Genomic DNA, 60,948 nt, shown 5'->3' with positions numbered 1-60,948 from the left:
CTTTCTGACAACAACTCAGCTTTCAAAACAACCATTGAGGAGCACCTCTCCAAGCATCAAGAAGACTTAGCTGCTGAGAACTCCCTCATGGATGCTCTTTCAAGGAAGACTACCGCTCTGAAGGTCAAGAGTCTTCAACTCTCCAACTCACAAAAGGAGATTGAGTCTCTTCGATCTGAAAGAGAGATAATTTCTTCGTGTGTTTCGGATGTCCACTCAGCTATCTCCAACATCCTAGAAGCACATGACCCGATAATCAACTATTCTATCAGGCGAACTCTTGCAGAAAAACTTGCTCCTGCCCTCTCTCTACTGAGCAAGATTGAAGGGCTCCTTGATTTCGTTTCCATTCCGAAACAAGGGGGAGAAAAAGAGAATGTGTATCAACCGCCTCCTACTTAAACAACAACTCACACAACCGAACCTCCTCCAGTAGGCCAAGCCTCAGGTTCCGGTGTGAAAGACAAGGGCAAGAAAATTGCTGAGGAGAGCGATGATGATGATAAGGAGATAATTGCCGACCTTTTAAAGAGACAAGGTCGAGATAAAGATGCATACATCAGTGCTCGTGTAGCTAGAGAGGCTGAAGAAGCCGAAAGAAGACAAAAAGAAGCTCACGCCCTTCTCGAGAGCAGGAAAAATCTTTTTCCTCCTTGGACTCTTGAGAAGCTACTGAAAGAAGCCATCAAAACACCCAACATCTTGTGGCTAGAACCGGTCATCTCTCTTGATCGTGATAATACTGTCGATTCTCAGTTCGACATGCCACTAACCCGAAAGGCGTTTGTATTCCATGCCTTTGACAACGTTGCTGAGTTCCCTCATCCTCATCCAAAGGTTGATCGGGACTTAGTCGAATTCTATCTGAGGGCCGCTCAACCACAGTACCAAACATGGAGCGCTCAGAAGATTATCAATGTTCGGGTTCTAAAGCCGTACAAGGAAGGAAACTTCACTAACGTTCGGTTTAAGGTGCTAAGGGGATCTGCTAAGACCGAACATCCCATCTCGCTTGCTGATCTTCCCAACTTGAATCCACACGACTGGATCATCTTGCACAACATCCTTCTTACTAATGAAGCAGAATATGGTCTGATCATCGACCACATCAAGAGGATGCTTGTTTGTTACATTATGGAAGTCGCCAAGATGGATCAGGAGATTGCGACTGTATTCAAGAAAAAGCCTACCATCTCTCCTGTTGGCTCAGCAAGTGACCTAAACATGATGCAGATGGGAAAGATAGACCCGAAGAGAAACTCTGTTATGTTTACCAGAAATGAAGGCCAAAAATGTCTTTTCGCTTTGGCAGACAAACATCTCTATACCACTGCATGTTTGGAGCATGTCTTAGGAATTATCCATCGGTGCAAGCAGAACACAGCGGATGATAAAAAGTACTTTGACGACATGATTGAATGGTACATTCGCTTCAGACAGACTATCCTTGCGCTCATCTCGCGTCTGTTTGATACAACCAAGAAAGTTCCTGCTGCTGGTCCAAGCAAGAAGAAATGATAGTCTCGCTCCAAATTGACGCAAAGGGGGAGATTGTTAGGTCCAGTATTGTGTTGCGTCTATTGGGCTCGTTAGACAGTCCATGTTTTGTCTCCGGTATGGGCCTGTCCATCCGTGAGTTTAGTAGGGTTTATTATAAATAGATGCTTGCATGCATCCTAGAACGTAATGATTAGAAACGATTAGATAAGTATTTTCAAGCATATTCATCGTTCTTGTTTTGTAACCCTAGAATCCTCTACAGTGGAAGTTCTTAGTCGAGCTCTGCTGAGGATTGAGTAATCGAATCATTCGACTCATTGAGATCCATACTTGTGTTTTGTTTCACTGTTTTTACGTTCTTTATTTACCTGTTACAAAGATCTAATCGATCAAAGAGTTTTTATAACTCATCAACTACTTACGTCCAAAAGTATGACCGACTGTGGAATTTGAATAATCATATCATTCGGGAAGTAAAACATGCAAAATGAAACACAATAATAAACACTTGACAAATGGTAGTAAATAAACCCATAAATAATTCTCTATTATTTAATCACGAAAAGTCAATTATGTTTTGTTACAAGTTTCAAACTAACTACCTAACTACTAAAACTACTATCATCTCTCAGACCAATGCTCCTAGCATGTTGACTGTGCTTGACCCTACTTAGAGCCTTCTCCAAAGGATCTATAGGATTCTCTTCTGATGATACCCTCTTTACGATGAGATGATACCCTACGTATAATGTAATGGTACTTTCTCTCAATATGTATAGACTTTCCATGATCTCTTGGTTCCTTAGTCAAGGCAAACACTTCTTTATTATCGCAAAAAAGTTCCTCATCCAAGCTACCTCCTTTGATGCATCACTTGCAACTATGTACTCTCATTCATTGGTTGAATTAACTAGGGTGTCCTACTCAGAACTCTCCCAAGTTACCGCTGCACTGTTCAGAGTGAACACCAAGCCTGACTGAGAACGGAAGTTGTCTATATATTTCTGAAAGCTGGCATCAATATATCCACTTACTCTCAATGTATCACTGCCACCAAGGACTAGAAGCATGTCCTTCGTCCTCCGAAGATACTTGAGAATGTTTATAACCACTGTCGAATGAGCTTTACCTAGATTTCCCAGAAAACGACTATCCATGATTAAGTCAAAAGACACATCAGGGCGAGTACATGTCATAGCATACATGATCGACCCTACAACCGAAGTGTAAGGTACCCAACTCATATAAGCTATCTTTTCATCTGTACTAGGGATTTGAGTCTTACTCAATTTGGTATTGCTCTGGATAGGTAGCTCTCCTTTCTTGGAATTTTCCGTAGTAAACCTCTTTAGTACTTTATCCAAGTATGTACTTTGACTAAGTCCAATGAGTCTCTTCTTTCTATCTCTCAAGATTATTATCTCGAGAATTTATGCAGCTTCTCCAAGGTCTTTCATGGCAAAACACTTTCTAAGACAAGCCTTAACTTCTTGCAAAGTTGGAATGTCATTTCCCACGAGTAGTATGTTTTCGACATACAAAACCAGAAAAGTCACTATACCCCCACTATCCTTGATATACTCACATGACTCATCTTCACTCCTAGCGTAACAAAACTCTTTGAATTCCTCATGGAAGCAAAGATTCCAGCTACAAGATGCTTGTTTCAATCCATAGATGGATTTTTCAAGCTTGCACACTCTATTTGGATACTTTGCATCTAGAAAACTCTCTGGATGACTCATCTAAACATCTTCAGTTAGCTTTCTTTTAAGGAAAACAATTTTGAAATCCATCTTCCAAATTTCATAGTCATAAAACGTAGCTATGGCGAGCATTATCCGAATAAATTTGAAGGTTTCATCACAGTCAACCCCTGGGGTTTGAGTAAAACCTTTCGCAATCAGTTGTTCCTTGAAAGTGTGTACCTTCCCATACAAGTCGGTCTTCTTCTTGAAGATCCATGTTGAGAAAAAAACTTGAACAAACGTTAGTAATGAGATAATTAATTGCGGAATAAAAGTTAATCTCAATGGATCTTATTATCTCAAAAATAATAATAGTTAGATTGCGGAAATATAAGGAAAATAAATAGCAACAAGTTTATATCAACAATAAGTAAACAAGTGGACACAAGGTTGAATCGTAACAAGGTCTGCATGTAAACACGAGTTAGTATAAGATGAGCAACACAAATGAAGAGGGACTCGGTTAAGTATCAGTTAAGATAACTTAAGATATAGAGATGAAAAATATAATATTAAAGATCGATTAATTATGGATAATTGGTAAATTGGTAAGGATTACATGAAGTGGGAAGCTCTCTTTATAGATTCCCAAAAGTTACATCAAAAAGTAAAATAATAGAAAAGTGACTGACTACGGTGACCATGAATAGTTCACCAGATATTACATGGAATACAAGTAATGTTAGTAAAGTAACTTAAACTATCTTCATACATAAGTCCACTCTTTGGTACATCTACAATTCTGCGGGTAACAAAGGACAAAAATAGTCTCTGGTAGTATCTTCTTTATGGTATCATCAATGAAAAAGTATGCGGTTCCTTTTAGCTGAAAAGTGTCACTTTTCAACAATTTCCCCCAAAGTGACCTCTCAACTATTTTCTTCACTTTTTCATTTTAAGGAATTTGATGATGATCCACAAAAATTTTCTGACTTCGAAAAGCCACTGAATCCTTCTTTTCATCTCAAACTTGACTTCATCAATTGTGTGCTTTGATCTATGCACTGAAGCCAGAGTGACATCCAGTTGCTTCTTTGTACGATGATGGATCGCAGTTACCAGAATGAAGTAATTGGGACCATCTTGATTCTTTTTGTACACAATCCCTACCTCAGGGTAGCTTGTAGCACCAAGGGTCATTTCTTGAAAACCTTTAGTGATGGATGGAACATACTCGAAAAGAGGAAAATCGGATTTGTTGGTAAGGTCAGGATGTATTTCATCATCGCTTTTTCCAAAGTCACATACCAAGGCCTTCAAGAATTCACAGGCCCTTTTGAAGGCAACTTTCATCTTCATGTACTTTTTTGCCTTCAGCTGAAACACTCAAGCTATCAAGAAGATTTCTTCGGGATTCATGCACACAAAGTCAGATTGACTTCTGATCTAATAACTTCTTCTTATGGCCAGGGTGTATTGGAAAAATTCACATTTCATGAATTTTCTAACTTTGTAGTTCTTCACCCCGTCTGGTCTATCGTTGGACCAGATGTTCTCAAACTCTCCACCGTTTTTTGCATGGAAGAGGTTCAAGCGTTCAAATTCCATGGGGAGTGATGTGTCATCTGGAATGCTAAGATCAAGAGGCTGAAAGACAAGGAAGTACTTGGAATTTGGAGAAACTGGAATATCCAAATAGCCATCTAATGGTGGTTCTGCTTATGTGAGATGAGGAATGTAATCAGCATCTAGAAGTATACATGTTGGGTTTACCCATGAGTTGATTAGGGATTCGTTAAACATAGTGTCAAACCCTTGTTCCTTCCAGATTTCATCTGCAAACTTAGTAGCTCTCGAGTCAAGTTGTGGAACGGGAGTCATCAGTCTGATCTGAAAACATTTCATCTTCCAAGTGAGGAGAAGATGATTGTTCAGGTGAGCCTCGAGGAGTTGGATTTCTTTGCTGACTTCTGCGGTTGGAGGTTGCACCTGAGGAGGAGTTGGCTCTCTACGGTGCACTGGAGAAGGTGGATCATGAGGAGGAATGATAGAGTGGTTATCTGATTGAGTTTTTGACTTAGAGTGTAACAATCATAAATACAATCCCAAAAATTTCATTTTTAAATCATAAATAAACCATAGTTATTAAAATCATCTCATCAAAGCATAAGTCATAGTATCTCAAAACATCATAAACGGGTATATCCATATCAAAAAAAATGTCAAATATATCAGAGTAAACATCCCTGGCTAAACATCATGGTGTGTGCAATGCAGTCATCCCGAGCTCTTCCCTTTTCTACTAGAAGTACCTGAAACCGGAACTGAAAACAGTAAGCACGAAGCTTAGTGAATTTCCACCAAACTACCACATACTATACACATAGCATGCAACTAGGAGATATGCGCCCCACCCACACTCAAGGAGATACAAGCCCCACCCACACTTACTGAGATATGGGCCCCGCCCACACTCAGCTAACTAGGAGATACGGGCCCCTTTCACACTCGGCTAACTACGTGATACGGGCCCTGCCCACACTTGGCTAAATAGGAGATATGGGTCCCGCTCACACTCGGCTAACTAGTAGATACGGGCCCCTGTCCACACTCAGACAACTAAGAGACACATACAAGTATCACACAAACAACAAGTATAACCAAAACATACCAATCCATTCCATATTCATACTTAAGTAATGCTAAGATACGAGCCCTACCCACACTTAGCTACTAAACTTCACACATAATATGCATGTAAAGTCCTAGCTTTCTCTATATGCATGGCCATTAAAAGCTCCAAAAGACCAAGATGATGGTCTATAGGTTACATGGGACTTCCATGCCCATAAAGTTGGCAACTTTATGCCATGAAAACCCCTCGAGACCTTAGATTTGAAGTGTAAACCCATTTGGGACGTCCAACTCCCATGGACCATGATATTTGGACTAAAACTAATAAAATAATCCTAAAAGAAGATCTAAACAACTACAAAGAAAGTTTCAAGATTTATACAAACTCGTCGTGTAGGTTACTTAAAATACGCAACCCTTATGATCTCTACTCGACGAGTTTGGGGCTCCTCACTCGTCGAGATTCTCTATAAACTGGAATAAATTATTAGTTAAATACATACCAGGAACCAGGCGTTACAATTCTCCCCAACTTGTCTCAAAGATCATCCTCGAAGTCTGCTGTCTCAAATAATTTTGGATAATGCTCTCTCATCTCCTCCTCTGGCTCCCAAGTCCACTCTGACCCCTTGTAGTGCATCCACTGCACGTTGATCATTTGTATAACTTTGTTCCTCAATTTTTTTGTCTTCCGATCCAGAATCCTCATTGGCCTCTTAACATAGTTCAGGCGGTCATCCACCTGAATATCCTCTAAAGGCACAACTGTGGAATCATCCACTAAGCACTTATGCAGCTGGGAGATATTAAAGGTACTGTGAATGTGAATAAGCTTGGCTGGCAGATCTAGTCGATATGCAACCCATCCCACCCGAGCGAAAACCCTGAACGAACCGATGTACCTGGGACCCAGCTCATCCCGCTTCCTAAATCCGATCATACCCTTCCAAGGTGACACCTTAAGGAGAACCATATCTCCTACCTAAAACTCTAATTCCGATCGGCACCTGTCAGCATAGCTCTTCTTCCGACTTTGAGCTGTCTAAAGTGTGCTCTGGACCTGCTGGATCTTCTCAGTAGTCTTGATCCCACTTCGGTACTCCCCATAACACACTGACCGACCTCCCCCCAACAGATTGGGGTCCTACATTTCTTCCCGTAGAGCATCTCGATTCGAGGTCGGTCTATGCTAGTGTGATAACTGTTGTTATACAAAAATTCCGCTAACACAAGATACGTATCCCAAATCCCACCAAAAACAAATACACATGCGCGTAGCATATCCTCCAGAGTCTTAATCGTCCTCTCACTCTGACCATCCATATGAGGGTGAAAAGTTGTATAGAAGTGAAGCCGAGTACGCATCTCGTCGTGAAACTGCGTCCAGAATATGGAAGTAAAGCGAACATCTCGGTCTGACACCACCAACACCCACACTCCTTGACGTGCCACCACCTCGCCTATGTAGATCTCGGCTAGCTTCTCATCCGATATACTCTCCTAGATCGGGATGAAATGTGCACTCTTGGTCAACCGATCCACGATGACCCAAATCGAATCTACTCCACATGCAATCCTGAGATGCTTTTTGATGAAATCCATGGTGATGTCTTCCCATTTCAACACGGGAACCTCCAATGGTTGTATCTTGCCGTGAGGTCGTTGGTTCTCAATCTTAACTTTCCTGCAAGTCAAGCACCTCTCCAGATAGCATGCTATGCCCTGCTTCATGAAGGGCCACCAATAATCAGGGCAAAGATCCTGATATATCTTTGTCACCCGGGGATGAATGGAGAATCTCGACTTGTGAGCCTCCTCCATCAGAACCTGGCATACACCGCCCTAGTAAGGAACCCAGACCCTCCGATGCAGGGTCGACAATCCACGATTATCATAATCAAATGAAGTCAACTGACCTATGATCTACTCACAATTCCGGTGCTCGTCCTTCAGACCCTCGACCAGAGCCTCCCGAATTTGTTCCGACAACAGAGAAATCACTATCATCTTAAGGGATATATCCTAAATTAGAGTTTCGTCCGCCTTACAAATAAGGGCATCGGCCATCATATTGTCCTTCCCCGGGTGATAAAGGATCTCATAGTCATAATCCGTCACCATGTCCAACCAACGACACTGTCTCATGTTCACATTCAGATGGTCCATCAGATGCCTCAGACTCTTGTGGTCCGTGTAAATGGTACAAAGAACCCCATAGAGGTAGTTTCGCTGAATCTTGAGGGCAAAAATCACAGGCCCCAACTCCAAATCGTGCATCGGGTAATTCGCCTCATGAGGCTTCAACTGCCTCGAAGCATACGCTATCATACGACCTCGCTACATCAGGATTACACCCATACCCGTGATCGAAGCGTCGTAGTAAATCATGAAATCATCGACACCCTCCGGCAAAATCAGAATCGATTCCTCACACAACTACTATCTGAGAGTCTTGAAAGTTGTCTGTTGACCAGGCCCCCAACTGAATGTCACTGAATTATTGGTCAATCGGGTCAATGGAACAACAATCTTGGAGAAATCCTGGATGAATCTTTGATAATAACCGCCAGACTAGGAAAACAACAAATCTCAGATGGAGACTTCAGAGCCTCCCACTGCATCACAACCCCTACTATGGCCGGATCGACCAGAATACCCTTCTGGTTGACAAGGTTCCCCAGAAACTGCACCTCACGGAACCAAAACTTGCACTTGGAGAACTTTGAGAAAAGTCTCTCCCTCTTCAGTGTCTCTAGCACCTCCCTCAAGTGCTCCTCTTGCTGCTTATGAGTCTTGGAATACACCAAGATGCCATCGATAAAAACTATCACAGACCGATCCAACATCGGTCTGCACATGCAGTTCATAAGATCCATGAACGTGGAAAGAGCATTGGTGAGCCCAAAGGGCTTCACCACAAACTCATAGTGACCATAGTGAGTCCGAAAGGTTGTCTTCTGCATGTCGTCGTCCCTGACTCACATCTGGTGATAACCTAATCTTAGATCAATCTTGGAAAACCGAGATGCACCCTGAAGCTGGTCAAATAAGTCATCAATCATTGCGAGGGGATAACAGTTCCTCACCGTTACCTTATTAAACTTCCGGTGATCTATACACATCCGATGTGACCTGTCCATCTTGTTTACAAACAGGATCGGGGCTCCCCATGGTGCTTCACACAACTCCTACATCTCGGGAGGAGCCAACCGATATGGTGCCTTTTCTATCGGTGTCGCACCAGGAACTAGGTCAATCCTGAACTCTACCTGCCTCTCCGGAATCACCCTAGGAAAATCCTCTGGGAACACGTCGGGTACTCCCGTATGGTCGCTACATCATCCACGGTTTCCTTACCCTTATCTCGGGTATCCAGGACATATGCGACATAACCTGCACAACCGTGTTGTATGTAGCATCTTGGCCTTGCTGCTGAGTACAAAGTCGGTCCACACTGCGGCCTCTCGCCCTGAATCACCAAACATCCACCACATGGGGTCCGAGCTCACACTAGCTGCTACTCACAGTCGATCACTACCCCATTGGGCTCAACAAGTCTATAACCACGATAACCTTATTCCCTCACAGGGGAATAGGGACTAAATGCACATAATACTGCTCATTGAACAACTTTAGTGTACATCCCCGGTCAACCCTCGCGACCCGAACGGTCCTATCATCTACAATCTCTACATCAAGGGGACAGTCCAACTCCCCTGGAGCTCCAACAAATCACTTGCTAAGCGCGAGTGATACAAAATATCGGGTAGCCCCCGAGTCAAATAATACCAGAGCAGATATGTCGTTCACTAAGAATGATCCTATAACCAAACAGATAAACATAAGCAACAAATCAATATAAATAAAGAGATAAGGAAAAGATACATACCTGTCACAACATCGGGAGCTGCACGTGCCTCCTCTAAAACCTTGACGTAAAACGACTATCACGCTCTGATACAATCGTTAACGGTACACTGCAAAGTCTTACTACTTCCTTAACGTAAGCATTTGCAAGCTTAGCTATAGACCGTCTCTCATTGGCTGCTATGAAGTGTGCACTCTTAGTGAACCAATCCACGACCACCCAAATCATGCCGGGACTATTCTTCGTCCTGGGCAGTTTAGTCATGAAATCCATGATGATTTCTTCCCATTCACCCATGGGTACAGGTAAAGGTTCTAAACTTCTATATGGTTTCTAATGTTGTGCCTTAACTCTCTCACAGGTTACACACTCGGCCACATACTTTGCAATATCGAGGTTAATCTTCAGCCACCAGTAATAGGTTTTAGTTCCTTATAAATCTTAGTACTGCCGGGATGAATCGAAGATGGTCTTCTGAGCTTCTTCCATCAGAAGATCTCTTACTCCTCCTATCTTAGGCACCCAAATCCTATCTTGGAATACCTTCAATCCTTGATTATTCATGCCAAATACAATCGTTTTACTTAAACGTTCTTCTTTTCAATCATTTTTATTTAAAGCTTATTCCTGAGCTTTCTTGATGCTTTCCACAATCATTGAGACACCTTTAATTCTTAATGCTCTTGGCCTTTTTCTTTCCAAGTTTACTTTTCGACTTAGAGCATCAGCTATGGCATTTGCTTTACCAGGGTGGTAAAGTATCTCACCAGTCATAATCCTTGAGCAACTCTAGCCAGCGTCATGACCTCATATTCAATTCTTTTTTATCAAAGAGATACTACAGACTTTTATGATCAGTGAAGAATTTGCACTTCGTGCTGTAAATATAATGCCTTCATAACTTTAATGCAAATACTACCGCTGCCAACTCCAGATCATGAGCGGGGTAGTTCTTTTCGTGCTATTTTGGTTGTCGAGATGCATATGCTATCACCTTATCTCTTTGGGTCTGAACACAACCCAACCTAACTCAAGATGCATCGCTATATACTACGAAGTCTTCAAATCCGTCAGGTAAAGAAAGAATTGGTGCTTCACACAACTTCTTCTTTATTTTCTGAAATGATTCTTCACGCTTCTCACTCCATGTATATGTAGCTCCTTTAAGGGTCAAAGCTGTTAATGGAGCAGCTATCGAAGAAAAGCCTTGGATAAACCTTTAGTAATATCCAACTAATCCTAAAAAGCTTCGAATCTCTATGGGACTTTTTCTTCATTCCCACTTCATCACAACTTCAATCTGAGCTGGATCAACCATTATTCATTCTAGGTTAACCACATGACCCAAGAATTGGACTTCACTAATCCAAAATTCACATTTGGAGAACTTTGCATACAACTTCTCCTTTTTTAGAACTTCTAACACTTCTCGTAGATGCTTTTCTTGCTCCTGCTTGCTCTTTGAGTAAATCAGAATGTTATTTATGAACACTATCAAAGATTTATCGCCGAAAGGTTTACAAATTCTGTTCATCAAATCCATAAATGCTGTTGGAGAATTGGTTAGTCCAAACAACATAACCAAGAGCATAGAACGTCTATATATCTCGTTCTGAATGCGGATTTCTCAATATATTGCTCTCTCACCTTCAGCTGATGATATCTTGACCTGAAATCGATCTTTTAGACATAGCTCGAACCTTGTAGCTAATTCAACATGTCATCAATCCTTGGTAATGGATACTTGTTCTTTACCGTTTCCTTGTTCAGCTCTCTATAGTTTATGTGCTTTCTCATGGTTCCATCTATCTTCTTCACGAATAACATCGGAGCTCCCCAAGGTGATGAACTAGGTCTAATGAAATTGTTGTCCAACAACTCCTGAAGTTGCTTCATAAGCTCCTTCATCTTTGTCGGTGCTATTCGATATGGTGCGTTCGCCATTGGTGTTCATCCTGGCAACAAGCCTATTCGAAACTCCACTTATCTATCGGGGGGCAATCCAGGAAGATCTTTGGGAAAGACTTCTGGATAGCCACACTCCATTGGTATTGTTTGTATCTCCTTCTTCTCCTTCTTAGAATCTATCACAAATTCCAAGTATGATGTGCATCCTTTAAACAAACATTTTATGGCTTTCATCAGGGAAATGATTCCAGAGTTTACTTTACGTTTGTCGGCATAACCATTTGTCATTGGGACCAGAAAAACCCTTTCGGATAAAGATACAAAGTCAGAATTTTCAGTTTACTCATGTACTACTTCGATATACATAGATATGAAGGAAAATTAATGTTGTATTAGACAAAGTGAAACATGGATAACTTTGTAGATAAAATTCTAAACATGTCAAATGTTTAGCAATATAAACTTCATGGTTGACAACAATTGACATGAACATTTATTTTGAACTAAGGAATTTTAGCTAGAGATGTAATCATACAGGATTTCTAGAAACCTTAAGTAATAAGATGAACTATTCGTAAAGCACGTAATTGATCAGTAATGTTTGCTTCATGACAATGTTAGAGAGGTTCTTTTATACAATTATGCCACAGAAGGTGGTCTTCAGATAAAAGGTGGCTATTACAGTTATTCAAGTTAAAAAAGTCCCGTTTAATGTGATGATTTTTTGATGAATTTCCATGACGATCAGAGTGCTAAATTTTGGTTCAAGTGCATACTACTTTTAGATAGATAGAAGTTTGGTATAATGTTTCAGATGACATGTTGTGATCATGTGTCTTCAACTATGATGTAGTTGGTTCAATTAAATTTCTAAGTAGACGTTACATCCCTAAATTTACGACCTTTTTAAAAAAATTCTTTATGCTTATTTTAATATAGATTAATCGTTTTAAAAGTGGAAATTATCTCATAAAAAGTATTTCCAAAGAAAATGTAATCACTGATTTATCACAAACTTGGGATGTCATAGTTGATACAAAACATAAGCATAAGCATGTCTTACATCAATATTTTAGCAACTACCGAACTCCTTTAATCTGTCAGCAGATAATTAAATTATCTATTAGTACCTTTGTATTGGTACTTATGATACAAAGAGACTGAGTGGGTCAAGTTAGGAAACTTAGTGAGTGCATAGGGATTTCAACCCACAATACTATATATATATATATATATATATATATATATATATATATATATATATATGTCTTAATACTGAAAAATCAACCATTATCAAACAATATATAAACGTGTCTCTGCCTTGGATATCTATAAACCCTCGTACCTAAACATACCCACCCGAGGCCGATCCTCACAGATCCTAGTCTACGATTATTAGGAAGGATCATCCCGCATGAAATCATTTAGAATAATCAATTATTTGTCATCGACAAGATGACTGTAGATTCCTTTATAGTTACCTGAACTGGACCCACCATTTCTGGTCGTCCAAAAGATTATGCAGACATACCATTACGTTTTCCTGATCAGGGCCCACCATTTCTGGACATCCAAAAAGGAATACAATTTGTACTCCGGTACGTACATCATATCATCAACACCTAAGAGTGTTAGCAAACATAACTCTACTCTCCGTTCCTAGCCTACACACGCATATCCCGAATGAGTACACCTGATATCAAACTTAATTGAAGTAGGTATATATAATAAGTAGTATCTTTATCTATAATACCAACTCTGTCTAGACAACACTATCCTATCTTGGTGTATATATTTAACACAAAGTATATAAGGATTAATATATATTTATTCTTATCTCTAATAATATTTCTATTATTGTTATCACATGATAATAGATGTACATCTTTAAACATATATAGAACTATATTTGGTTCACATATAGTGTATCCTCAAATATATTTCTAATACATAAACCATACAATGATCATATAGCTCACATAATAAAATTTCTAATAGATAGTTAATAATTTGGTTAATACTTGTATTAAAATACGTTCATGAAAGGGACTATGCACCGCATGATAAAAGTGGATGCGTCAGAATTTAGGCAGAAGTTCGCCTTGGCACTTTATTTTTTCCTCTGCCGTAGCATATGTTCACATTACAAACTCTTTGTCTTATATTCTTGGAGACTAACAATAGTCTAGATTACTAACTAATCCCAATGTCTACATCAAGTTCTATCAAGTAAAGAACAACTAGGTAGGATCATATCGGAGGTAGGATCTGTTTGGTATATAGAGTGTACTATTTGGAAGTCGCGCTTTAAATACCTCACTTAATCCGACCTAGATATCATCCCCGTAAGTAGATCAATCATTAGAATAACTTGGAATTATATATAGAACTTATTTATAGGTTTATAATAACGACTGGTGACTATAAATATAACTTATACTGAAAGCAAAAGAGTGTAGCTTAACTTACAAAGGTTTTAGTTAAAACCAAGAAAAATACACAGACATCATTCCGACCAGAAAACTCTATTTTACCTGGCCATTTGACACTTGAGAGTTACACTACTATTTTCTAAGAACTCCTAAACTGAGCCAAGAAGAATGGTGGAAATTTTGAGAGAAAGAGCAAGATGTATAAGGAAGTTGTGGGAAATGAGTACAAAAACACGGTTATATATAGAAAAAAGGGTGCATATCGCGCACAAAAAGGAGGCATGCCACGCCCAAGCGCCTTGCTGGCTTTTCCCTCCCTGCCACATGTTGACTCCTGGTTCAGCCACCACATCCTTTTTTAGAAGGTGCCACGTGTCACCATATCATGGTGATACGTGTCGCATTTACCATGGGCCATGTTGCCTTGTTGTCGATGGAGTGTCGACGCCTCTTCTGCCACATGGTGTACTCTAGTACCGCCACATCGCCACATAAATATTTTCCAAAAATCTTCGGATGGCCATAACTTTCACATCTGAGCTCCATTTTCGACATTCTTTATATCCCTGCAAACCTTGTTTAGATTGTTTTGGCTAACAATCAACTTATTAAAATTTCAATTTATGTGCCCCATTGTTGTGCTGAAACTTCAAAAACTCATAACTTCCTATTACGAAGTCAGATTTGGACGTTATCTATATGCACACTCTCGGTTTAATGATTATTACGACTTTCGTTTAGATTGCTTAGGCTAAATAGAGATTTATTGAAAATTCAATTTTTACAATACGTAGAGTTGTGCTGATTTAATCGCTAAACTTCGAAGAATCATAACTTCTACATACAAAGTCGAATTTCAGCGTTCTTTATGTGTACGAAATCCTTGTCGTATATACGTTAACTTTTGTTAAGATTATTTATCCTAAAAAACCTTCTATCAAAAATTCATTTGTAACACTTAATGAATTTTAATTGACTAGCCTGAATCTATTGGTGCTATAATTATCTCCCTCTTAGGATGATTAAGTTCGATAATCATCAACAAAATGGGGCTTGTATAACGACTCCACACGTTACCTTTCCATCCTAGGTAATAACCGTAACTCTTATGTCTTTTCTATTGAGTTTCTAACTCTTAGACTTCTTGATTGTTGACAGTGCTCAATCCTGCTCCTGCTCTTCTTTCTAAATTTGATCTTCATTGGAGGCTCTTGCTCCTTCTAGAATTGACTTAACCTATGATAAGGTCTTTACTTTGACTATCACAACATACGGACGAGTCATGTTCTATTGATCTTTCATCATATGATGCAACAGATACACTCAGGTCTTTGTGAGTAAAACATTAACACAAAAGATACCTTCCTTCATGTTGTAATGTGATATAATCACGTTCTATCATGTAGCACTTTTAGCTACATGCTGCTTAATCCTAACGGCGGCTGTGAAACTTCTATCGATTGCTTCGATTAACTTTTCCTTTAATATAAATTAATACAATATGGAGAACTTACTACATAGATTTTATTTTTATTGAACTCGATTTGCTATGATGACTAGGGTTGGAATAACATTCATCTTCTTAGACATTACCGAAATGATGGTAACGATGAACATGAACTAAACAATTTTAGTGCCTTAGTAACCTTGTGACTCATCCTAATTCAAGTATGCATCATGTGTTTCTGGTAGTACATGCCAACACTTCCTTTCACACTTATTCATACTCATCCAAATAATTGTCTCACATTTCCCAAGTTAGTACACCTAAAAATAAAAAAAGCAACTAATGATAAATAGATGTGCCAAGTAATCATATATAACAAATTTGCTAGAATCCACTAGGATTTGTTCCATGCATATCTTCAACCACAATTCCATTTCCGAATCCTTGGTATAAATTATTTCTCATGTAGTGTCTTGTCTAAAAGGCATACTATAATATAATTTATTCTTAACCAACCCAATATGTTGAAATCATAATTTTTAACTGTTAGGTACTAAACAATGTAACATAATTGGATATTTTATAACTTTTGAAATGATTACAACTTTTATTCATTCTTCATGCTTTATATATTAGGCTACACATCCTATTATTATTTATATAGGATGTTCACTTTGAGTCTTGAACCTTAGTGAAGTGGCTTCCTTCTCTTGTCTTTGTTAAGCATCATAACCTTTTGCATCGAAGATCATCTGGAATGCCCTTGCCTTTGGTGCATTTGATTTGGAAACTCCTTTCTATTTTTGGTAAGTCATCCTTAAAATGCACAAATTCTCCACATTTGAGGCAAAACTTGTGGTTGGCTGTATATTTTCTAGCATAATGACCAATCGTGCCACATTGGTAGCAGGTGACTATTTTTAGGCATTGTCCAACATGCTTCACTTTGCATTGGTCGCACCATTTCCCTTCTTGGTTATTTTGAGATTTTTTGTTGTTTGACTTCGAGAACTTCTTATTCTTCTTCTTCTTCTTCTTTTTTTGAAAAACCTTCAATTTTTCTCTTTTTAAAGACCTAAACCTTGTCGACAGCTCTCCCTTTAATCATGTACTCCACAGACTTTGCAACTAAGATGGGAGCTTCAAAAATGGGTTCCTGATGTATTGGCACCGAATATTCCCATGGCGGTCCCTTGGCATACCTGTCGATCTTTGACAATTCTTCATGAATAATCTGCAGGGTGAATTTTTTTTGTTAGTAAAGGAATTGGTGTATTAATCGAAAGTCGTTCTGTCCTTTTTAGTCTCAGAAACTTATTTTCTAGTTCCAGAATGTTTTGATATGAACAATACTTTCATTTGAAATGCACAAGAAACTCTACCCATGTGAGTTGCAATGCTTCATTAGGGTTTATCAATTTACTCAACGTGTTCCACCAACGAACAGCTAAGGGCATTCCCCTTTTCATTGGCCGATAGAGCAAAAGATTGGTTATTCTATCTTCCACCGGGGTCGATCAACTCATGGACCGACATGGCAAGAGCTTTCCTTGATAAGTTCTATCCCGCTTCAAGAGTCTCAAGTCTTAGAAATGAGATTTGTGGAATCCGCCAAGGTCAAAATGAGACTTTCCATGATTATTGGGAGAGGTTCAACAACTTGTGCTATAGCTGCCCACAACACCAAATTCCAGAACAACTCCTCATTCAACACTTCTATGAGGGATTGTTGCCAATGGAGAGAAGTCTAGTTGATGCCTCAAGTGGTGGAGATGTCTTTAGTAAAACCCCACAACAAACAAGACAACTTTTCAACACCATAGCCGCAAATTGTCAACATTTTGGCCCGCGCCAAGACATGAAGAGAGACACACAACACAAAGTCAATGAAGTGGGAACATCAAATATTGAGTCTCAAATAAAAGATCTAACCTCCTTTTTCCAAAAGCTAGCCATGGGATAAACTCCACAAGTGATGGTTTGTGGAATATGTGCAACAATGGGACATACTACGGATATGTGTCCCATACACCCCCAAACCGGAACGACGGAAACGTTCGGGGGCAGATGACTTCATGTGGTAACGTAACAAATGAATACATAGTGAAGAAAGAAATGCAACCATCATATATATAATTGAAAGTTTACATTGTTAAAAGGTACATGTTCAAAACCAATTACAATATGATGCCAAAATATGAATTTAAACGGGCGCCGCAGCGTTCCTTCTTCAAAAGCTGTTTGTTACCTGTAATTACTGAATCCCTGGGACATACAAGTAGTTTTGAAAGAGTAGATCATAATTTAAGCCGGTGAGTGTCATAAGTATTAAATGACAACGGTTGTATGAAATGAAATGTTTCGTTTTTGTTTGTTTGTTCCTAGAAAATCCCATATTTTCTACTAGCATAAATGTATCCTTCTATCAAGACCATTGTTTGTTTCTAGAAAATGTATGTACGTATAACATTTCCAATACGTTTGAAAAACCCCATAAATCAATGTGTTTTTAATACTCCATGTGAATTTTATAACCATGCTATTGACTAGAAATGCCTATACACAACGTCCTTCAGGCGTTGGTATGTTCTGACGTTTGTCACCCCAAATGGTGTACTGTCACTAACAGTCAGGGCACGGGGTTGTGAAGCCCGTATAGATCTATACACAAACACCATGCTCCCCCTCCAAGGGATTCTGGTATATAATACAAGACTTGAAATGTGTACTCGAACGTACGTGAAGTTAATGTCTCACAAAACATAGTATAAAAACAGATTTACGTGTAAAAATGTTCGTTTGTTCTTGTATGTGAAAGTGATTTCTTGAAAATAGTGTTTCTAGTATTTAAAAGTTCGTAATGTTCTCGTAAAACTATACCTATTATAGTTTTCTATAAGTGTGTCTCGTTTGTATAGTAATCCCTAGTAAAATGCTCACTTGTTATGAAAAGTATAATTTTATAGTGTCTAAGATGGACACATATACATACAATATAAGCAGAGTGTTTGATTTATACATATATAACAACATTTTTCATTTTAAAAGATATGATATTATCGTGATATATTTTGCATACGAATGTTTCCCTATAATAGTTATAAACCACATATGATTTCGTTGATAAAAAGGTGTATAATGAAACTTTATATAACACACGATAATAATCATGTGTTTTACTTGTATTTCCCCCCTTAAAAGCATATAAAAGCATTTATAAAACATTTAAAAGTGTGGATTATAAGGGTATGAACTCACTTGAAAGATCGGAAAAGGCGAGATGAAAACCGAGCAGAATTTCGACTCGAGAAAGCATATTTTCTCGGGATTCTCGGGAATCTCAGGAGCAGAAACGACCTTCGGGACTTGAGCAAGGAAATTGGGGCTTCGGGATAGTACGTGCACGGAAAACGAGGCAAAAATTCAAGAAAGATGAGAGGAATTGGCCCTTTTCTTCGGAACCCTCGCATCCCTTTTGTAGGGGGTGGGAACCACCTCGGTATGCTAGGCGTACGCGTGCGTCATGCGTGACGGCATCCTCGACTGCTTCGGAACTTCGGATGGGACGGGGCATAGCCTCGCATAGGGGCGACATGGACGATCCAAGGTCTAGGCCTCGAGTACGCTGGGCGTAACTCGCATCGACCTGGTGACTCCTCCTTCGGATAATACTAAGATTAAATAATAAAATTTATATTTTAATTATTTAATAAACTTCAAAACTTCATATCTTCTTCATACAAACTCCGTTTTCGACGTTCTTTATATCCACGCGTAGGTGAGACTATGCTCTACAACTTTCGTTTAGATCCCGTAGGCAAATTTTGAAATTATTTTTATTATTTATTTTTAAAAGGTCGCGGTAGGAAAATTTCGTTAGAAATTCATAACTTCATTATCTGACGTCTGTTTTTGCCAGACTTTTTACCGTTGTAATACCATTGTCGAGACCTTCGATTCTCATTTAGGTCATTCCGGCCAAAAGTCGCTCGATCTCCGTTTCGAGTTTTTAGCTGTCTGTCGCTAAGCCGAACTTGGAAAAATCATAACTTCTTTATACGAAGTCAGATTTGGGCGTTCTTTTTACGTACGATCACGGTTTAATATCATCTAACATAGTAGGTAATTAATTTGGGATTTTTGTACATTTTATTTTCGAAGTTAATTTCATTATATCAAAAGTGGTTACAATACTTGACTTTTTAGGTCATTACATAGAGTTGAAATATCGGGTTGTCACAGTCCCATCCTTCAAGAAGATGCGGAGCATGTGAATGCCACGGGAGAGTTCCAAAACTACCACAACAAACCATCCGGTTACCAAAATGCATATAATTCAAGTTGGAAGCCAATTCCCAACATGAGCTACAACCCAAGACCATTGCCTCAAAATGCATTGGTTAGACCATCCTATCCACCACCACAACCTCATTACCAACATCAACAAACACACTATCAACCTAAATCGCACCCTCCACATCATCATCAACAACCCCCTCAATCTCAACCAAGTAGCTCCGGAATGTCTCTTGAAGACATTGTCAAATCTTTAGCCACTAGTACCCAACAATTCCAAAAAGAGACAAGGACTAGTATCTCCAATCTTGAAGCACAAATGGGAGATATAGTTACATCAATAAGCAAGTTGGAATCCCGTGGTAAACTCCCTTCTCAAACCGAAAAGAACCCAAATGTCAATGTGGTGACCTTGAGAAGTGGCAAACAAGCCGGAGAAAGTAGTTCAAAGAAGAAGCTAAGGGAAGAAGAGGAAGAAATAGAGATCATTCACATTGAAGAACCTATAATCAAGAATGATGCACAAGCCGGAGTTCCAAAGAAGCCTACCCCTCTAGTAACACCAATAGCCACTCAACCACCGTTCCCCTCCCGACTTGCAACTTCAAAGAAGAATATGGAGGAGAAAGAGATTTTGGACACCTTCCGAAAGGTGGAAGTAAACATCCCTCTACTTGATTCAATCAAGCAAATCCCAAGATATCCAAAGTTCTTGAAAGAACTTTGTACCAACAAGAGGAAGTTGAAGGGAAATTAAAAAATTTTGATGAATGAAAATGCATCTGCGGTTTTACAAAGGAAACTTCCACCTAAATGCAAAGATCCCGGAATGTTCACGGTTCCTTGCAAGATTGGAGATGTCACTTTTAGTAGTGATATGCTTGATCTTGGTACCTCTATCAATGTCATGTCCTATTCGGTGTATGAATCATTGAATGTCAGACCCTTAAGTGAAACTAGTGTCATAATCTCTCTTGTGGATAAATCAAGTGTCTTTCCTAGAGGTGTTTTGGAAGATGTCCTAGTGCAAGTGAACCAATTGGTCTTCCTGGCAGATTTCTATGTAATTGATCTAGATGAGCAAGTTTCCTCCAAATCGGCTCTAATCTTGCTTGGGAGACCGTTTTTGAAGACGGCTAGGACGAAGATCGATGTGTATGCGGGAAGTTTGACAATGGAGTTTGATGGCGAAACAATAAGTTTTAATATCTATGATGCCATGAGATATCCTAGTGATGTTTCATCTTTGTACTTTGTTGATGTTGTTGAGCCAATTACTCAAGAATTGTTTGAGTTATCTAACGGTGATATGTTGGAGATGATCTTAAGTAAAGGATTCAATTGTGGGAAGCTAGCCAAGCAATTAAAGCTTTATTCTTTGGATCTGGAAGTTGAGAAGTTGGTAAATAAAATGGAGATGAAGAAATCCATGAGATTAGATGTCAAGCAAATTGAATTGCCCCCAACTCATACAAAATTGTCTCCATCCCTTGTTCAACCACCCGAACTGGAATTGAAGGTCTTACCTCAACACTTGAAGTATGCCTACTTGGGAAAGAATGAAACCCTTCCGGTTATCATTTCAACTCACTTAACCGAAATTGAAGAAAAGCAACTCATCAAGGTGTTGAAGGAGCATAAAGAAGCCATGGGTTGGACGATTGCGGATATTAAAGGATTGAGTCCCTCCACTTGTATGCACAAGATCTTAATGGAGGATGAATGCAAGCCAAGTCGGGACACACAAAGAAGGTTGAATCCGCCAATGATGGAAATGGCTAAGAAAGAGATTTTGAAGCTCCTAGATGCGGGGATGATCTATCCAATCTCAGATAGCAAGTGGGTAAGCCCGGTGCAAGTCGTTCCAAATAAGACGGGAATCATGGTGGTCGAGAACAACAAAGGTATGATGGTCCCCACCCGTGTGCAAAACGGGTGGAGAGTATGTATTGACAACCGTAAGCTCAATGCAAGCACACAAAAAGATCATTTCCCATTGCCTTTCATTGACCAAATGTTAGAAAGGTTGGCGGGGAAATCTCATTATTGTTGTCTTGACGGGTATTCCGGTTTTCACCAAATCCCGGTGGCATCGGAAGACCAAGAAAAGACGACATTTACATGTCCATTTGGTACTTTTGCATACCGGAGAATGCCATTTGGATTGTGTAACACCCCGGCTACTTTCCAACTTTGTATGGTTAGTATCTTTTCGGAATATGTTGAAAACATAATTGAGGTTTTTATGGACGATTTCACGGTATATGGCAACTCTTTTCAAGAATGTTTGACCAATCTTACAAAATTTTTAAAAAGATGCATTGAAACAAACTTGGTTTTGAATTTTGAGAAATGTCATTTCATGGTGTCAAGGTCTCATTTTGGGTCACATTGTGTCTAAAAAGGGAATTGAGGTAGATAAGGCCAAAATTGATGTTATTTAAAGCTTACCTTACCCGACTTGTGTTCGGGAAGTTCGTTCTTTTTTGGGCCATGCAGGTTTCTACCGAAGGATCATCATGGATTTTTCAAAGATAACAAGATCAATGTTCCAACTCTTGCAAAAGAAGGTTCATTTCAAGTTCAATGAGGCGTGCAAAGAAGCTTTTGACAAGCTCAAAGAGTTGCTTACATCCGCTCCCATCATGCAAGCACCAAATTGGGATCTCCCTTTCGAGATCATGTGTGATGCAAGCAACTATGCGATAGGCGCTGTTTTGGGTCAAAAGAATGGGAGGGTCTCCCACATGATCTATTATGCATCAAGGACACTAGAAAATTGTCACACTCCAAAACCTGAACGGCGGAATCGTTCGAGGGTGGAGGACGTCATGTATAATATCACAACAATGCAAAGTAGTAAACAAGCAACAACATCATCCATTGCATTAATAATATAATTTCATACAAGTGTGTTCTGTCAAGTTATATAGACACCAAAAGTACATCAAAATAAAAGAGGAGTCTTGAACAAGCTCCTTCTTCTCAAAAACCTGGCACTGGTACCTGTCTATTGGTGACCTAAGAATACAAGTTATTTTGAAAGCGATTATCAGCTTTAAAGATGGTGAGATCATAAGTATATTAGTGTCGTAGTTTGTATGAAAGCATTTGTAAGATGTTTGTAAGATGTAATGTATAAGTTTTGTAAAGTTTGTATTTGTTTGAACTATCCTAGAAAACCCTATGTTTCCTACTAAGAGTAGCCTTTTACCAAGGCGTCTAGTAACTGTGTGTCTCATGTAAGAGTGTGTATTTTCCTAAATCTGACTATCATTAACCAAAAAATAGTTTTTACATTACCGTGCATTGTGTGAATGTTCACAAAGTGAATGTAATGGGATAAATATTATAGTATTGTAGTGTTGTATTAAGTAACTACTGCCGTACTAACTACCTTAAACCAATTGTTATTTAAAGTACCATGTGATCGGCCTGTACCCTGCTACCGACTCAATAGTAAAACGACGATGTAAGACGCGGTAAGTAATGACATTTGGCACCCATAGACTTGCAAGTCCGACTGTAGCGAGCATCAAGGTGTAGGATAGTGAATCCAGTATAGATCTATACGCAAACTCATACGGTCCCCAATTAAGGAGATTCTGGATACAAAAACGGTCATGGCAGGTAGTGCCATGACCCATTTAATGGCTCACATAACTGAATGTAATGTATATGTAATGTATGTGCTAGCTGTATTGTGTGTTCTTCCTCTGTCTAGCCTGTATGTTTGTTTCTCATCACTATGTATTATGACTCATGTATGAACTGACTCTTTATATGATTCATTGTTCTTGTATTAGTAATAGTAAAACCCTAAACTACGCCTATTGTAGTTTACTAGTAATATAACTTGTACGTATGAACATGGAAGTATACCCTTGCTACCCACGGGTATTGAATTGACTAGAAGGACCTTTAATGACTATATATGTACACATGATATATAACTAATATTTAAACGACCTTCGGACGGACACTCGATACCTCACCAGACCACATCCTGATAAGTTATTAATTAACTTGATGATCGATTAGATCTTCTTAACAGGTAATGCGATGAAGTAAAAACATTAAATAACACAAGTATAGATCAAGATGTGTCGAATGATTAGATCAAATAATCCTCAGCAGAGCTCGACTAAGAACTTCCGCTGTAGAGGATTTTAGGGTTACAAGAACGATAACAATAAACTTGCTAAATGATTCTCTGGTCGTTCTATTCTATCGTTACATTCTAGGATGCATGCAAGCTCCTATATATACTAAACTCACGGATGGACAGGCCCATACCGGAGATACAAAATGGACTAGCTAACGAGCCCAATAGACGCAATACTTCACACAAAACACGACCCAACACATCCCAACGGGGAAAAGGAAATGGAGCGGACTGGCCTTCCAAAGCCTTTTAAACATTGTTTATATAACTACACATACATAGACATGTACTAGATAATAAGTATAAAAGAGTTTAAGTAATAGTATTTGATAAGTAAAAGAGTTTGTAAAACAGTTTGATAAACAGTTTGAACAGTAAGAAAACCACTGGTTTTGTAGTTATTAATCACATGTGATTGATGTAATAACTACAAGTATTTCACTTGTATTCCCCCCCCCCCCAAAAAAAAAAAATCATTTAAAAACATTTAAACCATTGATTAGGGGTATGAACTCACTTGTAGTGAGTGCTACGGATGAACTGAAGGTGTAGGATTGCTAGGTGTCAAGTGAAGTATTGAACACACTCTATGATCCTAGTTAACATATAATATCACATGTATGTATCCATTTAGTCTTTAAACAACTAATAAACAATTCAAGACACCCTAGGACATGCTAAACACTTTATACAAGTGTTATTAGTCTCAAGGATTGCATCTAAGTGTTGTAGGGAAGGGCTAGTGTGCTTGGGGTTCAAGGAACACTCCTTTAAGGAGTTTACCATTTTGTGATCAGTAGAAAAAGGGTTTACGGTCGTAAGCCCTCCCCCTTTGTGACCATTCGTTGTTTGAAGCCTTCTAAGCCAGTCTAAGCATTCCTACTTCATGTTTAAGCCTTAGGAAGTGTTGTGTGGCATCAAAACACTCCTAAATGGAGTTTACGGTCTATAGACCATTTCTCCATGACTTTACTACCGTAAACTCTCACGGACTTAGGTATTTTGATGTTTTCAAGTCCTAAACACTTCAACATAATAGCATAGGTTAGATTCTAGGCATAAGGAGTAAATATGGGACATTTATACACCTTTTGGGGTGTTTACGGTTTTCGGAGATCCCTAAACCGTAAAAAAATAAAAATGAGTGTTTTCTTGTGCTTCTTGTGTTATAAACCCATCAAGGAAGGATCTAGACTTGTTACAAAGTCTTGTGAAGTACCTAGGCACCCTAAGGCACCACTTTGCACCATAACTTGGTGTTTACGGTTCAAGAATCTTGAACCGTGAACACCTTGTTCTTGGTGTTCTTGGGTGATTTCCTTGATGTTAAGATGTATAGCAAGCTTTAAAAGACCCTAGGATAGAATTACTTACTATGTGGAAGCTTGAAAGGAGCTAAAAGTCCAAGAACACTAGTGTGTGTTGTTGGTTTTCTTGGTGAAAAGTAAGAATCGACCTTTTTGGAATGATTTCACGGTTAGAAGTGTTTTAAATCACTAGATCTAAGCATATAATCACTTAAGGAAGCTAGAAAAACTTACTAGATTGAAGATCTTGAAAATATTTTTGGATGATACTTGAGAGAGAATGGTTTTGGATCTTGAGAAGTTTTGGAAAAAGTGAAAATAATGACTAGATCTTCTATATATACTCTCAGATTTAGGGTTTTTGTCAGAAAATATTTTATTCAAGCAGTAAACTCTAATCTCTTAGAGTTTTGGAATAACTGTATTGCATAATAACCCTAGTGCATCCTCTCTCCTATTATCACTAAAGTGTGAAATCCTAAAATACTCAAACTTACTCTAAAAAGTCTAAAAATTGACAACAACTGTTCTGACTTCTATTGACTTGATATGTTTGTACAGAATAGAAATTTCGGGTTGTCACAAAAATGCTCAAAGCAACTACTCTACCACAGAGAAGGAGCTATTGGCCATAGTGTTCGCTTTGGAGAAGATTCGGCAATATCTACTTGGCACCAAAGTTATAGTGTATTCGGATCATGCGGCTCTCAAGTACTTGATGACAAAGAAAGATGCAAAGCTGAGACTCATCCGGTGGATCCTATTGTTACAAGAATTTGACTTGGAAATCCGGGACAAGAGCGGATGCGAGAACCTCGTCGCCGATCATCTAAGCCGGATCACTTCAAATGAAACTCCTCTCCCGTTGCGGGATAAATTTCCGGATGAGCATCTCTTTTCCCTTACTCAATCTATTCCTTGGTATGCCGATATCATTAACTTTTTGGGCACAAAAAGGTATCCCAACACATTCACACGTGCTAAAAAAGACAAGCTCAAAAGTGATGCAAAATACTATGTGTGGGATGAGCCTTATTTGTGGAAACATTGTCTCGATCAAATCATTAGGCGATGTGTACCCCAACAAGAGCATCAATCTATTTTGCAATTCTTTCATGAATTTGCTTGTGGGTGACACTTCTGACCTAGCCGAACCTTGAGAAAGGTTCTTGAATGTGGACTATTTTGGCCAACCATGTCACGCGACTGTTAATTGTTTTGCAAAAGTTGTAAACGGTGTCAAATGACGGGAAACATTTCGCAAAAGAACCAAATGCCCCAAAATCCAATGCTTGTTTGTGAAATTTTTGACGTTTGGGGGATTGATTTCATGGGCCCATTTCCCGTCTCATTTGGCAACGTTTATATTTTGCTCACGGTTGAGTATGTTTCTAAATGGGTGAGGCCAAAGCCACAAGATCGGACGATGCCAAAACGGTTATCGAATTTTTGAAGTTTAATGTTTTTGCGAGATTTGGTGTGCCTAGAGCTTTGATTAGTGATCGAGGGACGCATTTTTGTAACAAGATGATTGAGGCTCTATTGAAGAAGTACAACACGAACCACCGTGTTTCAACAACCTATCACCCTCAAACGAACGATCAAGCAGAGGTTTCGAATCGTGAAGTGAAGAGTATACTTGAGAAAACAGTGAATCCCTCAAGAAAAGACTGGAGTTCAAGGCTTGGTGATGCCTTGTGGGCCTATCGGACCACGTACAAGACCCCGATAGGAATGTCCCCGTTTAGGTTGGTCTTTGGAAAGCCATGTCATCTTCCCGTGGAATTGGAAAACCGTGCATTTTGGACGGTCAAACAATGCAATTTCAACATCGATGAGGCAGGAAGGCATAGGAAACTTCAACTCCAAGAGCTAGAAGAATTGAGAAATGACTCCTATGAAAACGCAAGGATTTACAAGGAGAAAAGGAAGCTCTTCCACGACAAATCCATCACCCGGAAGCATTTTGAACCGGGGCATAGGGTCTTACTATACCATTCGCGATTGAAGTTATTTCCAGGCAAGCTAAGTTCAAGATGGATTGGACCTTTTGTTGTGATAAAGACCTTTGACCATGGGGCGGTAAAAATTCAAAGCGAAAAGATGGGACAAAATTTCAAAGTCAATAGGCATTGGTTGAAGCCATTCTATGAAGGTTTTAGTACTAATGCTCTCGAAATCATCCATTTGGATGTCCCGATGTGTTGAAGCAAGCCAGGAAGCACGTCTCGCCAAAGACGTTAAAGAAGGGCATTTTTGGAAAGCAATATGCTTTCAACCTTTTTCAAATTCAAATAAATCATTTTTGCAAGGCGTTATTTTTGGGATTCAAATAATTTTTTTTGAAAGGTTTCACCAATCGTTCCCCGTTTTACTCCAAATTTTGTCAAAATTTTGAAACCGGGCCTTACGGGGATCGTTTTGGCTTCAAAATCATGTTTTTTGGAAAAATCTCATTTTTGATGTGCAGGCATACCCGTGGCCCGCATGGCTTGTAGGCTTAAGGCTTGCGCGGCCTGCGTAGGTCAAGGGTCATATTGGGGAACAACACCCGCGGCTAGCCCGCGGCCTGAGCATTACCCGCATGAAAGGTCAGAAAGTTCAGAAGTTTTCCAGCAACTAGACGCGGCCTACCCGCGGCCCGCGCCTAGCCCGCGTAGATCAATACTCAAATTCCAATAGGTACCCGCGGCCAGCCCGCGGCCCGAGTGCTACCCGCGTAGATGGCTACATTGTTCGCTGTGGATTTGCCAGGTATTGGAGGCTAGACGCGGCCAGCACACGGCCCGCGCCCTACCCGCGTGTTGGTCATTTGACTGATCTTTTACGCTGCTGACTGCTTTGACTTTCGTTGACCAAGGGGTTTAATGAGTTGACAAACATTGCCCGGATTTGACCCTTCTTGACCATAGATTAAACTCCTCCAGCACCCTTCTTCTTCATTCTAACCTAACAAAATCCCCCAATTTCTCTCTAGAAGCTCAAGAACTCCATAACCACTTCTCACAAAAATTCATTTTCCCGGAGTTCTACCGGTCGGAATCTCGTGAAACCACCGCCATTCTTCACCATTTTTCACCCTCTACAAACCCCACCCAAATTCTGGTCCGATCTGTGGCTGGAATTCTAGGCGCCACCACCACCTTCTTTCGCGTTTTCCGGCCAACTCCGGCTACCATTGGAGATTCCGAGCACGGGGTTTTGTTTCTCACCTCAAGGGCTTTCTAACCATATCAATCTTTCCGCAAAAACTCATGAAAAATTTCCGTCTAATTTCGGGTGCCACCACTATAGTCGCCGGAAAGTCATCTTGAAGCTAGTTTGTGGGGTTGTTTTAGCAATTAAAGCGTCACATACGGAGCAAAATTGCAAGCTTGGGGTGTGTCTTGACGAAATCTTTTTGGTGGCACTAATTCATCCCGGGTCTAAGAAATTCGGTAATTTCATTCCTTTAAATTGATTGTTTACATCCCAATTTCCCATTTGTTGTTGGTATTGTGTGCCTTTGTTGTGGCTTTAAAGTTATTATTGGTAGAATTTTGTCCCAAATAAATGTCTAAACGTGAAAAAACGGGGACGGGAGCTAGTTCCTCTAAAGGAGGGTCGAAGGGAAAATCCAAGGATCCCCCGTTTCGTTTGTTGAATCGCAAGGATCATAAAACTTATGATTTTCTCGTTTCGAATAAGCGTCAAGTCAAGTCAACAAAATTCCTCCATAGGGAATCTTATGTTAGTCTTGGGGTACTCGATGGAGTCCAAGCGTTATTTTAATAACATCGGGTGGGGTCAATTCCTTTATAACCGCGCCGCCACCTATGTTGAACCCACCTTGGAATTTCTTGCCACATTCAATCCCGAGGAGGAAGCCCAAACCGTCACCTTCCAAATGCTTGGTGAGAAACGATCCCTACCGTATCGGGTCGTGAACGCCCTGATGGGTACTCCAGTGGACAACCTATATTACCAACAAGACCCATGGCTCGGAAACTTCAATGAGCATTACTTTTGGCAGCAAATTACCAACGAGCCACAATATTCATTGTCTTCGTCAAAGGCCTCCTTCATAATTCACCCATGTTTGTGCCTAGCGCATCGAGTTCTCACATGCACCATTTTCGCTCGCTCCGAAGTGGGACAAATTTCAAAGGTGAAATTATTTTTTCTTTGGTGCATGATTCGTGAGAACGGTCCGCGGCCAGATTTTGCCACCTTTTTCTTCACCAAATGTTACAACCTCACAACTATGGGTAAAGGATACATTTTCATTGGGGGATTGATCACCCTCATTACATCTCAGCCACCACTTCAACTTCATCTCTCTACTCTCCATTCGAGAATGCTTCCGGCCCATCTAGCCTTGACGGCCACGCACTTCGCCGAATGCAACTCATCCGGGATTCGATCGTCGGTCCCATGTGGATTCTTGAAAACCAACCATACCTCATTCTCCCCCATGAGTATATAGGGAGTTTTGAGCTAACCGATCCCGAGAAATGTATCATTCCATCAGACTACCCTCCACCTGTAGATGATGAGGATGACCAATTTCAACCTGCACAACAATTTGTCGAGCCTCAGTTTCAGCCGCAGCAACAGGGCGGACACGAAGTCCTACCATATTTCCCCCTACATTCTTTGAACAATTCGCCACCATGTTCTCCACGGTGCAGCGCATCGATGCCGACCCGTGTTGATCGGCTGGAGCATTCATGCATTTTTGTTGTCTGTTTATTCTCACCTCTCTTGGACGCCATGGAACAGGTTCACAGTTATTGTATCATTATTGGTCCAGGATCTTGTTGATTTCTCACCCATCGAACCGGGAACAATAGTTGCAGTTTGGGATTTCATACTTGGGATCAGATGCTGGTAGCTTAAAGGGGTAAGTGATCATGGCCAGGTAGTTTCATGAAAAATTATGCATACAATACTAACAACTGTAGGATATACTATAGCAATGGATGTTTTTAGCCTTGCGGTCACTACCGCTTAGAGGATCACACTTGATCATGTTTGAACTGTTAGGATGAAGCATTGGTGCTTGTCCCCGAGTAGAATCCATATCCGGTCTCTTTACATCACCATATCTTTTTGCAATTTTCTTAGAATTTTAAAGAGTCTTTTAGTCCAAATTTGGATATTTTCATTATCTTTGAAAAACCACAAGTTTGAAAAGGAGCTTACATTACATCTTGATGCTCCAAACATGGTCCTTTTCACACTTAGGCCATTCGGATTATATCATTACCCTTTCGGTTCCACTTACACACTTTTGGGAACCAAATTTTGAGTGAAAGGGTTTTCTTGTTAAAATTTCAATTGTTAATACATTACCTTCAAGTATTTAAAAGAAAGGCATGCAAATTTTTAGTTGCAACTATCTTAGATAGGTGGCCGATTCAATTATTGAACAAATTTTCCAACATCTTGGTCACCCGGCGTTTGATATTCATTTATATAGGTCTGTTTTTTTGTATATAGATCGAGTTGTTTTTTTTCTCACAAATTGGTGATGTTAGGGAGACTGTCGAGTCGGATACTACGGGAGGTTTGGGCGAACACTAAGTGAACCGATTCCTACAACGGTGCCTGAGTAATTAAACCTAGTTACACATGAGAGAAACCGACAGACGTGAGATCAGAGTGTGCACTTAAAGAAGAGCTCCACCCGAGCCCATCCAGTTGCTTTCTCCCTACTACAGATGTTCTTTATTGTATGCATGTTCCATTAAGACTACGACTGACCATCCCTCCTTATTCACCTAGAGGAGTTGTCCTGGTTGTGGTTTATGGTCCCATTCTCATCGGATGAAAAAGTTGTGAGATAGCAGAGAGTTCAATTCTGACCATGTTGAGTAACGTCGGATAGGTTCCATGATTCTATCCATTCTTTTTATTTCTAGGGTAGTTCGTCCCAAGTTCATTTTAGTCTTGTCTTACTTGAGGACAAGTAAGGTTTAAGCTTGGGGTAATTTGATAACTTCATTTTATTTACTTCTTTTTATAGTTTTTTAGCACATTCCATTCGCATTTTAGTTAATTTTCATGCATATTTTCCTTTTTGTTATTTTTATGACCATTTCGGGTACTTTCTAGTTTCTTGAGCATTGTTGCAGATTTTAAGGAAACTAGAGGAGCGGGAGTATGCGAGATCTTTTGGAAGGAGATTGGACTTGAAGAGCAGTGTGGATGTCATGCTTGATAGCTTTGCAGGTGATCCAGGGAGTAGGCTTGTCGATTGCTTGAAGGCGCAGAAGTGTTGAACTTTAAATTTGAAAGGGCGCGAGAGAATTCTTGAGAGTGCAAGATCGATGTTTAAGAGTTTGCGGAAGTTTTGAGAGATGTGGAAAGACAAATTGGGCTTTAATTGAAGAAATATTGAAGAAAAATGGACTAGGAGCTGATTGGGTTCGAATTGGGCCAATGGATTAGCTTTGTGGGCCCAAGACTTGAAGAAGCCCAAAAATCCCGACGAAGCCCGCGACCCGTGTGGATTCCTGACAAGGGAAATTTCGGGATTTTGCTAAGAGCTCTATATTGGGAAGGTTGGTGTGCCTCTTTAGCCTTATCTTGGAGGTCCGAGTTTGACTTGTTCTCTCTGGAGTTTGGAGTACTTGTGAAGGCCAAGAACACCTCAAGAACATCTTGATTTCACCCCTTGATTATTGTGAAGTGTTTGGTACAATCTCATCTAACTTTGTTCCTTTGAGTTTAGCCATGCTTGGCTAAACAAATCTTGGTTGATTTCTTGTTGAATCCTTTGAACTTTTGTTGATTGTTGAAGAATCCATGAACTTGTTCTTAAATCTTTATGGAAATGTTTTGTATTTTATCATGTTATCGCTACTAGTATGTTTTTATTCATGAGTTTAAATGTGTTTGTGGTGATTAGTTGGCTAATTTCTTGATTAAGTAAAGGATCCTCAAATTAGCAAGCAACAAGTGATTTTTGTGTTGTTTTTGCTTCACACAATCATAAAAATCCAACATGGTAGTGAAAGCAATTGACTCCTCTTGGATTTGCTGACCTTTTGGTTCTTAATGCTAGTTGACTTTCACTAATTACATGCAATTTGGAATTAGTGACTTTGACTAAGGAAATTGTCATGAGCTTCTCTAGACATTTCAACAATTAAGAAAAATCTAGGTAATCTCAAGCTCCTTGGATTTCTATAGCCAAATTAAGGATTTAAATCAAAGTATTGCACCATTGGATTCTAATGATATGTTCATCAAAAGTCAAAGTGAGGAAACTTCAAGTCAACCGTCTCTCCCTTATTGATTTTACATCAAACCCTTATTTTTGTTGAAATTGTCTAATTAAATCATAGTTAATTCTAGTTTGTTTCAAGTATTTCAAAACACCAAAACCCCCCATTTTATTTTTATTGTTATTTTACAAGTATTTTTTTACAAAGAGATTTTTCATAGAGTTATAAATTGAACCAATCTCCGTGGATTCGACCCCTTTACCACTATACACTATTTTAGTGTGTAATATTTAGGGTTATTATTTGTGTTGGCCTCGACAACCACCAAACGACTCGTTGCTCGATATATTGGGGGTCTACGGGTCCAAATCATGGACTCTGTAAATATGTTTGACCCAGTATCTATTTCTGAAGCGCACCAAAGGGTTTTGGCTTTTGAGAAAATAAGTCGTCGGGTAGGCGGTTCGTCTTCAACTTCCATTGTTGGTGGAAGTTTCCGGGACGGGTGGTATTGGTACACTATGTTGTGCCTAATTAACAAAGACCGACATATAACATTTTCAGACCAACTCCTAGGGACAATTGGTATTTGCAGCTTGAAGTGTTTTGATTGTGGGGAGATAGGTCACTGAAAATAAGAGTGCAAGAAGGTCGGAAAACATAATTTTTTTGCATGTGAAGATGATGGGCAAAATGATGATGCTAGTGAAAATTATGAAGATGCCCCTGTGTATGATGAAGAGCCTCAAGTTGAAGAAGAAGTTGTAACTAGATATGTAGGGGTAACTCTTGTGGTAAGGCGCTCTTGTTTTACACGAAAAGTTGTTGGTGATGATTGGCTCAGACACAACATCTTTCACTCGACATGTACTATTTTGGGTAAGGTTTGTACCTTCGTTATTCATTCGGGAAGTTGTGATAACCTTATATCTGAAGAAGCGGTTCAAAAGTGTGCTTTGGATACAGAAAATCGCCCTAAGCCTTACAGGCTACAGTGAGGTAATTATATCTAAACGAACCCTTGTTCAATTTTCTGTTGGTACCATGTATAAATATGATGTATGTTGTGATGTTATTGCTATAGATGCTTGTCATTTTTTTGTTGGGAAGACCTTGCGAGTATGATCGTAACATAGATCATAACGGGCGGACCAATACTTACAGTTTCTTTTTTGGTGGTGTGAAGATAACATTTGTTCCCAATAAGCCAATGGATCCAGTTCCTCAATCTTCGGGTACTCTATTGACTCTTACTCAGTTTGAAGATGAGGTGGAGGCAGAAGGTGACATTTTTGTGTTGCTACGGAAGGAAGTGGCTAACGAGGTTGAAATTCTTAAGGCTATGGTTCTCCTGCTCAAGGAATTCATTCATCTTTTCCCTTATGAATTACGTTATGGTTTTCCACCTTTACTTGACATCCAACATCATATTGATTTACAACCAGGAGCCTAGTTACCTAACAAGCGACATTATAGAATGAGTGTCGGAGAGCATGAGGAGATATGACGACAGGTGGAGGAAATAATTTCAAAAGGTCATGGTCGAGAGAGCATGAGCCCGTGTGCAGATCCTGCTTTGTTGACTCCTAAAAAGGATGGTACATGGCGTATGTGTTTTGATATTTGCGCCATCAATAAGATCACGGTGAGGTACAAATTTCCAATTCCTCGACTTGATTACCTACTTGAGTAGATTAGCAGTGCCAATATCTTTACGAAACTGAACTTGAAGAGTGGGTACTATTGGATTCGACTTAGACATGAGGATGAGTTGAATACTTCCTTCAAGACTCGTGAAGGATTGTATGAGTGGTTGGTGATACCTTTCGGTTTATCAAATGCTCCTTGTACGTTTATGCGTGTGATGAACCAGTTGTTCATGCCCATTATTGGTATACTTGTAGTCATTTATTGTGATGACAAACTTATTTACAGTGATACTTTTGGTGTGATTGTCAGCCATGTGAGGCACGTTGTTACTGTACTTCGACGAAATAGTTTATATGAAGCTTTGAAGAAATGTATGTTTATGGTCTCAAAAGTCCTATTCCTGGGTTATGTTGTTTCTGTGGAAGGAATACAGGTGGATGATTCTAAAGTAGTAGTTGTCAAACAATGGCCAAGCCCAACTACCATCACTAATGTTCGAAGCTTTCATGGTCTTGCTTCATTCTATAGGAGGTTTATTCCAAACTTTAGTTCTATTATGGCATCGGTGACTAATTGTATGAGAGGGAAGACCTTTACATGGAGCGAAGTGGCAGCATTAGCTTTCCATTTGGTAAAACAGAAGCTTACTACAACACCGATTCTTGTATTGCCATATTTTTCTTAACTTTTTGAATTACACACGGATGCTTCTAAGGATGGGATTGGAGCAGTTCTAAGTCAAGGAGGACGATCGATTGCCTATGTTAGTGAGAAGTTGATGGGGCCAAAGCTGGCTTATAGCACTTATGATGTTGAGTTCTATGTAGTGGTCCAAGCTGTAAAGCATTGGTGCCATTATTTGTTTTATAAGGAATTTTTTTTAGTTTACAAATCATCACTGTTTAAGACATATTTGTAATCAAGATAAAGTGTCACACAAACGTGGGAGGTGGATGTCGTTAATGGAAAAATTCACTTTTGTAGTGAAACATAAGTTTGGAATGTCGAATTGGGTGGCTGATGCATTTAGCCGGAGGAGTAATTTGCTAGTTACCATGAGAGTTGGTGTGTAGGGGATGGATGTCCTCATGGAGAAGCTTACAGTTGATCCTTATTTTTCTATTGTTCTGTAGGGTATACAATCTGGACAGAGGTCTGATTTCTTGTTGCGTAAACGTTTCCTTTTCAAAGGGAATCAGTTGTGTATCTGTGATTCTAGTCTCCGACTTCAAATCATCACAGAGATGCATGGTGAAGGGCATGTTGCGCAAGATCACACCTTACAATTGGTGCAATCAGCTTATTATTGACCTACTATGCGCAAGGAGGTGGATAGATATGTTAAAGGATGCCGAATCTATTAGTTGTCAAAGGGTACATATACCAATGCAGGATATAAGCATGCGTTTTGTGTTGGGTTTACCACGTACTCAACGAGGCGATGATTCAATCTTGGTGGTTATTGATTGTTTTTCTAAGATGGTGCACTTTATTCCTTGCAAAAAGACGATAGATGTAGTTAATGTGGCTCAGTTATTCTTTCGAGACGTCTACCGTTTGCATGGATTGCCATCTTCTAATGTTTCAAATCGAGACACTAGGTTTTTGAGTCATTTTTGGTGCAACTTGTCGAAAATGGTGAACACTCAGCTCAATTTTAGTAGTGCATATCATCCTCAAACGGATGGCCAAACATAAGTTGTCAATTAATCACTCGGTAATATTTTGCAGTGTTTAGTGGGCGATCATGTGAAGGCTTGAGATCAGAAGCTTTGTCAAGTTGAGTTTGCTCATAATGATGCTATCAACCGTAGTAAAAGATTTAGCCCATTCTAGGTGGTCTATTCAATTCAGCCATGGGGACCACTTGATTTGATGTCTCTTCTTGTTTCTGGGGTTGTTCCAAAGATAGTGCAGGATTTTGTTGAAGGATTGCATGATGTTCATAAGGCTATTCATGACAACTTGATCCGAGCTAACTCCAAGTATAAGCAATATGCATATAAAAAACGCAAACAAGTTGATTTTGAAGTAGGTGACTTTGTTTGGGCTATTTTAAATAAATATAGTTATATGGTTGGTGAGTACAACAAGTTTTCAGCCAAGAAGATTGGACGAATGGAGATTCTGGAGAAGATCAATTCCAATGCTTACCGTCTGCAGTTGCCAAGCCACATTCGTTGTTCCGATGTTTTCAATGTAAAAAATTTGCTCCCTTACTATGGGGATTCTTCAAATGATGACGATGGTGCAAATTCGAGGTTGAATTTTTTCTACCCAATAGTGGATGATGCGGGCCCTAGTGTGTATGATTGGGCGATTGCGTTCCTAGAGGCCCATGATCGTATGACAAAAGGGGCTTCACACAAATGGCCATAAATTTGGCTATGGGGCTCTTTTTTCAGCCTACAAGCAGTCAAATCGAAGCTTGGAGCAAGGATCACGTCTAGATAAGTAGCTAAAGGGGACTTAACCATTTTTAGCCCAAAAATCGCTTTTTAATTGGAGTTTTGAACAATTTTGTTATTTTTCCTTAACTTTTGAGTTTGTATTTGGCCCATTGACCTTTAGGTTTCCGTTTTAATTTCCACTTCTTATTTAACTGTTGCTGATGTAATTTAGATGGTCGATCATCAATTTGATGAACTTTCAATTTTCTCCCAAATTCGCTGCATATTAACCCAGACTCTGAAGCCAATCCCACGGTATTCGTAGAATCAATGTGGTTTTGAAGAAATTGTCCTGGTTATTCTTTTAGAATCAACATGTTCATTCTGGGTTATCTTTATGTTGTTTTTTAACGCTGTATCAGGTGGTATCGAAGCCGAATTCCAGGTTCAAAATGGCTCCGAGGAAAAACACAACACTCGCCAATGTTCATGAGCAAGAACTAGAAGAACGTATTATGACATGAATGGAGGAGAGGATGGATAAAATGGTTAACCAATTTACTGACAGGTTGGTCGAACTGATGAATCGAGGATAGCAAAGGTATCGAACTCATTCACAGGTGGAAGATGGTGAGTTTGGGAACCCATTCGACGGTAGTGACGGTTCATATTCTGAAGACGATATAGAAAGGCAGCCAAGGCATGATTGTAAGGATGACAATACACATTGGGAGGCCGAAATGAGAATGGATATCCCATAATTCGACGGGGTCAATTTGAACCTAGATGGGTTCATTGACTGGTTGGCTATTGTTGAGCAAGTTTTTTAGTTCGAAGAAGTCCATGAAAACAAAAGAGTGTCGTTGATCACTATCTGGCTACGTGGTAGGCCATCTGCATGGTGGCAACAGTTGAAACTGACATGAGATAGGTTCGGAAAGTCAAAGGTCATGACTTGGAGGAAGATAAAGAAGTGTTTGCAGTCCAATTTCCAACCCCATAATTTTCAAAGGTTGATGTACCAACACTAACAAAATCTAAATCAGGATGCCAAATCAGTTGACGATTACACAACTGTGATCTACCAAATGATTGCCTAAAACAATATCTAGGAGAAAAAGGAACAACTTGTTGCTCGATATATTGAGAAACAGAGTCGTCGGGTGGGCGGTTCGTCCTGAACTGCCATTGTTGGAGGAAGTCCCGAGACGGGTGGTATGGTACCCTGCGTTGTGCCTAATCAACAAATACCGAAATCTAATAGTGCTAGACCAACTCCTAGGACAACTAGTAGTAGCAGCTTGAAGTGTTTTGGTTGTGGAGAGACAGGTCACTAGCAACCAGAGTGCAAGAAGGTCGGATATTGTTATTTTTTTGAGGATGATGATTAGCAAAATAATGATGCTGGCGAAAAATAAGAAGATGCCCTTGTGTATGATGAAGAGCATCAATTTGATGAAGAAGTTGAAACAGGAGATGTAGGGGTAAATTTGGTGGTAAGGCGCTCTAGTTTTACACCAAAAGTTGTTGGTGATGATTAGCTCAAACCCCACATCTTTGACTTTACATGTACTATTTTGGGAAAGGTTTGTACCTTCGTTATTAATTTGAGAAGTTGTGATAAACTTATATCTGCATAAGCGGTTCAAAAGTTGGCTTTGAAAACAGAAAATCGCCCAAAGACTTACAAGCTATAGTGGCTTAAGAATGGTGGTGACGTAATTGTATATAAACGAGCCCTTGTTAAATTTTCTATTGGTACCAAGTATAAAGATGATTTACGGACTGATGTGGTTGCTATGGATGCTATAACACCAGCAAAACTTGGGTTAAAAATAAATATGTTCAGTAACCATAATTGGGATGTACTAAGTCGTAGATATCGTAACAAGGTTTCCAAAAATATAAGGAACACTAAAATCTGACTTATAACGAAGAAGTTATGACCAATCTAATATCCACGACAATACCGGTAAAACACTGATAAGCATAAAATACGAAATTCCAATAAATATCTTTTGGCCTTAGGTATCTAAATGAAAGTCCTAGATATCCCAGAACCGTAAACATACATAAAAAGAACGCCCAAATCTGACTTCGTATGAGGAAGTTATGATTTTTCGTATTTTTGAACATAGCGGTACACAGCTAAATTCTCGAAATAGAGATCGGGAGACTTTTAGCCAATGCGACCTAAACGAGAATCGAAGGTGTCGTCAACAGTAGTACAACGGTAAAAAGTCAGATGAAAACGGACGTCAGATGAAGAAGTTATGGATTTTTAACGGACTTTTCCAGTCCCGGCCTGTTAAAAATATAATATTAATAATAAATTCAAAACTAGCCGACGGAGTCTAACCGAAAGTTGTAGAGTATATTCTCACCTACACGTGGATATAAAGAACGTCAAAAACGGAGTTCGTATGCGAAATATATGAATTTCTAAAGTTCGAGGCATGCTTAAAAAAAAGGGAACGCTCGACGTTCATATGGGGAACGCCCTGCGTTCGGAGCTCAGAGCCTGTCCCATCGCCTGTCAAGTCCGAAGTTCGTAAGCCATGACGCACAGCGGAATGCGCTGCGTTCATTTAGGGAACGCACAACATTCGGAGGCCAGACCCCTCCTATAAATAGGATGCGAGGGTTGCCCGATTTTGGTTGCTTTCCTCTCATTCCTTTCACCTTAAAACACCTCTCAAGCCCCTCTAAACCACACTGAAGCCCCGGTAACACCCCTAGCACACGACGCAAGTCCCGACGCCCAAAGTTCCCGTGAAAAATAGTCTTTCCAATCGAAGTACTGCCCGCGTGAAGAACGATTTTTCACCAGAAACCCGTTGTTTCGTCAAGAAAAATCCTTCCTAGAAACGAAACACTGCTCGATTCACCACATATGTATTACACAAAAATATCGACTTCGGATCACAGCATTATTATCAAACTTATAAACTTCTAAATGTTGTTAATAACAAAGTTCCATTATATAAATAATATACATGGAAACTATGATAAGTATAGTTGTGTGTACTTTCTTTACTATTCAATTGTTATGATACTGTACATGACTTCCTCCACCCCCGAACGTTTCCTCCGTTCTCGTTTGGGGGTGTGATAGATTGGTATCAAAGTATTTTTTATAGTGAACTAAGTATATCAAAACCATATTTTGATCTACAACTATAAACACCGCTGGGCAAAAACACTTTGACTAAGAGTTATACTTTTTAAAATAAATCTTTTACAAAAGTATACGTGCATGCATTATATAACAGGATCAGTATCATAATGAAAACAATATAGAAGTATTATAGATGAGTTGTGCAATACAGGTACGCCTTGGAATATGTAACCGAGACTGGGATGAATATAGCCTGATTAACTATATTTGTCCGAGAGCCGACCAGCATATGCCAGGGGGTAGCTATAGTGGACAACAAGTCTAAAACTTACCTATTTTATAAACTTTAAAATAGAAGATAATATTTAGAATACTATAGGAGTATTTTGTAAATACAATGGTTTAACCCTGATGTTCAAATCTATTCAAACAAGCACCCCAATCATTAAGCAAAACCTTCATAGTAGTAATAACAAAGATATAAAAAAACTGAAAACACATGTGTAGAACGCAATATCACACTAATGAACACTCTTCCCATCGACTTCGGACCTATTACGATAAGAAGTTCCCAAATAGCTACTAGAAATGGATTGGCTTGGTCTTGACCATGCCAATTGCATGTGCTATGAAAAGACCCTTCACTTTCACCATTGGCTAACGAAACTCTAATGATTTATTACGACAAACCCGACACAACTCCCAAATCGTTTCTAGTTTCAAAATCCCATAGCACTCATGTGAGGAGTACTATATCCTTTGCAACCTTCCCGAAGTATTACCAACAAAATATTTAGGAATAGCACACGTACGACGAGTCAAGTTCAAACGCATAGGCTAGGAATGATTACGTTTAACCTATCACTGCAAATGTATAAGCAACTTGTATACACAAGGCGGTGATAAGCGGACTAGGTAAGAATTCAACCATGAACTACAAAACGAAACGACCGGTATTACGAGTGAACAATGCTAACATTTAAATGAACATAGTCAAACAAACCCAAATCCACACGACCTCTACCGGTCGAAGCAATATACGGAGTAGTGAAGGTCCGCAGGAGCACCCACACGAGTATCTGGGCTGACTAGAGAACAAGAAAATTCAAATGGAACAAAAGTACACATATCTTTCCTCAACAATTGAAGTCCCAGTCAAAATGCGAATTTTGGGACGAAATTCTCTCTAACGGGGGGATAATGTAACACCAGCAAAAATTAGGTCAAAAATAAATTTGTTCGGTAACCATAATTGGGATGTACTAAGTGGTAGATATTGTAATAAGGTTTCCAAAATATAAGGAACACTAAAATCCGAGTTATAACGAAGAAGTTATGACCAATCTAAGATTTGCGACAATACCGGTAAAACACTATTAAGCATAAAATACGAAATTCCAATAAAATACCTTTTGGCCTTAGGTATCTAAATGAAAGTCGTAGATATCCCAGAACAGTAAACATACATAAAAAGAACGCCCAAATCTGACTTCATATGAGGAAGTTATGATTTTTCGAAGTTTCGAATACAACGATAGACAACTAAAAACTCGAAATAGAGATCGACCGACTTTTAGCAACCGCGACCTAAATGAGAATCGAAATTCTCGTCAATAGTAGTACAACGGTAAAAATACAGATGAAAACGGACACCAGATGAAGAAGTTATGGATTTTTAATGGACTTTTCCAGTCCCGGCCTGTTAAAAATATATTATTAAAAATAAATTCAAAACTAGCCGACGGAATCTAAACGAAAGTTGTAGAGTATATTCTCACCTATGCGTGGATATAAAGAACGTCGAAACAGAGTTCGTATGTGAAAAATATGAATTTCTAAATTTTGAGGCACACTTACCAAAAAGGGAACGCCCCGCGTTCATATGGGGAACGCCCCACGTTCAGGGCCCAGAACCTGTCCCGTCGCCTATCATGTCTGAAGTTCGTATGCCATGACGCACGGGGGAACGCGTTGCGTTCATTTAGGGAACGCGTTGCGTTCGGAGGCCAGACCCCTCCTATAAATAGGATGCGAGGGCTGCCCGATTTTGGTTGCTTTCCTCTCATTCCTTTCACCTTAAAACACCTCTCAAGCCCCTCTAAACCACCCTGAAGCCCCGGTAACAATCCTAGCACACGACGCAAGTCCCGACGCCCGAAGTTCCCAAGAAAAACAGTGTTTCCGGTCGAAGTACTGCCCGCGTGAAGCCCGGTGTTTCACCAGAAACCCGTTGTTTCGTCAAGAACAATCCTTCCTAGAAACGAAACGTTGCCCGATTCACCACTTATCAAGCGAGTTCATACCCCTACACCTTTTCCAAACTTTTTATATGTTTTATAGGGGGGGGGGGGGGAATACAAGTATAACACAAGGAAACTTATGTTTCAAACTATTGATTACGTTTTCTTATACTTTACGTATGTATTACACAAAAATATCGACTTCGAATTATAACATTATTATCAAACTTATTAACTTCTAAATGTTGTTAATAAAAAAGTTCCATTATATAAATAATATACATGGAAAGTATGATAAGTATAGTTTTATGGAAATTACAAGTTAAAAGGAATAACGATAGGAAAACACGTATATAAATTGTGATAAGTATAATTTATAAGTCAATCCACTCTTTTTATCGTACAAAGTTATAAATGAAAATTGTTATTTTTATTTACTAAAAGGTTTTTCAAAATATTACTCGTGAACTTATTGTTAGAGAATCATCTGTGAGACAACATCTTTGTTTAGTATCAAACGAAACTCCACCACTTATAGCCAGAGTCTCATAGAGGGAGAGCATGAGTTTGTGTATAGATCTATACGGGACAGAAAATCCCATGCACCGACTGTTAGCTACTGTTGGAACGAAAGTTCAGGGGTGAAAAATGTCATTAACAGTATGGATATCTGTCATATTAACATGGTTATAGGAACTCACACGTGGAAACAAGGACTCATACACATAGTAATACTCAACTCAATCAAGCTCGGAGGATAATAACTATATGACCACTTAGTATTTACATCAGGGTTACATATGGTTTTCATTTGATAGACAGTGGGATGTGTGATTTTAGCTTCATTTCCTATTTCTTGTTTGGTTGTGGACTTAGGGTAGAATCACCCAATCGATTGTCGGCTCAAGTCTTAGTCATATATAACTTGTAGGGACTAAGTAATCATGAAAGAGTATTATCAGCACATTCATAATTCAGTATAGATTCAACTACAACTAGTTATACTTAATAACAAAACTACAAGTTATCAAACTAAGTATTACATATTTACTTACATTCATGGTCTTGGTTCATATAAGACTACACCTCACTTTTAGGAAAATATAGGATTTTCCTGGTTCAAATACATTCATATTGTACAATAATGATTTACAACATCATTCTTAAGAAAATATCAGATTTTCTGAAAACAAATGCGGACCTTTCAAATGACATTCATTTACACAAATAACAGTTTATGCACTCATCAACTTAAATGTTGACACTTTTTCTTTGAAATAACTTATATTCTCAGGGAATCACTAAACCAGGTTAGCAGCTGCTTTTGAAGACTTATGATCAGGCGTTAGTTTAATCTTTTAGACATCATATTATAATTGACTTTTGCAAACATGTAATTCTACAATCATGTAAACTTTTCAATTATGTATATGATGGTTGTGTGTACTTTCTTTACTATTCAATTGTTATGATACTGTACATAACGTCCTCCGCCCCCGAACATTTCCGCCGTTCTCGTTTGGGGGTGTGACAGATTGGTATCAAAGCATTGGTTATAGTGAACTAAGTATATCAAAACCATATTTTGATATACAACTATAAACACCGCTGGGAAAAAACACTCTGACTAAGAGTTATACTTTTTAAAATAAATCTTTTACAAAAGTATACGTGCATGCATTATATAACAAGGTCAGTATCATAATGAAAACAATATAGAAGTATTATAGATGAGTTGTGCAATACAGGTATGCCTTGCATTATGTAACCGGGACTGGGATGAATATAGCCTGATCAACTATATTTGTCTGAGAGCCGACCAGCATATGCCAGGGGGTAGCTATAGTGGACAACACATCTAAAACTTACCAAACTTATAAACTTTAGAATATAACATAATATTTAGAATACTATAGGCGTATTTTGTAAATACAATGGTTTAACCCTGATGTTCAAATCTATTCAAACAAGCACCCCAATCATTAAGCAAAACCTTCATAGTAGTAATAACAAAGATAGAAAAAAACTGAAAACACATGTGTAGAACGCAATATCACAATAATGAACACTCTTCCCATCGACTTCGGACCTGTTACGATAAGAAGTTCCCAAATAGCTACTAGAAATGGATTCGCTTGGTCTTGAACATGCCAATTGCATGTGCTATGAAAAGACCCTTCACTTTCACCGTTGGCTAACGAAACTCTATCGATTTATTACGACAAACCCGACACAACTCCCAAATCGTTTCTAGTTTCAAAATCCCATAGCACTCATGTGAGGAGTACTATATCCTTTGAAACCTTCCTGAAGTATTGTCGACAAACTATTTAGGAATAGCACACGTACGACGAGTCAAGTTCAAACGCAGAGGCTAGGAATGATTACGGTTAACCTATCACTGCAAATGTGTAACCTATCACTGCAAATGTGTATGCAACTTGTATACACAAGACGGTCATAAGCGGACTAGGTAAGAATTCAACCATGAACTACAAAACGAAACGACCTGTATTACGAGTGAACAATGCTAACATTTAAATGAACATAGTCAAACAAACCCAAATCCACACGACCTCTACCAGTCGAAGCAATAGACAGAGTAATGAAGGTCCCCGGGAACATCCTCGCTAGGATCTGGGCTCACTAGAGAACACGAAAATTCAAATGTAATAAAAGTACACATATCTTTCCTAATTAATTGAAGTCCCAGTCAAAATGCAAATTTCGGGACGAAATCCTCTCTAATGGGAAGATATTGTAACACCAACAAAAATTAGGTCAAAAATAAATTTGTTCGGTAACCAGAATTGGGATGTACTAAGTGGTATATATCGTAACAAGGTTTCAAAAAATATAAGGAACACTAAAATCCGAGTTATAACGAAGAAGTTATGACCAATCTAAGATTTACAACAATACCAGTAAAACACGGTTAAGCATAAAACACGAAATTCCAATAAAATACCTTTAGGCCTTAGGTATCAAAATGAAAGTCGTAGATATCCCAGAACCGTAAACATACATAAAAAGAACGCCCAAATCTGACTTCGTATGAGAAAGTTATGATTTTTCGAAGTTTCGAACATAACGGTAGACAACTAAAAACTCGAAATAGATATTGACCGACTTTTAGCCAACGCGACCTAAACGAGAATCGAAGGTCTCGTCAATAGTAGTACAACGGACGTCAGATGAAGAGGTTATGTATTTTTAACAGACTTTTCCAGTCCCAGCCTGTTAAAAATGTATTATTAAAAATAAATTAAAAACTAGCCAACGGAGTCTAAATGAAAGTTGTAGAGTATATTCTCACCTATGCGTGGATATAAAGAACGTTGAAAACGGAGTTTGTATGCGAAAGATATTAATTTCTAAAGTTCGAGGCACGCTTACCAAAAAGGGAACGCCCCGCGTTCATATTGGGAATGCCCCACGTTCATGGCCCAGAGCCTGTCCCGTCGCCTGTCAAGTCCGAAGTTCGTTATCCATGACGCACGGCGGAACGCGCTGCGTTCATATAGGGAACGAACTGCGTTCGGAGGCTAGACCCATCATATAAATAGGATGTGAGGGTTGCCTGGGTTTGGTTGCTTTCCTCTCATTCCTTTCACCTTAAAACACCTTTCAAACCCCTCTAAACCACCCTGAAGCCCTAGTAGCACACCTAGCACACGAAGCGAGTCCCGACGCCCGAAGTTCCCAAGAAAAACATTGTTTCTAGTCGAAGTACTGCCTGCGAGAAGTCCGGTTTTTCACCAGAAACCCGTTGTTTCGTCAAGAACAATCCTTCCTAGAAACGAAACGCTGCCCGATTCACCACTTATCAAGTGAGTTCATACCCCTACACCTTTTCCAAACTTTTGATATGTTTTATAGGGGGTAATATAAGTATAACACAAGGAAACTTGTGTTTCAAACTATTGATTTTGTTTTCTTATACTTTACGTATGTATTACACAAAAATATCGACTTTGGATCACAACATTATTATCAAACTTATAAACTTCTAAATGTTGTTAATAACAAAGTTCCATTATATAAATAATATACATGGAAACTATGATAAGTATAGTTTTATGGAAATTACAGGTTAAAAGGAACAACGATAGGAAAACACGTATATAAATTTTGATAAGTATAATTTATAAGTCAATCCACTCTTTTTATCATACAAAGTTATAAATGAAAATTGTTATTTTTATTTACTAAAAGGTTTTTCAAAATATTACTCGTGAACTTATTGTTAGAGAATCATCTGTGGGACAACATCTTTGTTTAGTATCAATCGAAAGTCCACCACTTATAGCCAAAGTCTCATGGAGGGAGAGCATGAGTTTGTGTATAGATCTATACGAGACAGACAATGTTATTCACCGACTGTTTGCTATAGTTGAAACTAAAGTTCAGGGGTGACAAATGTCATTAACAGTATGGATATTCGTCATATTAGAATGGTTATAGGAACTCGCACACGGAAACAATGACTCATACACGTAGTAATACTCAACTAAATCAAGCTCGGGGGATAATAACTATATGACCACTTAGTATTTACATCAGGGTTATATATGGTTTTCATTTGATAGACAGCCGGATGTGTGATTTCAGCTTTATTTTTTGTTCCTTGTTTGGTTGTGGACTTAGGGTAGAATCACCCAATCGACTGTCGGTTCAAGTCTTAGTCATATATAACTTGTAGGGACTGAGTAATCATGATAGGGTATTATCTTCACATTCTTAATTCAGTATAGATACAACTACAACTAGTTTTACTTTATAATAAAACTACAAGTTATCAAACTAAGTATGACATATTTGTTGGATAAGGTGTCTAACTCCATAACTATTTCTGGTAAATACTTGACCCGACCCGGCATGGTCCATTTGGGTTGCATGGCACCATGCAATTGGATAAACTAAATGAGAGAAATAACACATATGGTTTATTAATATATTATATTTCCTAATATATTAATAATATTATTTAATTAGTTTTGATCAAGAATTAATTTAGAATTAATTAAGTGATCAAAAGAATAACTAATTAGATATATGGGTAGATTATGTAAATCTTCCATATCTTATATAGTAGGCTAAAAGGCTCCATGGATTATCAAATTGGGTTCCACCCATAGGATGCTCCATGGAGTTAACCCATGGATTGAGAAATGAAGAGTCATGTTACATTAGGGTTTTACCTAATGCAACACACTATATAAGGACCATGTCTCTCCCCAAAATCGGCTACACTAGAGAAACAAGAGGGCTTGGCTGATTTTGAGTGTGTTAGAGTATTCTCTTAAGTTTATACTTTGCATTTGGTGTTGGGTGAAGAATTTGAGGCATCACACTTGAGGTGCTAGGCTCACAAGGTTTCAAGGAACACTTACAACAACAAGGTATGTAATTCTATCTATTATTCAAGTTAGAATTGTTCCCCATGTATGCTACATATGATCATAGCCTTGGAAACCAACTTTGCATGATAATTAGACAAACATAGATCCAAGGTTATTAGGGTTGCATGTACACTTAGGAAGTGTTAGAATGCTCAAAACCCAACAATATTTACTTACATTTGTGGTCTTGGTTCATATAAGACTATACCTCACTTTTAGGAAAATATAGGATTTTCCTGGTTCAAATACATTCATTTTGTATAATAATGATTTACATCATCATTCTTAAGAAAATATCAGATTTTATGAAAACAAACGCGGACCTTTCAAATGACATTCATTTACACAAATAACAGTTTATGAACTCACTAACTTAAATGTTGACACTTTTTCTTTGAAATAACTTGTATTCTCAGGGAATCGCTAAACCAGGTTAGCAACTGCTTTTGAAGACTTACGCTCAGGCGTTAGTTTAATCTTTTGGACATCATATTGTAATTGACTTTTGCAAACTTGTAATTTTACAATCATGTAAACTTTTTAATTATGTATATGATGGTTGTGTGTACATTCTTTACTATTCAATTGTTATGATACTGTACATGACGTCCTCCGCCCCCGAACATTTCCTCTGTTCTGGTTTGGGGGTATGACATATGCTTGTCAATTGTTGTTGGGCAGACTTTAGGAGTATGATTGAAACATAGACCATAACGAGCGGACCAATACTTACCGTTTCTTGTTTGGTGATGTTAAGATAACATTTGTTCCCACTAAGCCAAAGGTACCAGTTTCTAAAACTTCGGGTATTCTATTGAAAATTACTCAGTTTGACGATGAGGTATAGGCAGAAGGTGACATTTTTGTGTTCCTTGGGAAGGAAGTGGCTAACGAGGTTGATATTCCTGAGACTATGGTTCCCCTGCTCAAGAAATTCATTGATATTTTCCCTAATGAATTACTTGATGGTTTTCCACCTATACGTAACATCCAACATCATATTGATTTACAACCAGGAGCCTAATTGCCTAATAGTCCACATTATGGAATGAGTCCCGGAGAGCATGAGGAGCTGCGATGATGATGAATCGTTAACGAGTAATGCGAATCAAATCAGAATAAAAACAAAATGAAAGAACACAAGATGTAAATATGATATTGTTTCAGCTCTATCATACTTTCACAAATTTATAGAGAGAATAAAGACAAGTTCTGTAAAGACTCTCCCTCTAAATCTAAGTAAAGTTCTTATTTATAGGGAATAGGAAAGTATACAAAAAACACTAAGACATTATATTTTAGCTTCAATAATACAGACGTCTTAGTAAATAGATTACAAGTACACGAAGGGTATAGTCTTCGACTCATTACAAACAGTCTTCGACCCTAACAATCTCCCCCTTTGGAATGAAGTCGAATTCTCAGGTTGTGAGAATATGGATGGCATTCATCATCACCCTTCGAACTTCAGTGTACCAAGATATAATCTTCTTCAGCTCCTTCATGTCTCCTTCATTGTTTTTCTTGCAATTATTCATACGAATAATGAAATTCGTATATTAAGACGTTGTATATCTTTCAATTTTAGCAACTTGGAACAAAAATCTTTTTGACTTTCCAGCGTTATCTTTCCCAGCAAATACCAAACCAAAAGGCTTTAAAAGTATTTCCCCATCAGCATATTTCTTCAATTCTTGTCGAGACTTGGATAACTCCATAGGTACTTTAACTTCATGTCCTTACACAATTGCTAGCTCCACATCAGTAAGTGTTAAACACTCATAATAGTTCTCCATGAAATAAGGTCATACATATTCATGAGAGGAAAATCTGGGATTGTGAAATCACAAGTCTGACCATTAGCTCTTGTAACAATGTATTTCAGATTCTGCATCGTTTCTTCGAATGAAACATCTATCTTGATGCTTATAACCTTCTTGATTTTTATCAATGACCAAACTTCTTCAGGAGCCTTCATAAGAACTGCATGAAAACAAAGCTTCATGTAGTTGTAGTCCTCTTCACTTTTGGATTTATCAGAGTGTTTGAACTGAGACATGAGAAACATCATCTCATTAATCGGATAATCCAGCTGACTCATGTCTGAATTCGAAACCATGTAACTCTGTTTCTGTTTCTTCTCAAATGCATACATGTAGTTGTAAGCCACCTTTTCTTCTCTCATTTCATAGTTATAAAGTTTGGCAAGATCTCCTTTGTCCAAACCTGGAGGATCACTCACCCTTTTCCTCATTATGCTCTGAATTACCCTTAGCTTTTCGAATTCAACTTCAGCTTCAGCTTTCTTCTCTTCTTTTAATTTTTGAACAACAATTGTCTTGCCTTTTTCTGTTGATTTATTTGTAACATCCTTTCTTTTTGAAGCTTCAACTTGACCAGTAGATGACCCAATAACAATCCCCTTCGAAATCGACTTTGTGATTGGAATGGATGTTACAACCATTGAAGTAACTGGTCCATTACTAGAAATTATAGGCTTAGTCGATGGAATTTTCGAATGATAAACTTTACCCACGACCTTAGCTTCACCATGCAAATCATCACCTTCAGCCTTCACATGAGATCCATCTCCAACCCTCTTTTCTCCCCTTTCACCCCTATTTGAACGGGTGGGGAACTAGTTGGAAGAAGATTCGAAATAGTTAACAATGGAGGTAATTGTTTATGGAGAATGGCTTTGAACTTTGTAAACTTTAGTGAGATAACCTCCAGAGTAATTATCGAATATGTAGCAGGCTTTATCGCCGGCACTTTCAAATCTTTAAGCATCGAAATAATCTTTCCAAACTGTTGATTGTCAGTTGTAGAAAGTTGAGTAATTTGAGGACTCAAGCTTTCATACAACGTAACATACTTCGTAACAACATCACAAATAATATCAACTTTCTTATGCAGAGTAGCATAATCATTCTGAATAACTACAACTTCACGCACCATGTCATCACGAACCTCTTGAAGCTTCAAATTCACATCCTCCCTCACTTTCTTCACATCCATAACAAATAAAGTACGATGTTCCTTTTGAACATTCGTTAACTCTTCCACAGCTCCCACATATTTCGAATTGAAAGAATTAATCCTCAACTCAGTGTTTTGATCATTTTGATCAACCTTCTCTAAGATTCTGGACTCGGTATCTCTAAGCATACCATTCATCTTGCTCATCATTCGTGCCTCACAAGCTTTCATTAGTCCATCAATTTCGAAAATTGATACTGAACTTCCTCCCCCCATGTCTGCTTGAGACTGAATAATTGAATTGAGCTTTTTATTCAGATTTTTGAATTGTTTCATGGACATGAGCATATGATCAGAAAAGTCATCTTCTTCTTCTTCAAAAACCATATCATCGAAAGTACTGCTAAAGCCACTTTCTTCATTTTCAGATTCATCATTGGGTTTGGGTAGATCAGTGGATTGAGATGAATAAATGAATGTAAAAGGTTGGTCAATTATGTTTTGGAAGGTTGGTGAATCAGTGGTGGAAGTAGTAGTGATGATACATGGAGGTAAAGAAACAATAGTACTTGTAATTGGTTCGACATAAAAAATAACTGGAGTACCTTGTGAAGATTGAGTAGTTTCCTTTGACATATCTCCTTCACCCATGATGACATTTACATCCGTATCAGATACGTTTGTAGTGATGTCTGAAGTTCGTACCTCCTCGTGAAATGATTTGGCAGACGAAACTTCGGGTGGTATGAGAACAATCTTCTCAGGACTAGTAGGCTCTATAATAGGTTCGAGTTCAGGTGTTTCAGACACTTGTTCTTCTTCAGATGACTCCTTTGAAATTACTAACTTCCTCTTCTTGTTCTTCTTCTTTTTCTTCGAAATCTTCTTTTCCATATCCTCAGCCTGTCGGTTCTTTGAGTGAGGAGAAACTGTAGTTGGGACTTCGCACATAACTACTCCTTGATGAGTAATATGAGGCTTGCGAACCACATTCAAAGCAGGAGAACTACCATACCTTAGTTTTAATCTACGAAAAACTCTAGAATTCGAAGGAATAGTTTTTGAGATTGGTTTTGTAACAACAGGTTCAATAGATTGTATCACAACTTTCGAGTCTAACTCATCAGCCTTCGTCTTTTGGAGACTTTGATGTCTTCGTTTCTTTAACTGTGGGCTCAGGAATAATAATCTCACTCATCTTTGTAGTCCTAGACTTCTTCGAAGGACCTACACCTTCTTTCGTTAGCAACTTCCCAGTTTCAACTTTGGGATCAATTGTGGTCATATAGTTAATAAGCATCGAGTTCATTGGATCAACCTTTTTCAACATAGCATTTGGGATTCATGCAATATGGGAAAAAAAACTTCTTTATCATCAGCCACTTCTTTTGGAAAATTATACTTCAAAAACTTTGTTGTTTCCTCCTCATTATCCACAATAATTCCCTCTTTATCATAAAAATATCTGAGGATAAGACTCCAATATCATGCACATGAAATACCTTGCACAACATTCATATTCTCTACCCCCTCATTTTCTAGGTTTAAAACCCAACCTTCATAGACCGTAAACTTTGTTCTTGAGTTTACGGCCGTAAACTCGCCGAGTCTTCAGAAACCGTAAACACTAGCTCGACCGTAAACTCGTGTCCACGGCCGTAAACACCTTTTTGGTGGTACTATTGGCTGAAAACTCATTTCTTCAATTCAAGCAAGTCTCGGATCTCGTTAAGGGTCTCGTACAACAACTCGGGAATCTTCATTTCAGTCAACAACTCCACGCAACAACAGTGAGTTCATACCCCTATATTTTTCCGTATTTTTAAGGTTTTCAGGAGGGGAATACAAGCTAAATATAAATGTTTTCTTATAAGCTAAACATAAATGTTTTCTTACAAGCTAAACATAAACGTTTTCAGGAATATATACATATATATATATATATATATATATATATATATATATATATATATATATATATATATATATATATATATATATATATATATAACTTATGCAAACTTCATGCTGTATTTCCCTTTTGTACTATGTTGAGCATAAGGGGTGTTTCCACTAAAAATTTGCATAGTTTTTACGGATACGTTATTCATTACGTGATACATGCAAACTATAATCGGTATAGTTTGGGATTTCTCTAAAAACTTATCAAGCATAGAAACTTCTCTACTAAACATATGTACTGGAACAGAAACCGGTTACAGTTTATATCACTGCTTTATCATGATTTTCATAACTGTAATTTATCATTATTCGCAGTGTACATTCGGATTTTTTTACTACGGTAGAACGCTACTGTATTACATGTAAACTAGATTGTACGATACTGTGAGGCGCTACTTCATTACTGTACCCTTAGGTGTACAGGAATAAATCCTACCACTGTATAATCAGAGTCTCCTGGAGGGAGAGCGTGAAATTTGAGAATAGATCTATTTGGGACAGACAATCCCACATCTGGACTGCTAGTATTCCAGAAAACATCATCATAAAAATACAAATGAAACAAATGTATCAATCATCACATCATATCAGAGTAACTTAAGAAAATAGGGAACTAGGTGGTGTGTGCTCTACAATCATCCTGAGCTCTTCCATTTGAAAACCAAAGTACTTGAAACATAAAACCGAAACCGTAAGCATAAAGCTTAGTAATTTCCCAAAAATACCACATAACATACAACCACAAAATATCATGTAACATACATAAAAATTACATGGGCTGCCCTATGGTCTTTACCTAGAATGCCATGGGCTACCCCCATGGTCTTTACCTGCAATGCCATGGGCTCCCTTCATGGTTTGATATCCAAGGAGCATGGGCTACCCCTATGGTCTTTACCTAGAATGCCACGGGCTCCCTTCATGGTATGATATCCAAGTGTCATGGGCTACCCCCATGGTCATTCAGGCAAGTATCACATAGACAACTAGCATTCCACGAAACAAGTAATGGGCCGACATTGGTGCATTCGAACCATGGATATAGTGAGAAGAGTCACCTCAAATAGCTAAAACCACAGATACTCTCTGACTGCAGATTAGCTAATAATCCCGCGCTATTAGTTACCTAAAAATACATCAAATTAATAAATGGGTCACGAATCACCCTAAGAGTCCAAACTAGGGTAAAATACCTTTTTACCCTTCTGTATGCTTTGCCCAAGGCCCAATCCCAAACCAATAATCTAAAGGCCCAACTTCCATATAAACACCCAAGGCCCAATATGGCCCAATTTTACAAATTGGTCCCCCAAAACCCCTTTATGGGCCTAACATCCAAAGGAGCCCAAAAGAATTTAATGGCCCATCAAGGCCCAAACTATGAAAATCAAACAATAGCCCAAATGTCAAAATCCTAAAACGCCCTTCTGGGGAGTACGCTCAGCGTACTAAAGACGTAGGCCCCGTGTACTCGACTACAAAGCGCAACCTACAACAACCTGATGCACAATCCTCGCATTATGTTTAGAGTACTCCCTCGTGCGCCCAACGTACTAGTCAGGAGTCCAAAAACCCATACTTTTCTCTTAATGGGTTAAGTCAAGATGTACAACATATAGATCTGATCCCTAACCAACATCTTAACCAGTAAAGTTTCCAACTTTACTCATAAACACGACTTAATAGGACTCAACACTTAAAGAAGGACTAAATAAGAGCTTAATACACGCATGGACCAAAACCTTTCATAAAGTTTCCATTTTTATGAACAAGGACCTTGGTGGAGCTTAGATCTAACATCCACTACTTCTGGAGTAGATCAAAAGTTCACCTTTTCATCAAAGGACTTAACAATGCTAAAGAACACCATAAAATAGATCCGAACACAAAGATCATCAAGTTCAAAGCTATTTACCTTTCGAAGCTTGCAAATAGAAGGATACTCCTCGATCTAGAAGCTCAAGCCCCAAATCCAAATGATTCTCTTATTCTTCTCCTTCTCAAGACACCCATCAAGTGCATGCCCAACTCAAAGTCACCAAATTGAATTTAGGATTCGATTCTAGGGTTAAAAATGGGTGGAGGCTGAAAGTATTAAGGTTTGGTGAAGAGAAAATGATTATGGAGTACACCCTAAAATAGGGTTTACATGATTATGGAGTACGCCCCACGTACTCCCAGTACACTTAGCATACTACTCTCAATGAGCATAATCCATCACCTTCGTACACCTAGCGTACACCGAGGTATGCCCAACGTACTTACCTTTGGTTTAGTATGCCCCGCGTACTCCCTATGTACCCCTCGCATACTAGGATTTTTCATTAAACCTTGCAACCTTGCGAAGGCCATAACTCCTTCATTATAAGCCTGATTCCGACGATCCTTATATCTACAAAGAGGTTACAATATGCTCTACATTTCTATCAAATTATACTAGCTTTAAGATTTCCCAAACAAAAATCCAATTTCCATAAAGGCCCGAGCTGACACTTTACCAAAATGCCCCTTGGGTCCAAAACACAAACTGAACACCTGGATCATCTAAATTACATCACCCACACCCAAATGGGAAACGATTTGGGGCAGGGCGTTACAAATCTCCCCCACTTAATTTAGATTTCTTCCTCTAAATCATTCTTTGCCATCCTAACACGTCCAACAACCTGAGCAACACGGCCACAACCCCATGCATTCCATAACCATCCCAAAGCAACCGAACCCAACCCTAAAAGGGATCTCCAACCCGAAGATGATTGAATCCTTTCGCCACCTGAAAATAAAACCTTACGAAATAACCACAATCACTCAATCTGAAATCTGAAGTCTCGAGATGGTCTGACTCCTTGACAGACCGCCCGTACTGAACCATTGCTAAATCCATTCCACTTATCAACCAACTTCTGATAACTTCAGGTTCCCATTAGAAATCATAATCACACACCAATTATCCCTACAAAACACTTATAGTTGACAGAAGGCTCAGATAATCCTTCGATTAAGAGACTTATCCCTGCAATGGTTAGACTCAGACGAGAGTTGCATAACAGGATCAAATCATTTTCTCTAAGATTATCCAATCCCAACCGCAAGTGACCTAACATCTCCTTCGAATAACAAGCTACTCCACACATGAGCTCCAAATCAATAACACCTCCTTGACTTATCTTGTTGCCCTTCATAAATAGAACCAATCCAAGACACAATCTCAATGGATTGATGCATGCTCAAAACTAAATCCATTCATTACCCCAATCCTTAACCCACTAAAAAGAAAATCCTACACAAAACACTCGCGATTCCCAACTCGAGATCTCAACTGAAAACCAAACTGACACTTAACTCATAACTCGAGATCCACAAATTTGCACTTGAATTTCAAACAAAATTTTCTGATTCACGAAAACCCCTAACTAGATTGAGATATAAAGGCTCCCAAACTATCACTGGGACTACCAGTCTCATACCTAGTCCAACCACCAGGTTCCCAGGAGTCCAAATAATGAGGCTACCCAACCTATAAACTCCTCTACATCTAGTCTCCTCACTATCGCCTACTAGGCCCCTCACGACATACTGCTCCGCTATCAGAAAATCTCCAAGGAATGCACAACTATATTTAACCAAGAGTGAGATAGACACCTGAAAAGATGATACTAATTTAGAGCCACAACCTCACAAGGAATAGGCAAGAAACCCTAGATCAAGAGTTCTCAGTATATATCTTATGTCACTACATATAGTTCCTAAGGTATCCCACTAGACAATAACTAACCTATTGGTACTCTAACCAACATACTACTACTTCTACATCTTATCACACACAAGGATACATCTATGTCTAAAAGATCATTATAGCATAAAAACATCTTATACATAAGGATATATAACTAAATATGGTGGGCTAGCGTTGGTGTTTTCGACCTATGGGTACAGTGAGGGAAACTCACTTGAATCGAAGAACCCATAAACACTATGACATGCTCAATTTCGGCATGGATTTCTCCCACATACCTACTAGCACCAAAACATGGTATAATCTTAATCAACAATCCAAATCCTTCATATTTGACCCTAAGTCAAACTAGTCAAAATGTTAACAATCAACTTGGTGAAATTTAATGCCATGTCTTGGTCCTCTTCGGCCACATCATGGGAATGAACGATTAAATAGTAAACATGCAGGACATTGCCACATTGTGGCCTTTCTTGGCCACATCGTAGCAATGCCAGGACGATACAGTTGCGATTTTAAACTTTGACACGTCGTGGCTACTGGTAGAATGTCATTTCTCTCATTAAGAGCTCAATCCTTATAGATCTAAGCTCATACTTTTAGATCTACTCTTCTACCCTGACATAATGGATAAAGTTTCCAAATTTATCCATTAGGACTCCATTCTATAGCTAGATCTAGCAAGTCTATTAAGTCCTAAATGAGTCTATAGCTTGAACATGGACACAAAATACACCAAACATGGTCCTTTTTATCAATCAACATAAGTCAAAGGACCAAGGAAAGCGACCACAAGTTATGGAGTTCTACAAACTCCAAGAAAATCTAAGAGAGGGACCAAAACCTCCCAAATATGACCTACAACTTGAAACTAGAAGAAACGACGTCAAGGTATGAACTTTATACCTTCAACAATTTAGAAATCTTAAGAGAATGTTGGATCCAAACTTGCTTCTTGTTCCCTTGCATCCTTGTGAACTTCCCTCTTCCACAGCTCCACCAAAAACCCAAGAACAAGGCTCAAAATCTAGCAAATGGACTCTGAATCATGCATGGAGGTCATGGTTTTGAGATGGAGAGGTGGAGGCTGAAGAGGATGCCCTAAACCTAAGGTTTATGGGCTTAAATTTGAAAAAAAAGAACCCTAAAATTTAATGGGATTGGGATGCACCAACTGCCATGTCGTGACATTCTTATTGCCACATCGTGGCAGCCATCCAAAACACGTGTTTAATTTTTCCATGCCATGTCGTGGCCATCCATGCTCCACATCATGGCACTCAGTCTTTCACACAAATCCTACCTTTTATTCTTCCAAAACTCTCAGCTGACCTACACATGAAAATGGGTGTTACACAAAATCTCAAAGGAAATACTTAGATCCTTTTTTTTCAGTCGAACTTTTATTACTACTCAACATCTCCTCTGACGAGGCCTCTCCACCGGTGAATCTCTAGCAGCTATCACCTCTTATGTAAGTCTTCACATTGAGTCACTACTAAGATTGAACTCTTGCCAATGTATTTTAGGGAGTCTTAGTTAATCTCAAATATTGTTGATAACATCAATATTGTCTGGTTAAACCTAGATCAACTAACTTGATCCACTAATCATAATATGTGTATCGTTGATACACTTGTAACCCTTGGAAGGTATTACCACCTCTCTTAAACGGACATACCCCATCCCGAATGACCTCCTTCTAGGTGTCCCTTATTTTATGTATACACACCTTAGGTGATGACTTGACACAATAATATGAAGGAAAGACTCTCTAATTTGAAGTTGATCCTTATGTTGTAATTCTTTGGCACATAATAATCAAAGCCTATTACGGTTTGAATCAAATCTATAATTTTGGTATCTTCCTTGAGCACTTGATGCTCTCTATTGTGAACTATGCGACCTATTGTTGTGAGGATAAATCATACATCCTTGAAGTCACGAACCTATATGGTTCTCTTTGCTATCTAAGCCACGCCCGCAAATATTGACAATTCTTAAATCCTATCAGACGCTTGGAAGAAAATACCAACCTTTCCTTGAGAATCAAGAAACACATAGCATATGGCTAATCTAGTAGAAGACTTCCTTTTTCTTTTACCCACATAATGATATTAACAATCTTCATCTACTTGTGTTACAACTCTCCTCGACCTTCACGTTGAAATCGAAAGTGAAATAGCCTTCCATATTTTCTCTTTAAGATTACGTTCTCCCCCACATGGGTTTGACCAATCATCTAGTGATATTCATAATTGACCGAAGTCCAAGATGGCTTTGCTTATGTGATTTATAGCTCCTTTTGAATTTGAAAAAACTCTTGATTGTTACATCCAATTACCTTCTAAATTTTCATTGAAGCATTACTCCTTGTGCCTACCATAAGTGGTTTCCTTTGATAGCATTACCAAAACAGGATAAGGTTCGAGACACGCTATCTACCTCGCTACCAGTTCCTTAGCAACTTTGTGACTCTTCATGATCCAAGTGTGAGTCTTTTGCTTCGGGTAGTATAGGCCTCTACTACCTTTCACACCTACTCATACTTGTCCCAAAACTTGTCTCATAATTTCCATGTCACTTCCAATACTACAGACAACAATTGGTAAACATGTATGTGTCCCAATGAGCACATATAACATATTTTCCTAGACTCCATTAGGACTTTGCATCTTTAATGATGCCCTATCTTACAAATATATGACCTATTAAGCATATGCTACACTTCCTAGACTCTCCTTATAGGATCCCTTTCCACTTCTCCTTATTATTACCAAGGAAGAACTTCTACCAATATTAACTAATTATCATACGAATATAATCTAATGCCACCAATATTAAACAGTGTGTTGACTAAAAGATCCGACACTACAACGGTTGGACAAAGGCAGGAGTTGAGAAATGAGCAGTCTAAAACTATTTAATTCTGGGAGCATGCAACCTAATTTAATTTTCAAATAACTATATCAATATATTTTTTAAACAACAAATCATAAACTAAGTTCTAGGCTACAAGGCAACTTTAGTATCAATCAATTATATCTTGTAATTTTTGAAAAGATCCATAGCCTACATACTAGCATGCATTTCTAATTATAAAAATATGGATATTTAAGGAATCACTTTCCTTTCTAAGCTCCAACTAAATATACACATATTATTCTATTTATTATTCTTTTTATAAAAAAATATTGTTAATTACTCAGATCCTTAGTTTGAGTCTGGAATCACATGGTTGTTCATCCAATTCTCTCAAACCAAGGCTCTGATACCAACTTGTAACGTCCCAATTTTCAACCCAAATTTTTCATTTTTATTTTTATTCATTATATCATTGTATAATTACATTATGCGTAAAGAAGTTGTGAATGCATGTGTGTACAGTTGAACCTTGCTATTCTCACAAATCAATGAAGCACCTGAAAAATATTTATAATCAATTGGGTAAGCACGAAGTATAATGAGTTCCCCTAAATATCATATACCAATATATATATATATATATATATATATATATATATATATATATATATATTGCATTTATAGACTCATAATCACTTAAGTTGCTATATTCGTTACTTATGCTCACAATAGCTTAAGTTGATATTGCCATTAACTGACTCTTGGCCTTCAGCATAAAGTTGGTGCGCGCTTCATGTCCTTCCGCAGGAAGCTGAAATACCTCAACCCATTAACAGATCATATTAACATATAACAAATAACATTAAAAGCAAATGCCTAACAAGTCTACCGGTCTTATCACAATTGACAACCTAATAAAATACTACATCCTAACCATAACTTCAGTATAGCAACATTAGGCACGTAGGGACTATACTATTGCTTCTTACTCCACTAGGTTTTATATCCTAATCATACATGGATACATATTGTAATAAATAGTATAGTGAGGTAACTCGCCTGGACAATCACTCAGACGATTGACAAATATATGGGAAATCCAACAAGTTATCCAACAGTTAGGAGGCAAGATCATTTTGACATACAACTTTTCTTAAATCCAACAACCAATCCAACATGTCCATTATACACACATCTCCTATAAGTAGATCAATCAGAATTATGAATGGAATTATAGATAAATGTTATTTACACATTCATAATAAAAACTATGAATATAATTGTCAGTTACACTTAAAGTCTAGTAAGTGCAACTTAACTTACTAGAGTTTCTAGCGAGAGCCGAGATTTGCGCAGGAATGACTACAACCTGTAATCCCCTTTTTGTCAGGCTCTTAGATATTCCAAAGCCTCGCTAAAGTTCTCTAAGAAATAAGAAACATCATACTCGGGGAGTGAGACGTCTCCAGACAGTTTGGAGAGATATTTTGATGTTGGAAATGAGAAATCAACAACTTATATATATATATATATATATATATATATATATATATATATATATACACACACACACATACACACACACACACACATATATATATATATATATATATATATATATATGGGTAGGTGCACCGAATATGCTGGTAGGTGGGTTGGATAGAGCGTGGATGTAGCACCTGGTTCCTGGTATGTATTCCTTGTAATTAATAATTCTTATTTCTTGCATTTTTGCCTTGGACTCAGCGAGTTGAAGGACCAAATTGCCGAGTAGAAGCGGGATGAGACGCGGGGTCCATGCTTTGGACTCGGCGAGTCGGTCCCCGGACTCGGCGAGTAGACCCTGTTTGGGCAAAAACCCTAATCTGGGTGTTTGCACTCTATTTAAACGCTCTAACTTGGCCTGCTTTGTCCCTAACACTTCCGGAGAGTTGTAGAGCGAAACACTAGCTCCCATATTGTTCTTGAGAGTGTTCTTGGCTTTGTGAAGAAGGTTTGGAGCTTAGAAGAACAAGTAAGAGGTCGAAGTGTGCAAGGAAGGTAGGTAGATCCGGAATCTTCACTGAGAGAAGCTTCCATTCAGGTAGAAAAGTTCTTACCTTGATCACTAGTTCATTAGATCCCCTTTTTGTCCCAAATTAGTGGTTTTC

General features: G+C 38.6%; 1 protein-coding gene across 1 annotated transcript; it reads left to right on the top strand.

Moving 5' to 3' along the window:
• Window positions 1-20,539: 20,539 nt before the first annotated feature.
• LOC145050331 (uncharacterized) lies at window positions 20,540-26,380 on the top strand. The gene is made up of 2 exons (XM_078998600.1): window positions 20,540-21,677; window positions 25,812-26,380. Exons 1-2 carry the CDS (start codon window positions 20,540-20,542, stop codon window positions 26,378-26,380), a joined length of 1,707 nt encoding a protein of 568 aa, XP_078854726.1.
• Window positions 26,381-60,948: the final 34,568 nt, after the last annotated feature.

This window comes from Lactuca serriola, chromosome 5 (assembly GCF_051521515.1).
Source record: "Lactuca serriola cultivar US96UC23 chromosome 5, Lser_US96UC23_V15, whole genome shotgun sequence".
In the NCBI taxonomy this organism is placed as follows: domain Eukaryota; kingdom Viridiplantae; phylum Streptophyta; class Magnoliopsida; order Asterales; family Asteraceae; genus Lactuca; species Lactuca serriola.
This window is presented reverse-complemented; position numbering and strand designations above follow the sequence as displayed.

Bases quoted from the DNA above. Each gene is read 5' to 3' on its own strand.
- LOC145050331 (XM_078998600.1), top strand. From the start codon at position 20,540: ATGAATGAAAATGCATCTGCGGTTTTACAAAGGAAACTTCCACCTAAA. The intron at 21,678-25,811 runs GTATGATGGTCC...TGTACAGAATAG, and splicing joins GGTGGTCGAGAACAACAAAG to AAATTTCGGGTTGTCACAAA.